A 72,089-nucleotide genomic window follows, 5' to 3' on the forward strand; every position below is an offset into this window, starting at 1 on the left:
AATATATACTTCAATTGTAAGCAGATCCAAAATAGTTCTAGCTATACAAAAAAGAAGCTAAAGAAGGCTGAATATATGACTGGTGGAACTTCTTTGGTATTCTGCAGCTAACAATATATTTTGATCAGTCATTTTTTGCTGCTTCTAGCTATCTGATTCCCATCTTCCCTTTGGGGGAAAGAAATTACTAAGCAAACTGTCTCCCTAATATAATAACAAAAACAAGATGTGCTTGGTTCAAGATTTGAGTAATTTAGAGGATGAACTGTGAAAGGAAGAATTAATTTTCTAAGTTATCAATAATTTTTACATCAAGAGAATCTTAAAATGAATCTACATTTTTTAAAAATTTGTCTTAAATTCTGGGGTAGGTCCAAATGGTTTCTTTGATTGCTATCCTAAATATACAGATCCATCAACTCTCTCCTAAAAATCTATTTGTTCAGCAAGGATTATATTTATTCTGTATTTTCTCCCCTTTTTATAGTTATTCCACTAATATTATAAAGGAAGTTTAAAAATATTTGATGTCAATCTTTTAAACACATTAGAATAATAAGCTTATGAATTTGGGATCTTAAAAGTTTTCTGAACCTTTCTTTAAAGATCTTTCCATTGTTTTTCTTAATTATTATTCTTATTTCTACTTTATTTTTTAATTAATAAGTTTTCTGTTCCTCACAATTTTCTCTGCCACATTAAAAAAAGAAAAAAAATCATTGTCCCAAATATGCATTAAGAAGCTAATTTAATCCCTACATTGTTCATATCAAAAATATATACTTTGTAAAATATTGAATCCATTACTACTGTACTAGGAGATGAGTAGCATGCTTCCCCTTCAATTTTTTCAAATCATAGCTTATCGTTGAATTTATCAAATTTCTTGTCTTGCAATATTGCTTTTATCTACAATATAACTGTTGGTATAAAATGATTCTCCACTTTCCAATCACTTCACTCTACAATTTATCTTAAATTAATATTGTTTCTACATATATGTTAGCATGTTTTCTTCTATTAGATTATATGTTCCTCAAGAATAAAACTTTTCTTTATTTCCCTAGCATATAACAAAGTATATTAAAGATAGTGGACTCTCGGGAGGCAGAGGCAAGATGCTGGAGAAGATACACGCGACTGTGTAAGCTCCTTTATTCCCTCACAACCAACTAGATATAATCATCCTCAGAAATAGTGCTGGACTGATAGAATCCAGAAGGACTGGAAGCACGACTTACCAGCTGAAGAGAATCGGGAGTTTCAACAGGAAAGGTCAGCTCCCAGGGGAGGAAGAAGAAAGGACAGCACAGACGGTGGGGTAGTGGCACACTGTGCTGATCGCACTGGGGAGGGCTCTGGGATCAGAGAAGCCACTGAGATAGAGCAATCTGGCACAGGCTGTTAGCTCTTCTCTGCTTATAATACAGCAGTTCAGAAGAGAAATCTAAGCCACTTTAAAATTTAAACCAGATTGGATCTTCCCAGATCCCTGGGTGACTCAGCAGATCTTGGCATTGTGGGTGTGGCCGACATAGGCAATCCAGGCTTTCACCTGGGGGTAGTTAAGAGATTGAAAAGTGGGCAAGGCGGGAACTCATAGTGCCTGGCTCCACTGGAGGCTGTGGAACGGAAGTCCCAGAGAAGTGGAACCTTTGAACTAGGGACTGCGGTTTCTGGCAGACACTTCCAGTTTGAGCGCAGGGGCCTTTCACATCACCTGCTGCTGATATCCACTCCCCACTGGGATGCATAGACGGGGCTTTGAGTCGCCTTTGCTGTTCAGTCTCAAACCTCAGGGAAGCCGCTAGAACACAGCACCCTCAAAGCACAGCAGTGCTGATCACCTCTGAGGCACTTCCAGTGAGGGGTGGGGAACTCTCTCCCAGAGCTCTCTCTTAGCTCAGGTGCAGGGGCTGCTGCATCCATCCGGTCTGGGAGGAAGCTGGTAAAGAAATAAATAAATAATTTCCTACCCCAGGGAAAGACCCCAAAAGAGTTTTAAAGTATGAGTAAAAAGCCAAAAAAAAAAAAAAAAAAAACCTATAGATTCCTTCTACACAGAGAAAGAGCGGGTATCCAACCCCAAGAAAGTTAACAGCAGAGAGTCAGCAGATAACAACCTAAAGGGGAACGATTCCTGCACCCCATCACATAACTCTCTCCTTGAAAAGTTAAGAGAGTTTGAAGAAAAATAGGGGAAGGAAAGAGAAGCTATGAAATTGGAGTTGGAAAAAATAAAGAGATGCAGGGATGCAGGAGATGCAGGGAAACAAAATTAGTGAATTAGAAAAGGTAAAAAAAATCACAGGAAAGTAGGATTTCTGAATTGGAGAAGATAAAAAAGTCTCAAGAAAATAGGATTTCTGAATTGGAGAAGATAAAAAAAAAGTCTCAAGAAAATAGGATTTTTGAATTGGAAAAAGAAAATAATTCTCAAAAAAAATTAAGGAAATGAAAAAAATTCAATAGAGTAAAATAACTCATTTAAAAATGAAATTAGGCATTTATAAAAAGAACTAAAAACTGAATGAAGAAAATAACTCCTTAAAATTCAGGATGGAACAAATAGAAATGAATGATTCATTGAGAACCCAAGAATCAGTCAAAAAAAAAAAAAAACCAAAAAAATGAAAAGCTGGAGAATAATGTCAAATATTTACTGGGAAAATCTATAGACCTGGAAAATAGATCTAGGAGAGATAATCTGAGGATCATTGGACTTCCCAAAAACTATGACCAAAAAAAGAGCCTAGATTCTATTTTGCAGGAAATTATCAAAGAGAACTGTCCAGAGATAATAGAAACAGAGGGGAAAGTAGATGTGGAAAGAATTCATCAAACTCCTTCTGAAATAGACCCTAAAAAAAGAACACCACAGAATATTGTGGCAAAGCTGCAGGATTACCACACAAAAGAGAAAATCCTGCAACCAGCTAGAAAAAAACTATTTAAATACCAAGGTGCCACAATAAGGGTCACTCAAGATCTGGCTGCCTCCACATTAAAAGATAGAAGGGCCTGGAACCTGATATTCCAAAAGGCAAAAGATCAAGGATTGCAACCAAGAATAAACTACCCAGCTAAGTTTAGCATCTTTTTCCATGGAAGAAGATGGTCATTCAATGAAATAGAGGAATTCTATATGTTTCTGAAAAAAAAAATGACTTAAACAAAAAATTTGATCTACATCCACAAAACTGAAGAGAAACATAAAAAGGTACACAGAACCCTTGAGAACTATATCTCTGTTGTGGGTATATGGAAAGTACGCATGGATAATTTGATTTTACTGATAGAAAAGAAAAAAAAAGGAAGGGGTGTAGTAAAGGGAAGGGGGTAGTATTAGAAAAAGGGGAGGGAGTGATAAAAAGAGGGAAACTACATCCCAGGAAGAGGCATAGAAAATACACCATATCTGAGGGAATTTAGAGAGGGGGAGAATCATTGTGTAAATCTTACTCTCATCAGAAGAGGCTCAAAGAGTAAATAATTGTCATATTTGTTTTTCAGAGAATTCTCTATTACCTCATTAAAAGGGGGGAGAGGAAAAAGGAAAAGGAGAATAAGGGAAGGGACATGGAGGAAGGGGCGAGGGATCTAAAAAAAAAAAAAAGGGAGGGTTGCACGTCAGAAGGGGGGTCTATAAATTAAATATTGGGGAAGGGGTTCAGGGGGGTCAAGGGAAAAAGCACAATCTGTGGATAATATGATGGCAGGAAATACAGAATTAGTCATTTTAACTGTAAATGTGAATGGGAAATGAACGCTCCCATCAAACGGAGACGGATAGCAGACTGGATCAAAAGTCAGAACCCTACAATATGTTGTTTTACAGGAAACACACTTAAAGCAGGGAGATATATATATATATATATATATATATATATATATATATATATATATATATATATATATATATACAGAGAGAGAGAGAGAGAGAGAGAGAGAGAGAGAGAGAGAGAGAGAGAGAGAGTAAAGGTAAAAGGTTGGAGCAGAATCTATTATGCTTCAGGTAAAGCCAAAAAAGCAGGGGTAGTTATCCTTATCGCAGATCAAGCAAAAGCAAAAGTAAAAGTTGATCTAGTTAAAAGAGATAAGGAAGGAAACTATATCCTGCTGAAAGGTAGCATAAATAATGAAGCCATATCGATACTAAACATATATGCACCAAGTGGTATAGCATCTAACTTTCTAAAGGAAAAGTTAAGAGAACTGCAAGAAGAAATAGACAGTAAAACTATAATAGTGGGAGATCTCAACCTTGCACTCTCAGATTTAGACAAATCAAACCACAAACCAAATAAGAAAGAAATTTAAAAAGTAAATAGAACATTAGAAAAACTAGGTATGATAGACCTTTGGAGAAAACTGAATGGCAATAGAAAGGAATATACTTTCTTCTCACAAATTCATGGATCCTATACAAAAATTGACCATATATTAGGACATAAAGATCTCAAAATTAAATGTAGGAAGGCAGAAATAATAAATGCCTTCTTCTCAGACCACAATGCAATAAAAGCTACATTCAGTAAAAAGTTAGGGGTAAATAGAACAAAAGTAATTGGAAACTGAATAATCTCATCTTAAAGAATGAGTGGGTGAAAGAGCAAATTATAGAAACAATTAATAATTTCACCCAAGATAATGACAATGATGAGACATCATACCAAAATCTGTGGGATGCAGCTAAAGCAGTAATAAGTGGAAATTTTATATCTTTAGAGGCTTATTTGAAGAAAATAGAGAAAGAGAAGATTAACGAATTGGTCTTGCAACTTAAAAGGCTAGAAAAAGACCAAATTAAAAACCCCCAACCAAAAACTAAACTTGAAATACAAAAATTAAAAGGAGAAATAAATAATACTGAAAGTAAAAAAACTATTGAATTAATAAATAAAACTAAGAGTTGGTTTTATGAAAAAGCCTATAAAATAGATAAACCTTTGGTTAATCTGATCAGAAAAAAGAAAGAGGAAAATCAAATTGTTAGTCTTACAAATGAAAAAGGGGATCTTTCCACCAATGAAGAGGAAATTAGAGGAATAATAAGGAGTTAGTTTGCCCAACTTTATGGCAATAAATTTGATAACTTAAGTGAAATGGATGACTTCCTCCAAAAATATAGGCTTCCTAGATTAACAGAGGAGGAAATAAATTGCTTAAATAGTCTCATTTCAGAAAAAGAAATAGAACAAGCTATTAATCAACTCCCCAGGAAAAAATCCCCAGCACCAGATGGATTCACATGTGAATTCTACCAAACATTTAACGAACAATTAGCCCCAATGCTATAAAAAATATTTGAAAAAATAGGGGATGAAGGAGTCCTACCAAACTCCTTTTATGACAGAGACATGGTACTGATACCAAAACCAGGTCGATCAAAAACTGAGAAAGAAAATTGTAGACCAATTTCCTTAATGAATATTGATGCTAAAATCTTAAATAAGATATTAGCAAAAAGACTTCAGAAAATCATCTTCAGGATAATACACTATGATCAAGTAGGATTCATACCAGCAATGCAGGGCTGGTTTAATATTAGGAAACCTATTAGTATAATTGACCATATTAATAATCAAATTAATAAAAACATATGATCATCTCGATAGATGCAGAAAAAGCATTTGACAAAATCCAACATCCATTCCTACTAAAAACTCTTGAGAGTAGAGGAATAAATGGACTATTCCTTAGAATAATCAGGAGCATATATTTAAGACCGACAGTCAGCATAATATGCAATAGAAATAAACTGCAACCTTTCCCAATAAGATCAGGAGTGAAACAAGGTTGCCCACTGCCACCATTACTATTCAATATACTACTAGAAACGCTAGCCTTGGCAATAAGAACCGAGAAAGGGATTCAAGGAATTAGAGTGGGAAATGAGGATATCAAACTATCACTTTTTGCAGATGACATGATGGTATACTTAGAGAACCACAAAGACTCTCCTAAAAAGCTATTAGAAATAATTCAGAATTTTAGCAAAGTTGCAGGGTACAAAATAAATCCATATAAATCCTCAGCATTCTTATATATCACCAACAAAATGCAATAGCAAGAGATACAAAGAGAAATTCCATTCCAAACAAATGTTGAGAGTATAAAGTATTTGGGAATCCATCTACCAAAGAATAGTCAGGAATTATATGAGAAAAGTTACAAAACACTTGCCACAAAAATAAAGTCAGATTTAAATAATTGGAAAGACATTCAGTGCTCTTGGATAGGCCGAGCGAATATAATAAAGATGACAATACTCCCCAAACTAATCTATCTATTTAGTGCTATACCAATCAGACTCCCAAGAAACTATTTCAATGACCTAGAAAAAAGAACAACAAAATTCATATGGAAGCATAAAAGGTCGAGAATTGCAAGGGAACTAATGAAAAAAAAAGTCAGAGGAAGGTGGACTAAGTGTACCTGATCTAAAGCTATATTATATAACAGCAATCACCAAAACTATTTGGTACTGGCTAAGAAATAGACCGGTCGATCAGTGGGACAAATTAGATACAAAGTAAAAAAAAAAATGTACATCTATAGCAATCTAATATCTGAGAAACCCAAAGATACCAACATTAGGGACAAAAATTCATTATTCGGAAAAAACTGTTGGGAAAACTGGAAATTAGTATGGCAGAAATTAGTTATGGACCCACATTTAACACCATATACCAAGATAAGATCAAAATGGGTCCATGATTTAGGCATAAAGAATGAGATAATAAATACATTAGAGGAACAGAGAATAGTCTACCTCTCAAACCTGTGGAGGAGGAAGGAATTTATGACCAGAGCAGAACTAGATATCATTATTGATCACAAAATAGAAGATTTTGATTACATCAAACTAAAAAGTTTCTGTACAAACAATACTAATGCAAACAAGATTAGAAGGGAAGTAACAAATTGGGAAAATATTTTTAAAAGTAAAGGTTCTGACAAAGGTCTCATTTCCAAAATATATAGAGAACTGACCCTGATTTATAGGAAACCAAACCATTCTCCAATTGATAAATGGTCAAGGGATATGAACAGACAATTCTCAGATGATGAAATTGAAACTATTTCCTCTCATATGAAAGAGTGGTCCAAATCACTACTGATCAGAGAAATGCCAATTAAGACAACTCTGAGATACCACTACACACCTGTCAGATTGGCTAAGATGACAGGAACAAATAATGATGAATGTTGGAGGGGATGTGGGAAAACTGGGACACTGATACATTGTTGGTGGAGTTGTGAAAGAATCCAGCCATTCTGGAGAGCAATTTGGAACTATGCCCAAAAAGTTATCAAACTGTGCAAACCCTTTGATGCAGCAGTGCTACTACTGGGCTTATATCCCAAAGAAATACTAAAGAGTGGAAAGGGACCTTTATGTGCCAAAATGTTTGTGGCAGCTCTTTTTGTTGTAGCTAGAAACTGGAAGTTGAATGGATGTCCATCAATTGGAGAATGGTTGTGTAAATTGTGGTATATGAAGGTTATGGAATATTATTGCTCTCTAAGAAATGACCAGCAGGAGGAATACAGAGAGGCTTGGAGAGACTTAAATCAACTTTTGCTGAGTGAAATGAGCAGAACCAGAAGATCACTATACACTTCAACAACAATACTGTATGAGGATGTATTCTGATGGAAGTGGAAATCTTCAACATAAAGAAGATCCAACTCACTTCCAGTTGATCAATGATGGACAGAAATAACTACACCCAGAGAAGGAACACTGGGAAGTGAATGTAAATTGTTAGCACTACTGTCTATCTACCCAGGTTTCTTATACCTTCAGAAGCTAATAATTAATGTGCAACAAGAAAATGGTATTTACACACATATATTTTATCTAGGTTATATTGTAACACATGTAAAATGTATGGGATTACCTGTCATCGGGGGGAGGGAGTGGAGGGAGGGAGGGGATAATTTGGAAAAATGAAAAAAAAAAGATGGTGGACTCTCAATAAATATTTATGGAATGATTATAAAATGATTACTCATTTTTAAACCAAAGCTTTCATGTCTTATGGGACATTCCTTTTATACATATAGTATATGCTGAACAAATATTCACTTAGTTCACCTTATATAACATGGAGACCATTAGGTCAAAACCCCTTCGTGTACAGATCAAAAAATTGAGGTTCTAGTGGTGTCTTTCCTGAGGTAAAAATGTGGTGAGTCTGCATTTAAATCTGATTCAATGTACAAAATTTTCTATCACACAAAAATCATGTTGCTGCAATACCAGGATTATTACATTAAAAATCCCTTTGAAATGCCTATGTTTCTTTGTATAAAGCAAAGTTTTTCATAAAAGAGCTTCATACCAACCAAAACATAGGCTTTTATAAGTAAGAAAAAACAAAAGACTAGGGAAGCATGAAAATAGACAATTGAAATTTCACACCAATGCTTTATACATGTCACATTTTATGTCCATAATCATTCTGGCGACTACTACATTGGGTGAAATGACTAAGCAGTAAAGTGTGCCCATTTTGGAGAACCTCACTACTGAGTTGAATGGTGTTGTACCTCAGACTGAGAGTACCTATCAAATGTATTTTCTGGGCTAGGTAAATTACCCTAAACAATCTTAACATTGAAAGTTCTAAGGTTTTAAGAAATGAACTACAACCAAACAGACATGACCCAAAATCTACCAAAATGTTATGATCAACCTTGTGTGAGGAAAGGGGCACAAGTATATATTCTTGTCACTTATAATTGTAGCTTGTAATTCTGCATATTTCTGTTTCCTATTTATATACAATCTATCTCCAAGATATCATTAGCACAAATATAAAGCATTTACTAAGTAATAAGGCAAAAGCAAGAAAATATATTAAACACATATATTGATTTAAAAGTTTATATTGCTAAAGAATATGCCACAATAAATTATGCATTACTCTCTACACCTAAACATAAATCATAGTATCTTATTCTTCATGTATTGACATTATGGAAGAATGAATCCACACTATGAGGAAATCATGTGACTGAGGAAAACTCTTGTATTCAATGTAACTCATAACCGTACTGAAAGCTTAAGGTTTCATTCAGGCAAAATATATTCCTTTAGCAATCTGTCTCACTACTTGGATGAATTTGACCAATTCATTAAGCATTACTATGACATTCAATTAGATAGTAAGCTTTGAAAAAGGAATAATATGTCTTCCTTATCATTCTATTTCATCTCACATATTCTCTGCATTATATTTTACAAATAGGCATTTGAAAATTATTGCTAATGAATGAATAATTCAATGTACAAATATTCATATTGTTAAGATTTTGGGGTGACAGCTCTTTATGATTCTGATTTTATCCCTGTCACCAAAAGAACATATTCATATATTTATAGCAGATAATGGAAAAGAACGAAGTTATCCACAATTAACTTTCTCAGCTTTCTTCTAATTTTCAAATATCCTCAAGCATCATTACTTTCTTTTTTCTTTTTTCTCATTATAGAAGTACAAATTTTCTCTCTAAATTCATGATTCCATTCCTTGCTGCTATCTACATGACTGTGGTCCAATTCAACTCCTTTTAATTTGTCACACAGTATGAACAATGAACTACCAATAATTGAAGGATTAGATAATACCTAATGTAGGAAGTGATATTTTTGTTAAGTCTTAAAAATAGCCAAAGATTCCAAGAAATGAAGTATGAAGAAAAGGAAGAACATCCTAGGAATAAATAAACTTGTGCAACAGCATAAAGTTTGAAGAAAATTTCTTCAACAAAGTGGTTGTAAAATGTGTGAATGTGGTGTGTGTGTGTGTGTGTGTGTGTGTGTGTGTGTGTGTGTGTAGTGGGAATGAGGTAAACATAATATACATTATGTTATTATAAAATAAGTATGTGGGGGTAAGCTTATGAAGAGATCTAAATGTTAAATGTATAAATTATTAAATATTCTTGAGAACCCAGTGCAGTTAAAAAAAATACCTAAAAAGCAATATTATAGAAATAGTGTAAAAGTAGCTCAGATTTGATACTTTAGAAATTTCTTCAGGAGAAACATTTAGATGTCAAAAGTAACATGTAAGAATAAAATAATGCAAATCTGAATAGACTAGGTAGAGAGAAGAATAAGAAGGAAGATAAAGTTAATGAAAACTTCTAAAAAAATATTTTCTAAAATAATGGTAATTAAATTAGGGTATTGAAAGAGAGTAAGAAAAACATTAAATTATATAGTTATAAATAAACATAAACTAAAAAAAATAGTTATTGTGGGAAGTAGAAAGTTGATATAATTGCATGAAGAAATTAAAAAAAAATAGTTGAACAACTTAAGAGAATTGTCTTAAGGAACTTGGAATAAGGAAGGGAAATAGTGGGCATAAAAGTTCAAATGGAGTTGCATCAAAGTAACTTAAATAAAGCTAGATCCAGGAACAAACTGATTCATGAAAGGAAATCAAATTAACACAAAAATGATAAATTAAGGAAAATGAAAAGTTAGAAATCATAATTTACATGTTAATGAATTTACATCTGGAAGAATAAAAGATCAAGAATAATGGAAATTAATGAACAAATACAAAAGATGGTGGCTTAGTAGTATCAAACCTAAAACTATATTAAAAAGCAGCAATAATCAAAACCATTTGATACTGGCTAAGAAATAAAGTGATGGGCCAGTGAAATAGATTAGATACATACAACACCATGATCGAGGACTATAGCAATTTCCTCAAAATCCAACTTCTAAAATAAGAACTCACTATATGACAAAAAATTGGGAAAATTGGAAAATAATATATCAAAACATTGGCTTAGAACTGTATCTCACACTAATTGTGATGATGGGTCAAAATATGGTCAAAATTAATACATGACTTGGCCACAAAAGATTATAACATAAGCAAATTAGGCGAACAAGAGATCATTAACCTATTAGATCTTTGGGGGAGGGAGCAATTTATGAACAAAGAAGAACTAGAGAATATTATGATAGGTAAAATGGACAACTTTGATTACATTAAATTTAAAAAGTTTTTACACAAACAAAACTCAGAGAAACAAGATTACAAGTGAAGCACAAAGCTGGGGAAATCTTTATAAACAGTATTTCTGATAGAGGTCTCATTTCTAAAATATATAAAGATCTGTATCAAATTCATAATAATGCATATCATTCTGCAATTGACAAATGGTCGAAAAGTATGAAGTATTTTTTAATGATGAAATTAAAGCCATTTATAGATATGTGAAAAATGCTTTAAATTACTATTGATTAGAGAAATGAAAATTAAAATAACTCTGAGGTACCCGGTCACAATTTTCATATTGGCTAAGATGACAGTAAAAGGTAATGATAAATGTTGGTGGGTATTTGGGAAAACTGGTACACTAATGCATAGTTGGTAGAGTTGGGAAAAGATCCTACCATTCTGGAGAGCATTCTGGAACTATGTCAAAAGACCTATCAAATCTTAAAGGAAGGAAAAGGACCCACATGTGCAAAAATATTTGTAGCAGCTCTTTTTGTGGAAGCAAATAATTGGCAAAAGAGTGAATGCCCATCAATTGATGAATGTCTGAACAAGATGAACAATTGATGAGTGGTATATGAAGGTAATGAAATATTATTGTTCTATAAAAATTGATGAACATTTTGATTATAGAAAAGCCTGGAAATATTTATATGAGCTGATGCTGAGCAAAAGAAGCAAAACCAGGAATACATTGTTCATAATAACAACAAGAATGTGTGATGATCAATTGTGAAAGGATTGGTTCTTCTCAACGATTCAGTAACCTGAAGCAATCCCAATAGACTTTGAACAGAAAATGCCATCTGCAACCAGAGAAAGAATTAAAGAGACTGAATATAAATCAACACATGCTATGTTCCCTTTTTTTTTCCTAATTTTTTATAGCTCTTCCATTGTTTTTATCTATTGCTCTGATTTTTCTCTCACAACATGATTTGTATTCAAAATAAATAAATAGGAATAACATTTTTCTTTCTTTTTAAATTTTAATTTAATTTAATTTTATGGTTATAATTTTTTTTTAATTACAGCTTTTTATTTTCAAAATATAAACATGGATAATTATCAACATTCACCCTTGATATGGTTATAATTTTTGACAGTACATATGCATGGGTAATTTTTTACAACATTATCCCTAGCACTCACTTCTGTTCTGATTTTTCCCTTCCCTCCCTCCACTCCCTCCCCTAGATGGCAGGCAGTTTTATACATGTTTAATATATTATAGTATATACTAGATACAATACATGTATGCAGAGCCAAATTTCTTGTTGCACAGGAAGAATTGAATTCAGAAGGAAAAAAAAAACCTGGGAAGAAAAACAAAATGCAAAAAGTTTACACGCATTCTCAGTGTTCCTTGTTTGGGTGTAGCTGTTTCTGTCCATCATTTATCAATGGGAACTGAATTAGATCTTCTCTTTGTCGAACATATACACTTCTATCAGAATACATCCTCATACAGTATTGTTGTTGATCTCCTAGTTCTGTTCATTTCACTCAGCATCAGTTCATGTAAGTCTTTCCAAACCTCTCTGTATTCATCTTGCTGGTCATTTCTTACAGTACAATACTATTCCATAACATTTATATACCACGATTTACCCAACCATTCTCCAATTGATAGGTATTCATTCATTTTCCAGTTTCTAGCCACTACAAAGAGGGTTGCCACAAACATCATGGCACGTAGAGGTCCCTTTCCCTTCTTTAGTATTTATTTGGGATATAAGCACAGCAGTAGCATTGCTGGATCAAAGGGTATGCACATTTTGATAACTTTTTGGGCATAGTTCCAAATTGCTCTCCAGAATGGCTGGATTATTTCACAACTCCACCAACAATGCATCAGTGTCCCAGTTTTCCCACATCCCCTCCAACATTCATCATTATTTTTTCCTGTCATCTTAGCCAATTTGACAAGTATGTAGTGGTATCTCAGAATTGTCCTAATTTGCATTTCTCTGATCAATAATAATTTTGGAACACTCTTTCATATGAGTGGAAGTACTTTCAATTTCATCATCTGAGAATTGTCTGTTCATATCCTTTGACCATTTATCAATTGGAAAATGGATTGATTTCTTACAAATTAGAGTCAATTCTCTATATATTTTGGAAATGAGCCCTTTATCAGAACCTTTAACTGTAAAAAAGGGGAATAACTTTTTAAAAAATGTTGATGAATTTTAAAATATATTAAAATGAAAAAGTAAAAATATATAGCATCAAGTTTCACTATATGTTATGATAAAAAGTATAAAATAATCTCAGCATATGTGTGAAAAGTCAGGATGAAAGAAAATTTATTATATTAACAAATTATATAAAAGTAATCGTAGAAGCTGTGATCATAATATCAAAGATGGAAAACTCATAATGCTACAGAGAAGCAAGAAGGGAAACTAACATGTTTAAAATATCATATATAATGAACCAATATCAATATTAATCATATTATTATGCATATATAATTGCATGATATAAAATTTATAATTGCATTTACATAAGCTTTATACTTGTGTATATCTCGGCATATGGACCGAAAATATTTCATGGAGTTGCTAATTACTTTAAAGGGAAGTTCCTATACATATTTTCTTGTTTTTTATAATTGTAGATTTTTGCTGGCAATCTGCACAAATTTGTTTTCTAATTTAATAGTTTATAGAAATAATTGTCTAAAATAAAGTATTAACTCTCCAAGGATTTTTAATTAAAATCATTGTGTCATCTCTAAACAAAGTTAGCTTTATTTTCTCTTTGCCCACTTTTTTTTTTCACTTTAATTCCCCCCCCCCTATTTTCATGGCTCATATTGGTAGAGTAGTGTCTGTGTGAGAGAAAATTTGCATATTGTCCATAGTAAATTATATTAGATTATAGTTTATAAAATAATCATTTGATCACATAAAAGAAATGGCCCTTTTATCCATCCTTTATTGTATTTTGTATAATTTAGTATAAAATTAATTTTATTATATATTTTTCTTCTACATGTATTGATAAATCATGTGCTTACAGTGATTTTTTTGTTTGTATTCCTAAAATTGAGCTAATTCTCAATTCTGAAAATACATATAGCTTGAACCCAGTAAAACAATTAAAATGCATGATAATAACTGAATTATTGTAGGGCATAGTGATTATCCTCTTTCATTGCTCATTTATGAGCTACACAACTAAAAAAATCTAATGATATATTTACATATATTTATATGCCATATTAATCATACTACCAGAGGATTACTTTTTAAAGCTAATTAAAATAGCACAATTTATTGGAGAGGACAAGACATCAAGCATATCAAGATGAATGAAAGACAAAAACAGAGTAGAATGAAAGAGAAATAGCACTTCTAGATGCTATATTATCAATAGTGTGCCAAAAGTCATAGCCTAATTAGGCTGATATAGTTTGTGGAGATAGTTCTATAAAATCAGATTGAAAAAGCAAAATGTCAGATTGTGAAGTATTTTGAATGTCAAACACTGAATTTAATTTCTTTAAAAAAAAAAACGTACTTTATGAAAAGAGAATATATCAGTCGAACCAACTAGATAAGCAGAAATCAGGAACAATCAAAATCAGTAATCTAACATTTCTTATATTCAAGAACACAAACTATTCAGGGAAAGATGCCATGTTTTTCAAGAACTTCTCAAAAAAAGAGGGAAAGTCCAATGAAAAAATATGGTTTATACCAACATTATGCATACAATGAGTATAGAGCAATTTCCTACTTTTGCTTTCTTAGATAAAACCCATAGACTCTCAGGTGTCATCTTCTTCATCTGTAAAATGGTGATAGTGTTCCTTATAAATTCAAATCATGGTAAGTGCTTCCTATAACTTAAAGTGCTTCATAAATGCTAGTTGTTTTGACTGCTTTCCAGACTAGATGGTGAAAATGATTACAAAAGAAATCTTCTACAAAGATGAATACTAGAAAAAGCATCTTTTGAAAGTGCTTACAGACTTGCTGAAGGAGTTTTTAGAAGCTTAAAGTTCCTTAGTGGATTGGATCTGAACAATCCAACAAAACAGCATGAAAGGTAATAGTCATTTAAAATGAGTTCTGGGTTTTGAGTTAGGATTTGAACAATTCACTGGCTATGTAAGGTTTTCAAAACATCTACTTTCTCTGGATCTGTTTTCTAATCTGTAAGAAATTTTCCATTAATTATTTTGAAGTATTATCATGAAGTATTTTGTAATGCTTAAAGTGATACAGAGTTTAAATAGGTCAGCTAGGTGGTTCAATGGACAGTAATGAATCATTAGGATGATGTGATTTCAAATACTCCCTAAAATATGTGAGGGGAAATCAGATCCAAAATGGTGAATTGCAGATAGCAAACTAGCCAAACAGCTTCAATAGTTCCTGCCAAATAACTTTGAAAAGGGAAGTCAAATTGAATGCTGAAGTGCCAGAGCCAACAAAAAATCAGGATGAGACATTTTTTTTTTTTTCTGACTGATGAAAATTTAGGAGGTTAGTAGGAAAAAAATATAACACTAATATGGAGTCCTAGGAGGAGCCCACATACAGGGCAGTAGTGATAGTGATTGAAGCAGCTCTAACAGCAGCACTAAGAACTCTCAGTTTTTATAAAGTAATTGGGTCAGATAACTGGTAAGAAAGAGATTACACAAACTATTTATGAACACTGAGTGTAGCTACTGCTGATTGGCAACTCTTTTCTCATACAGTTCCAGGGCAGAGAGAAACCCATGAAATCTATCATAAGGGAGCAAGGTTACTGGTCATAGCTTAATGAGAAGCATTGGGAATAGTGTTTGTGGCTACAGAGGAGCAAGGACCATTCCTGGCAGAACAGCAGAGTATTGATCATACCTCTCTCAGGATCTCACCATCTTGGAAGGACTGAATACTAACTGACTTCCAGAATTAGCTCAGAAAAACAATATAAACAAAACCTCAAGCTTGGGACAGTGCCTCTTCCCATACTCCCAGGTAAGCAGAGCCCAATTTTAAAGTTAAAAGTCAAGAAACAATCTAGAAAAGTGAGCAAATAAACAAAAATGAACATAAAAAGTCACTATGGTGCCAAGGAAGACTACGGCACAAAATAAGAAGAATATAATAAAACAAACAAAAGAACTACAACCAAAGTCTGAAAGAAAGGTACAACTTTGATACAAACCCAACAATAATTACTAAAAGTGTTAAAAAGAATCGTGAGGAAAACCAGGAGGTTATATTAAGTTTTGTTTTTTTTTTCCTGATAAAGGCATCATTTCTTCAATATATAAGAACTTAGTCAAATTTATTTATTTTCAAAAACCTATTTCCCTATTGTTAGATGGTGAAAGGATATAAAAAGTTTTCATAAGGAGAAATCAAATTTATCTATATTCACATGAAACAAATTTTCTCTAACCCACCATTTATTAGATAAAGGAAAATCTACATGTGGCAAAAGGATATTATTATGGAAAACTATTATCACAAGGTGATAAGAAAAAGAAATGCAAAGACATTGTTAAGATCTCTTTTAAGAACTTTGGATTGAATATATGACATGTCAATCACTGGTGCAGGACTGCCCAGTGTAGTGTACTCTCATCTGAGAAGTAGAATTGAATTAGCTCAGAATTAATGCAAGATATACAAAGTTAGAGAAACCATCCCAAATTTCCATATGAACTATTTGTGTCCAACCTGTGGCAGAGCATTCTGAGCTCATACTGGTCTGATCAGCCACAATTGGACATACTATAACTCAACTCTAAGATAGTTATGTCATTTTGGTCATCTTCATGAGTGATAATACCATATCACACTAGTTTGTTTACTGATAAAATTCAATTTCCCCCCTTTTATCTGCTACCTATGTCATAATACAAATATGTTAGAGGACAAGAAGAAATTAACTGAAAAATAACCAGGCTTATGGTAAAATTAGATTAATTAGCTTTTAAATTAAAGCCTCCCATTTTCCCTGCCTTTCTTTTTTAAAATTAAAAAAAAAACTTTTTATTTTCCAAACATATGCACAGATAATTTGTCAACATTGACTCTTGCATAGTATTGTGTTTCAAATTTTCTCCTCCTTCACCCAACCCCTCCCCTAGATTCCAAGCAATACAATATATGTTAAATATATTAAAATATATGTTTAATCCAACATATTTGTGAATATATTTATATAATTCTTTTGCTGCACAAGAAAAATAATTTTAAAAAAGCATGAGTAAGAAAACAAAATGCAAGCGAACAACAACAAAAAGAGTGAGAATGTTATATTGTAATCCACATTTAGTTTCCACCATCCTCTCTCTGGATGGACATGGCTCTCTTCATCACAATTTCATTGAATTTGGCATCAGTCATCTAAGGGTTGGAAGGAGTCATATTCATCATAATTGATCATCATATAATATTGTTGTTGCTGAGTACCATGAACTCCTGGTTCTGCTTATTTCACTTAGCATCAGTTCATGTAAGTCTCTCCAGGCTTCTCTAAAATCATCTTCCTGGTCATTTTTCATAGAACAATAATATTCCTAACAAACACATACCATAACTTATTCAGCAATTCTCCAACTGATGGGCATCCACTCAGTTTCCATTTTCTTGCCATTATGAAAGGGCTGCCACAAGCATTTTTACACATGTGAGTCCCTTTCCTTCCTTTAAGATTTCTTTGGGACATAGGCCCAATAAAAACACTACTGGATTAAAGGGTATTCATAGCTTGATAACTTTTTGAACTTAGTTTCAAATTCCTCTTCAAAATGGCAAGATCCACTCACAGTTCCACCAACAATGTATTAGTGTCCCACTTTTCCAATATCCCTTCCAAAACTCATCATTATATTTTCTTGTCATCTTTGCCAATCTAAGAGGTGTATAGTTACCTTGCTTTTCAAAAACTATTTTCCCCCTTCTTTGAGGGTAGCATTTGCAACAATAAGAGAGAAAACTGGAAGAATATCAGGAAAGAGATCTTTAAATAAGAAATGGAAAGAAAAAGTCAGATTAAAAGACTGAAGGGACATAAGCAGACATTTTTGCCTTTAAAGAATCTCTTTGGAATTATAAAATTTTATGAAGAAATCTGAAACCTGGGAATAGATGTTGTTTTCATAATTTCTATTGATTGGTGATGAAAATTAAGGATATTCAAGAAAAAAAAATCCAAGGAATTAAATTCACTCTTCTGTCAGTCAGTAAAATATTTGTCCACCATGATGATATTATTTCTCTTCTCATATATTCTAGTACTAGTTGTATCTTAACATATTCATATTTACTCCTGCTAACAGAATATTCATTATTCACCATTGCCATTTCTCAAATCTCCCATTACTATTATCATTCAGCAATTATTCCTCTTAGGGTTTTCTATCACAATGTATCATCTAATTCAAAATCTTGTGGCCATTATATATTCAAAATCTTCCTCTTCAATTCATTTTTTTGTTCAATTAATTCAAGTCATTGCCCATTTTCAATGCTAATTCTCATTAAAGAGGATTTTGATATAATTATAGATGCTCTTTCACATACTCTAATTTCTCAGTTCCCAATACTACACAATTTCACTTATCTATTCCTCTATTTACCTTCACGTATGTACAAAAATGAGCATTCCTTCAAACTCTAAATCACCTGCAAGTGTTTCCAAAATTCAAAATTGTATAATCTAATTTATTATAGTATCATACTGTATTTTCCAATGACTTATTACCTTGACCAATTTTTTTTTCATTAATTTGACATCCATTCACACAATGACTCATTTCTTTCCTAAGGCATTTCACTCACTTTCCCAATCTCTATGCACCTGGTGAAACACTTTTTAAAGCTTTTTATTTTCAAAACATATTCACAGATAATTTCGAACATTCCCTTTTGTAAAACTTTGTGTTTCAAATTTTTTTTCTCCCTCTTCTTCCTTTAACATCTTCCCTGGAAAGCAAATAATTTAATATATGTTAAACATGTGCAATTATTCTATGCATATTTCCGCAATTAACATGATGCCTAAGAAAAATGAAATTGAAAAGGGAAAAATGAGAAAAATAATAAAATGCAAGTAAACAACAAAAAGTTAAAATCCAGTATTGTGATCTATACTCAGTCCTCATAGTCCTCTCCATGTGTGCAGATGACTCTCTCCATCCCAAGACTATTAGAAATGGTATAAATTACCTTGCCGTTGAAAAGAGCCACAAACATTAGAATAGACTATTGTAATAATATTGTTGCTACTGTGTACATTGCTTCTTGATTCTACTCACTTCACTTAGCATTAATTCATGTAAGTCTCTCCAGGTCTCTCTGAAATCATCCTTGTGATCATTTCTTGCAAAACTATATTCTATATAACTACATAATAGAAGTATATTCTATATCATTCATATGCCATAACTTGTGCATCTATTCCACAATTGATTGGCATCCATATAATCCTTTGGCCATCATTTCATATTGCTTCCGAGAATGTTTGGATCAGTTTACAACTCCACCAGTAATGCATTAGTGTCCAAGTTTTCCCATATCCCCTCCAATAGTCATCATTATTTTTCCTATCATCTTAGCCAATCTGAAAGATTTGTAATGGTACCTCAGAGTTGTCTTAATTCCCATTTTTTTCTGATCAATAGTCATTTAGAGAATTTTTACATATGATTAGAAATGGATTTAATTTTTTCATCTGAAAAGGCCCCTCCTTTATCCCCTCAAAAAAAAAATAAGTCTTTTTTGGCCTCATCATAAGATGTAATTTACCCCATTTTACCTTCCATTTCCTCTTCTTTCACTACAATACTTTTTCCTGCCTTACATTTTTTTAAACTCATTAGTCAAATTGTAGCCCTCTAAGTATAATCCTAACAGAGACATAGTTCTCAAGAGTTAAAGATAAGATCTTTTCATATAGGATCTAAAGAAAGTTATTGTTTTCTTTCTTTTTTTGTCTTTTTATGGTTCTCTTGAGTTCTGTATTTGAAGATCAAATTTTCTTTTCAATTCTGTTCTTTTCATCTGAAATTATTGAAATTAACCTACATCACTGAATATCAATCATTTTACCTGAATGATAATATTTCACTTTGCCAAATAGTTTATTTTTTACTGCAATTCAAACCTTTTTGCGCTCTAGATTATCATATTCCAAGCCTTTTGACCCTTTAAAGTGGAAGGTTCTAGGTCCTGGATAATCTTGATTGTAGCTGCTCAATATTTGAATTTTTCTGGTTGCTTGCAGTATTTTCTTTCTTGATCTAACAAATCTGAAATTTAGTTACAATATTTTTTAGATATTTCTTTTTTTTAATTAATAATTTTTATTAGATATATATATATTTTATAGTATTATCCCTTGTATTCATTTTTCCAAATTATCCGCCCCTCCCTCTATTCCCTCCCCCCGATGACAGGCAATCCCATATATTTTACATGTGTTACAATATAGTCTAGATACAATACATGTGTGTGAATATCATTTTCTTGTTACACAATAAACTTTAGATTCCGAAGGTACATGTAACCTGGGCAGACAGATATTGGTGCTAACAATTTACATTCACTTCTCAGTGTTTCTTCTCTGGGTGTAGCTACCTTTGTCCATCATTGATCAACTGGGAGTGAGTTGGTTTTTCTTTATGTTGAAGATTTCCACTTCCATCAAAATACATCCTCATACAGTATTGTTGTTGAAGTGTACAGTGATCTTCTGGTTCTGCTCATTTCACTCAGCATCAGTTGATTTAAGTGTCTCCAGGCCTCTCTGTATTCCTCCTGCTGGTCATTTCTTACAGAGCAATAATATTCCATAACTTTCATATACCATAATTTACCCAACCATTCTCCAACTGATGGACATCCATTCATCTTCCAATTTCTAGCTACTACAAAAAGAGCTGCCACAAACATTTTGGCACATATATGTCTCTTTCCGCTATTTAGTATTTCTTTGGGATATAAGCCCAATAGTAGCGCTGCTGGGTCAAAGGGTATGCACAGTTTGAAAACTTTTTGGGCATAGTACCAAATTGCTCTCCAGAATGGCTGGATTCTTTCACAACTCCACCAGCAATGTATTAGTGTCCCAGTTTCCCCACATCCCCTCCAACATCCATCATTATTTGTTCCTGTCATCTTAGCCAATCTGACAGGTGTGTAGTGGTATCACAGAGTTGTCTTAATTTGCATTTCTCTGATCAGTAGTGATTTGGAACACTCTTTCATGTGAGTTGATATAGTTTCAATTTCTTCCTCTGAGAATTGTCTGTTCATATCCTTTGACCATTTATCAATTGGAGAATTGTTCGGTTTCTTATAAATCAGGGTCAGTTCTCTATATATTTTGGAAATGAGACCTTTGTCAGAACCTTTACTTTTAAAAATATTTTCCCAATTTGTTACTTCCCTTCTAATCTTGTTTGCATTAGTATTATTTGTACAGAAACTTTTTAGTTTGATGTAATCAAAATCTTCTATTTTGTGATCAATAATGTTCTCTAGTTCTCCTCTGGTCATAAATTCCCTCCTCCTCCACAAGTCTGAGAGGTAGATTATCCTCTGTTCCTCTAATCTATTTATTATCTCCCTCTTTATGCCTAAATCATGGACCCATTTTGATCTTATCTTGGTATATGGTGTTAAGTGTGGATCCATATCTAATTTCTGCCATACTAATTTCCAGTTTTCCCAACAGTTTTTTTTCCAAATAATGAATTATTATCCCTAATGTTGGTATCTTTGGGTTGGTCAAAGATTAGATTGGTATAGATGTACCCTTTTTTGTCCTTTGTATCTAATATGTTCCACTGATCTACCAGTCTATTTCTTAGCCAATACCAAATGGTTTTGGTGACTGCTGCTATATAATATAGCTTTAGATCAGGTACACTTAGACCACCTTCCTCTGAGTTTTTTTTTCATTAGTTCCCTTGCAATTCTCGACCTTTTATTCTTCCATATGAATTTTGTTGTTCTTTTTTCTAGGTCATTGAAATAGTTTCTTGGGAGTCTAATTGGTATAGCACTAAATAAATACATTAGTTTGGGGAGTATTGTCATCTTTATTATATTCGCTCGGCCTATCCAAGAGCACTGAATGTCTTTCCAATTATTTAAATCTGATTTTATTTTTGTGGCAAGTGTTTTGTAATTTTTCTCATATAATTCCTGATTTTTCTTTGGTAGATGGATTCCCAAATACTTTATACTCTCACCATTTGTTTGGAATTGAATTTCTCTTTCTATCTCTTGCTGTTGCATTTTGTTAGTGATATATAAAAATGCCGAGGATTTATGTGGATTTATTTTGTATCCTGCCACTTTGCTGAAATTTTGAATTATTTCTAGTAGCTTTTTAGCAGAGTCTTTGGGGTTCTCTAAGTATACCATCATGTCATCTGCAAAAAGTGATAGTTTGATTTCCTCATTTCCTACTCTAATTCCTTGAATCTCTTTCTCGGCTCTTATTGCCGAGGCTAGCGTTTTTAGTACTATATTGAATAGTAATGGTGATAGTGGGCAACCTTGTTTCACTCCTGATCTTACTGGGAAAGGTTGCAGTTTATTTCTATTGCATATTATGCTTACTGAAGGTCTTAAGTATATGCTCCTGATTATTCTAAGGAATAGTCCATTTATTCCTATACTCTCAAGAGTTTTTAGTAGGAATGGATGTTGGATTTTGTCAAATGCTTTTTCTGCATCTATTGAGATGATCATATGGTTCTTATTAATTTGATTATTAATATGGTCAATTATATTAATAGTTTTCCTAATGTTAAACCAGCCCTGCATTCCTGGAATAAATCCTACTTGATCATAGTGTATTATCCTGGAGATGATTTTCTGAAGTCTTTTTGCTAATATCTTATTTAAGATTTTAGCATCAATATTCATTAAGGAGATTGGTCTATAATTTTCTTTCTCAGTTTTCGATCGACCTGGTTTAGGTATCAGTACCATGTCTGTGTCATAAAAGGCGTTTGGTAGGACTCCTTCATCCCCTATTTTTTCAAATAGTTTATATAGCATTGGGGCTAATTGTTCTTTAACTGTTTGGTAGAATTCACATGTGAATCCATCTGGCCCTGGGGATTTTTTCCTGGGGAGTTGATTAATAGCTTGTTCTATTTCTTTTTCTGAAATGGAATTATTTAAGCAATTTATCTCCTCCTCTGTTAATCTAGGGAGCCTATATTTTTGGAGGAAGTCATCCATTGCACTTAAGTTATCAAATTTATTGGCATAAAGTTGGGCAAAATAACTCCTTATTATTTCTCTAATTTCCTCTTCATTGGTGGAAAGATCCCCCTTTTCATTTGTAAGACTATCAATTTGATTTTCCTCTTTCTTTTTTTTTGATCAAATTTACCAAAGGTTTATCTATTTTATTGGCTTTTTCATAAAACCAACTCTTGGTTTTATTTATTGATTCAATATTTTTTTTTAATTTCAATACCATTGATTTCTCCTTTTAATTTTTGTATTTCAAGTTTAATTTTTGGTTAGGGGTTTTTAATTTGCTCTTTTTCTAGATTTTTTAGTTGTAAGCCTAATTCGTTAATCTTCTCTTTCTCTATTTTCTTCAAATAAGCCTCTAAAGATATAAAATTTCCCCTTATTACTGCTTTAGCTGTATCCCAAAGATTTTGGTATGATGTCTCATCATTGTCATTATCTTGGGTGAAATTGTTAATTGTTTCTATAATTTGCTGTTTCACCCAGTCATTCTTTAAGATGAGATTATTCAGTTTCCAATTACTTTTTGGTCTATTTACCCCTAACTTTTACTGAATGTAGCTTTTATTGCATTGTGATCTGAGAAGAAGGCATTTATTATTTCTGCCTTCCTACATTTAATTTTAAGATCTTTATGTCCTAATATATGGTCTATTTTTGTATAGGATCCATGAACTGCTGTGAAGAAAGTATATTCCTTTCTATTGCCATTCACTTTTCTCCATAGGTCTATCATACCTAGTTTTTCTAATGTTCTATTTACTTTTTTAATTTCTTTCTTGTTTGTTTTGTGGTTTGATTTGTCTAATTCTGAGAGTGCAAGGTTGAGATCTCCCACTATTATAGTTTTACTGTCTATTTCTTCTTGCAACTCTCTTAACTTTTCCTTTAGAAAGTTAGATGCTATACCACTTGGTGCATATATGTTTAGTATTGATATGGCTTCATTATTTATGCTACCTTTCAGCAGGATACAGTTTCCTTCCTTAACTTTTTAAGGAGATCTACTTCTGCTTTTGCTTGATCTGAGATAAGGATAGCTACCCCTGCTTTTTTGGCTTTACATGAGGCATAATAGGCTCTGTTCCAACCTTTTACCTTTACTCTGTATGTATCTCCCTGCTTTAAGTGTGTTTCCTGTAAACAACATATTGTAGGGTTCTGACTTTTGATCCAATCTGCTATCCGTCTCCATTTGATGGGAGCGTTCATCACATTTACATTTACAGTTAAAATTACTAATTCTGTTTTTCCTGCCATCATATTATCCCCAGATTATGCTTTTTCCCTTGACCCCTCTGATCCCCCTCCCCGATATTTAATTTACAGACCCCCCTTGTGACGCGCAACCCTCCCTCTTTTTTTTTTTTTTTTTAGGATCCCTCCCCCCTACCTCCAAGTCCCTTCACTTATTCTCCTTTTCCTTTTCCCTTTTCCTCTCCCCCCTTTTAATGAGGTGAGAGAAAATTCTCTGAAAAACAAATATGTTAATTATTTACTCTTTGAGCCTCTCCTGATGAAAGATTCACACAATGATTCTCCCCCTCACTAAGTTCCCTCAGATATGGTGTATTTTCTATGCCTCTTCCTGGGATGTAGTTTCCCTCTTTTTATCATTCCTTCCCCTTTTTATGAACCGACCTCCTTCCCTTTACTACACCCCCCTTTTTTTCTTTTATATCAGTAAAATCAAATTATCCTTGAGTACTTTTTATATACCCACAACAGAGTTACAGTTCTCCAGGGTTCTGTGTACCTTTTTCTATTTCTCTTCATTCTTGTGGATGTAGATCAAAATTTTTTTTAAGTCGGGTTTTTTTCTTAGAAACATATAGAATTCCTCTGGTTCATTGAATGACCATCTTCTTCCATGGAAAAAGATGCTAAACTTAGCTGGGTAGTTCATTCTTGGTTGCAGTCCTTGATCTTTTGCCTTACGGAATATCAGGTTCCAGGCCCTTCTATCTTTTAATGTGGAGGCAGCCAGATCTTGGGTGACCCTTATTGTGGCACCTTTTTATTTAAATAGTTTTTTTCTAGCTGCTTGCAGGATTTTCTCCTTTGTGTGGTAATTCTGCAGCTTAGCCACAATATTCCGTGGTGTTCTTTTTTTAGGGTCTATTTCAGAAGGAGTTCAATGAATTCTTTCAACATCTACTTTCCCCTCTGTTTCTATTATCTCTGGACAGTTCTCTTTGATAATTTCCTGTAAAATAGAATCTAGGCTCTTTTTTTGGTCATAGTTTTCTGGAAGTCCAATGATCCGCAGATTATCTCTCCTAGATCTATTTTCCAGGTCTATAGATTTTCCCAGTAAGTATTTGACGTTGTTCTCCAGCTTCTCATTTTTTTTTTTTGTTTTGTTTGACTGATTCTTGGGTTCTCCTTGAGTCATTCATTTCTATTTGTTCCATCCTGACTTTTAAGGAGTTATTTTCTTCTTTCACAGTTTTTAGTTCTTTTTGTAAATGCCCAATTTCATTTTTAAATGAATTATTTTGCTCTATTGAATTTTTTTCCATTTCCCTATTTTTTTTTGAGAATTATTTTCTTTTTCCAATTCAGAAATTCTATTTTCTTGAGACTTTTTTATCTTTTCCAATTCAGAAATCCTACTTTCCTGTGTTTTTTTAACCTTTTCTAATTCATAAATTTTGTTTCCCTGCATCTCCTGTGAATTCTTTATTTTTTCCAACTCCAATTTCAGGACGTTGTTATTCTCTATCATAGCTTCCCTTTCCTTTCCCCATTTTTCTTCAAACTCCCTTAATTTTTTAAGAGTCTCTTCTAGTAGAGAGTTATGTGATGGGGGGCAGGAATCGCTCCCCTTTGGGTTGTTATCTGCTGATTCTCTGTTGTTAACTTCCTCGGGGTTAGATACCCGCTCTTTCTCTGTGTAGAAGGAATCTATAGTTTTTCTGGTTTTTTTGTTCATATTTAAAAAAATCTTTTGGGGTCTGTCCCTGGGGTAGGAAATTATTTATTTACTTCTTTACCACATTCCTCCCAGATCGGATGGATGCAGTGGCTCCTGTGCCTGAGCTAACATAGAGCTCTGGGAGAGAGTTCCCCACCCTCTCCCTGGAAGTGCCTCAGAGGTGATTAGCACTGCTGTGCCCTGAGGGCACTGAACAGTAAAGGCAGCACAAAGCCCAGCCTATGCTTCCTGGTTGGGCGTGGATGTCTGCAGCAGGTGACGTGAAAAGCCCCTGTGCTCAAACTGGAAGTGTCTGCCAGAAACCGCGGTCCCTAGTTCAAAAATTCTGCTTCTCTGGGACTTCCTGGAGCTGAGTTCCACTCCTTCCAGCTAAACTAGGCAGTGTGTGTTGCCTTGGGCCGTATCCACCCACTTGTCAATCTCTTAACTATTCTCAGGTGGTAGCTGAGGCCACACCCCCTGGTGCCGAGATCTGCTGAGTCACCTCCAGGATCCGGGGAAAATCTGAGTTTTTAAAGTATTTTAGCTTTCTCCTCTGAACTGTTAAATAATTAGCAGAGAAGAGCTAATAGTCTGTGCCAGATTCCTTTATCTCAGTGGCTTCTCTGATCCCAGAGCCCTTCCCAGCGCGATCGGCAGAGTATGCTAGCACCCAGCCGTCTATGCTGGCCTCTCTTCTTCCTCCCCTGGGGACTGACCTTTTCTGTTGAAACTCCAGATTCTCTTCAGCTGGTAAGTCCTACTTCCAGTCCTTGTGGTATCTATCAGTCCTGGGCTTATTCTGAGGCTGATTTATCTAATTGGTTGTGAGGGAGTGAGGACCTTTACAGAGTCGTGTGTTTCTTCTCCGCCATCTTGGGATCACTTTTAATAGGTGATTGGTGGATTTGTTTGATGGATATTTCATTTTCTGTTCTGCAACATCAGGATAATTTTGCTTAATGATTTCTTCAAAATCTAAGCTCTTTTTTTTGCATCACGATTTCCAGGTATTCCAATAATTTTTAGATTGTTTGACTATATTTGCCAGATCAGTTGCTATACCAATATGATATTTTACATTCTCTTCTATTTTTTTTTTCATTTTGTTCTGTTTTCATTGACTGATTTTTGATGTCTCATTGAGTCATTCACTTCCATTTGTTCAACTGTATTTTTTGTCAATTATTGTCTTCAGTTAGCTTTTGGATTTCCTTTTCCATTTGGACAATAGAACTTTGAAATGAGCTACTGTTTATATTCCATTTTTTTCCATTTCACAAATTCAGTTTTTCAAGGAGTAGTTTTAATTTTACATTGCACCAGAACTATTTTCTTCAGACAATTTCTATGTATTCTTTTCCAAAGCTCTGATTTCCTTTTTCTGTTTTTCTTCTCTCATTGAATATTTTTTTTAATTTTATAATTACACATTTTGACAGTATATATGCATGAGTAATTTTTCATAACATTATCCTTTGTATTCATTTTCCCAGATTTTCCCCTCCCTCCCTCAACTCTGATAACAGGCAATCTCATACATTTTACATGTGTTACAGTATAACCTAGATATAATATATTTGTGTAAATCCAATTTTTGTTGCACTTTAAGTATTGGATTCCAAAGGTATAAGTAACCTGGGAAGATAAACAGTAGGGCTAATATTTTACATTCCATTCCCAGTGTTCCTTCTCTGGGTGTAGTTGTTTCTGTCCATCATTGATAAATAGGAAGCGAGGTGGATTTTCTTTATGTTGAAGATATCCACTTCCATCATAATACATTTTCATACCATATTGTTGTTGAAGTGTATAGTGATCGTCTGGTTCTGCTCATTTCACTCAGCATCAGTTCATGCAAGTCTCTCCGTGCCTTTCTGAATTCATCCTGCTGGTCATTTCTTACAGAGCAATGATATTCCATAGCCTTCATATATCATAATTTACCCAACCATTCTTCAATTGATGGACATCCATTCATCTTCCAGTTTCTAGCCACTATGAAAAGAGCTGCTACAAACATTTTGGCACACATGGGTCCCTTTCCTTTCTTTAGTATTTCTTTGGGATATAAGCCCAGTAGTAGCACTGCTGCATCAAAGGGTACGCACAGTTTGATAAATTTTGGGTATAGTTACAGATTGCTCTCCAAAATGGCCGGATTCTTTCACAACTCCAAACAATTTATTAGTGTCCCAGTTTTCCCACATCCCCTCCAACATTCATCATTATTTGTTCCTGTGATATTAGCCAATCTGACAGGTGTGTAGTGATATCTCAGAGTTTTCTTATTTTGTCTTAATTTGAATTTCTCTGATCAGTAGTGATTTGGATCACTCTTTCAATGACTGGATATAGTTTCAATTTCATTATCTGAGAATAGTCTGTTCATATCCTTTGACCATTTATCAATTGGAGAATGGTTTTATTTCTTACAAATTAGGATCAATTCTCTATATATTTTAGAAATGAGACCTTTATCAGAACATTTAACTATAAAAATATTTTCACAATTTGTTACTTCCCTTCTAATCTTGTTGAATTCGTATTTTTTGTACAGAAACTTTTTAGTTTGATGTAATCAAAATATATTTTGTGATCAATAATGATCTCTAGTTCTCCTCTGGTCATAAATTCCTTCCTCCTCCATAGGTCTGAGAGGTAGACTATTCTCTGTTCCTCCAATCTATTTATTATCTCATTCATTATGCCTAAATCATGCACCCATTTTGATCTTATCTTGTTATATGGTGTTAAATGTGCGTCCATATCTAATTTCTGCCATACTAATTTTCAGTTTTCCCAAAAGATTTTTTTTTCAAATAATGCATTGTTATCCCTAATGTTGGTATCTTTGGGTTTATCAAACACTAGATTGCTATAGTTGTACCCTTTTTTGTCCTTTGTACCTTATCTGTTCCACTGATCTACTGGTCAATTTCTTAGCCAATACCAAATTGTTTTGCTGACTGCTATTATATAATACAGTTTTATTACAGGTATACGTAGACCACCTTCCTCTGACTTTTTTTCATTAATTCCCTTGAAATTCTTGACCTTTTCTTCTTCCATATGAACTTTGTTTTTATTTTTTCTAGATCACTAGAATAGTCTCTTGGGAGTCTTATTGGTATAGCAGTAAATAAATAGATTAGTTTGGGGAATATTGTCATCTTTATTATATTTGCTTGGCCTATCCACAAGCACTAGATGTCTTTCCAATTATTTAAATCTGACTTTATTTTTGTGGCAAGTGTTTCATAATTTTGCTCATATAATTCCTGACTTTTCTTTGGTAGATGGATTCCCAAATATTTTATACTCTCCACATTTGTTTGGAATGGAATTTCTATTTGTAACTCTTGCTGTTGCATTTTGTTGGTGATGTATAAAAATGCTGAGGATTCATTTGGATTTATTTTGTATCCAGCAACTTTGCTAAATTTGTGAATTATTTCTAACAGCTTTTTATTACAGTCTTTGGGGTTTTCTAAGTATACCATCATGTCATCTCCAAAGAGTGACAATTTGATTTCCTCATTACCTACTCTAATTCCTTGAATCTCTTTCTCGACTCTTATTGCTGAGGGTAACATTTCTAATACAATATTGAATAGTAATGGTGATAGTCGGCAAACTTGTCTCAATCCTGATCTTACAGGGAAAGGTTGCAGTTTATTTCTACTGCATATTATGCTGACTGACGGTCTTAAATATATGCTCCTGATTATTCTAAGGAATAGTCCATTTATTCTTATACTCTCAAATATTTTTATTAGGAATGGATGTTGGATTTTATCAAATGCTTTTTCTGCATCTACTGAGATGATCATATGGTTTTTATTAATTTGATTATTAATATGGTAATTTATACTAATAGTTTTCTTAATATAAAACAAGCCCTACATTCCTGGTACAAATCCTACTTAATCATACTGTATTATCCTGGGGATGATTATCTGAAGTCTTTTTGCTAATATCTTATTTAAGATTTTAGCATCAATATTCATTAAGGAAATTGGTCTATAATTTTCTTTCTCAGTTTTCAATCTACTTGGTTTAGTTATCAGTACCATGTCTGTGTCATAAAAGGAATTTGGTAGGACTCCTTCAATCCTTATTTTTTCAAATAGTTTATATAGCATTGGAGTTAGATGTTCTTAAAATGTTTGGTAGAATTTACATGTAAATCCATCTGGTCCTGGGGATTTTTTCCCTGGGAAGTTGATTAATAACTTCTTCTATTTCTTTTTCTGAAATGGGACTATTTAAGCAATTTATCTCTTCCTCTGTTAATCTAGGAAGCCTATGTTTTTGGAGGAAGTCATCCATTTCACTTAAGTTATCAAATGTATTGGCATAAAGTTGGGCAAAGTAATTCCTTATTTTTTCTCTAATTTCCTCTTCCATTCCATTTGTAAGACCAACAATTTGATTTTCCTCTTTCCTTTTTCTGATTAGATTTACCAAAGATTTATCTATTTTGTTGGCCTTTTCATAAAACCAACTCTTGGTTTTATTTATTAATTCAATATTTTTTACTTTCAATATTATTGATTTCTCCTTTTAATTTTAGTATTTCAAGTTTGATTTTTGGTTGGGGGTTTTTAATTTGGTCTTTTTCTAGATTTTTAATTTGCAGGCCCAATTCATTAATCTTCTCTTTCTCCATTTTGTTGAAATAAGCCTCTAAAGACATAAAATTTTCCCTTATTATTACTTTAGCCGCATCCCACAGATTTTGGTATGATTTCTCATCATTGTTATTATCTTGGGTGAAATTATTAATTGTTTCTATAATTTGCTCTTTTACTCAGCCATTCTTTAAGATGAGATTATTGAATTTCCAATTATGTTTTGGTCTACTTACCCCTAACTTCTTATTGAATGTAGCTTTTATTGCATTGTGATCTGAGAAGGCATTTATTATGTCTGCCTTCCTGCATTTAATTTTGAGTTCTTTATGTCCTAATATATGGTGTATTTTTGTATAGGTTCAATGAACTGCTAAGAAGAAAGTATATTCCTTTCTATCACCATTCAGTTTTCTCCAAAGGTCTATCATACATAGTTTTTCTAATGTTCTATTTAAATTTTTAGTTTCTTTCTTATTTGTTTTGTGGTTTGATTTGTCTAAATCTGAGAGTGAAAGGTTGAGATCTCCCACTATTATAGTTTTACTGCTTATTTCTTCCTTCAACTCTCTTAACTTTTCCTTTAGAAAGTTTGATGCTATACCACTTGGTGCATATATGTTTAGTATTGATATGGCTTCAATGTTTATGCTACCTTTTAGCAGGATATAGTTTCCTTCCTTATCTCTTTAATTACATAAATTTCTGCATTTGCTTGATCTGAGATAAGGATGGTTACCCCTGCTTTTCTGGCTTTACCTGAAGCATAATAGATTCTGCTCCAACCTTTTACCTTTACTCTGTCTGTATCTCCCTGCTTTAAATGTGTTTCCTCTAAACAACATATTGTAGGGTTCTGACTTTTGATCTAGTCTGCTATCTGTCTCCTTTTGATGGGAGAGTTCATCCCATTCACATTTACAGTTAAAATTACTAATTCTCTATTTCCTGCCATCATATTATCCCTAGATTATGATTTTTTCTCTTGACCCCTGTGAACCTCTTCCCCAATATTTAATTTATAGACCTGCAGCCCTCCCTTTTTAGTATCCCTCCCCTCTCCTTCCAAGTTCCTTCCCTTATTCCCCTTTTCCTTTTCCCTTTTCCTCTCCCCCCTTTTAATGAGGTGAGAGAGAATTTTCTGAAAAACAAATATGACAGTTATTTGCTCTTTGAGCCTCTTCTGATGAGAGTAAGATTTAAACAATGATTCTCCCCCTCTCTAAATTCCCTCAGATATGGTGTATTTTCTATGCCTCTTCCTGGGATGTAGTTCCCCTCTTTTTATCACTCCCTCCCCTTTTTTCTAATACTACCCCCTTTCCTTTACTACACCCCCTCCCTTTTTTTCTTTTATATCAGTAAAATCAAATTATCCATGTGTACTTCCTATATATCCACAACAGTGATACGGCTCTCAAGATTTCTTTTTACCTTTTTCTGTTTGTCTTCAGTCTTGTGGATGTAGATCAATTTTTTTTGTTTAAATCTGGCTTTTTCCTTAGAAACAAGTGGAATTCCTCTGTTTCATTAAATAACCATCTTCTTCCAAGAAAGAAAATGCTAAACTTAGCTGGGTAGTTTATTCTTGGTTGCAATCCTTGATCTTTTGCCTTTCAAAATATCATGTTCCAGGCCCTTTTATCTTTTAATGTGGAGGCAGCCAGATCTTGAGTGACCCTTATTGTGGCCCCTTGATATTTGAATTGCTTTTTTCTATCTGCTTGCAATATATTTTCCTTTGTTTGGTAGTTCTGCAGCTTAGCCACAATGTTCTGTCGAGTTCTTTATTTAGGGTCTTTTTCAGAAGGTGGTCAATGAATTCTTTCAACGCCTATTTTCCCTTCTGTTTCTGTTTTCTCTGGACAGATCTGTTTACAGATCCTGCAAAATAGAATCTAGGCTCTTTTTTTGAACATTTTTCGGGAAGACCAATGATCCTCAGATTATCTCTCCTTGATCTATTTTCTAGGTCTATAGATTTTCCCAGTAAGTATTTGATGTTATTCTCCAGATTTTAATTTTTTTTTTGTTTTGTTTGACTGATTCTTGGGTTCTCAATGAATCATTCATTTCCATTTTTTCTGTCCTGATTTTTAATTAGTTATTTTTTTCATTCATATTTTTAGTTATTTTTGTATATGCCCAATTGAGTTTTTAAGTGAATTATTTTGCTCCATTGAATTTTTTTCCATTTCCCTAATTTATTTTAAAGAGTTATTTTCTTTTTCCAATTTATAAATCCTACTTTCTTGAGATTTTTTTTTATCTTTTCCAATTCAGAAATCCTACTTTCCTGTGATTTATTAACCTTTTCTAATTCACAAAATTTTTTTCCCAGCATCTCCTGTGAATTCTTTATTTTTTCCAACTCAAATTTCAGGACATTGTTCTTCTTTCTCATAGCTTCTCTTTCCTTTTCACATTTTTCTTCAAACTCTCTTAACTTTTTAATAGTCTCTTTTAGGAGAGAGTTATGTGATGGTAGGCAGATATCGTTCCCCTTTAGAGTCTTATCTGCTGACTCTCTGCTGTTAACTTCCTTGGGCTTGGATACCTGTTCTTTCTCTGTGAAGGCATCATTTATTCTCTTCAGCTTTAGTCATTGTTAATAATTTGTTGGGATCTGCCATTGGGGTAAGAACTTTATTTATTTACTTATTTACCAGCTTCCTCCCAGACTGGATGTAGGCAGCAGCTCCTGTGCCTGAGCTAAAAGACAGCTCTGGGAGAGAGTTCCCTTCCCCCCTCCCCAGAAATGCCTCAGAGGTGATATGGCTGTGCTGTGAGGGTTGCCCAGTGAAAGACCCCACTGTGTGTCCTAGTGACTTTCCTGAGGTTTAAGACTGAACAGTAAAGGTGACAGAAAGCCCAGCCAATCCATCCTGTGGGGCATGGATATCAGCAGCTGACTTGAAAAGCCTCTGCACTCAAACTGGAAGTGTCCTCCAGGAAACTGTGGTCCCTACTTCAAAGGTTCTGTTTCTCTGGGAGTTCAGCTTTTCTGGGAATTCCGCAGCTGCTAGAATTCTTCAGCCTCAGGCCAAGCCTGGCCCTATGTGGATTAGATGGTTCCTTGGGCTGTGTCCCCACTGTTCAAGCTCTTTACTACCGCAAGGTGATGCCCTGGTCAGCAGAAGTCGGCTTCACAGCCATGCTGAGATCTGTTAGGTCACTTCATGTTTGGGGTGGTTCTAGGATCAGGCTTTATGTTTTAAAGTGGCTTGATTTCTCTTCTGAGCTGCTGTTTTATAAGGAGAGAAGAGCTAACAGCCTGTGCCAGATTCCTCTATCTCAGTGGCTTCTCTGATCCCAGAGTTCTCCCCAGCCCAATTGGCACAGTATGCTAGAACCTAACCAGCTGTTCTGGCCTTTTTTCTTCCTCCCCTTGGAACAGACCTTTTCTGTAGAAACTCCAGATTCTCTTCAGCTTGTGTGTTGTGCTTCTAATCCTTGTGGTTTCTATCAGTCCAGTGTTATTTCTGAGGCTGATTTAACTAATTATTAATGAGGGAAGAAGGGAGCTTACAAATTCACATGTTTTTTCTCTGCCATCTTGGCTCCGTCCCCTGAATATACTTTTTGAATATTTCCAAGAGATTATTTTGAGATGGAGAACAATTCATATCACCCTTTGGGGCTTCATTTGGATATGTTTTGCTTTAATGTCCTCAGGGTTTAAGATGTGTTCTTCCCTGTCTCCATAAATCTTACTTATTTTAAAGGTTGAAGCCTGCTCTTAGGCCAAAGGGGAAATTGTCCCAAGCTTCCTCTAGAGATGACAGAGGCATCACACTGCCCTGGGGCTCATACTACTGACTTCCTTCACATTATGGGTGGTTATGGGCAAGTCTTTCATTATTCTGAGGTTCAGGGGCTCACTGTTTGATTTTTTGTAGTTGCATTGGATGTTTCACAGCTAGTCTGTTGACACTCTGGCTTCTGAGAAAGGACGGAGTATGAAATGTTATATTTTGGCTAAGAGCCTCCAAGGAGATTTTCCCACCATATAGAAGTCACTCTGCCCTGGGTCTCTGAGATGTGGCTCACTCAATTTGTTTCTGACCCCATGCCTGATTCAAACAGATCTTTTCTGAAATTCTTTCAAAATATCTTCTGCTGGAAATATGTTATACTTTAAATATTTGTGGCTTCTATCACTACAAAAGCAGTTCAGAGTTTGTATTTGGTGTTGATCTAAGGGAACCTATAAAGAGCTCAGACAAAGACATATCTAATCTCAATCATCTTGACCTCATCTTTCCCTGATCAGCCATTTTACTATCACCTCATGCTGTAGAAACTAACATTTTGTTCCCTACCCCTCATTACAACTTTTCAAAATTATACTCTGAATTAATTTGACTATGCATTTTCCACTTTTCTTCATGTATTATCATACTGAGTAGCAGGAAATGGCAAAAATGCTAATTGTGCCCTCTACAGATTTCTTCATCTACTCACAATAGGACTCTCACTGTACCTGAGCAATCTTTCTACTGCTCTCTAATTATTCTACCTTTCTAAGAAGCTATTCCAAGTACTCTCATTTCTTCTCAAGTTTTCTAGAATACCCCTTGGCCTAGCTCCTCAATTTTTCCCCATATTTCTCCTCATATTTCACAGAAAAAAATGAAGTTGTTTTCCCTGAGTTCCTTCTTCTTTCTTAACAACTTCACATTATTCAGATGTTTTCCAAAACTTTATCATTCCTTCCTATATCAGATATTAATTTCTCTATAGTGTTGTCAATGCAAGCCCTTCTACATGCACGGTGTATCAGATCCCTTCCAGTGTGTTTTAGCTCCCACTATCATTCCTATATGTATCTTAAAATTATTTTCATATATGGGGCCTTTGCTTATTGTCCAGAAACATATTATATATCCATCCTTTAAAAATTCTCATTTGATCTTATGAGTTTTATATCTTCATATACCTCTGTGTTATACAAAGGAAATTGAGAAGGACATCTAAACATGATAACATTCACTTCCTTTTCTTTCACCTTTCCTTTTGCAATGTGGATTTGATTTCACCTTTTAATTGGAATTGTCCAATCCAAAGTTATTAGTAATATTTTGATTGAGAAACCTTGTTTTCTTTTCTTATGTTTTATCATTTTTATCTCTGCACCATCTGAAAGTATTGACCAACTTCCCTTCTATATTATTTCTTGAAATACATTTTTGTCATCTGTATTTTCAAGACTCTATTCTCTCTTTGTATTCTTCCTACCATTTTGACCACTGATCAATATAATTTCTTTTTCATTATATGCCCATTAACATTGAGTGTCCACAAAGACTTTTAACTGGGTATGTTTTTTTTTCCACTTCTGCTAAGAGCCCTTAACTTAGGCTACATAAATATTTAAAGAATATCATGATAACTGCTTTTAAAGTAATTAATTGCCTTTATAATCCAATATACTTTCTTTGGTGCAATGACAAGAGGCACAGAGACTACATTATACTTTCCAAAGGTATCCATTATTTGGTTAATGACTAAGAAAATCTGCTCTGTAAATGCCCTTTTATTTTGTGATCTAATAAGGTATCATCTCCATGGAGTAATATACACATTCATATATCCAGCCATAATCTCTCTTTGGAGCTTCATGCAGTGTTTTGTGATCATTTTTAAAGCAACATTGACTAAATTTTTTATATTGAAAATATTTAAAGATTGTATCTATTCAAGAAAAAAAATGAAAAATAAACAAAAATATTAACAGAAATCTATTTTTCTTCTAATTTTCTTAACCAATTGAATAAAGAGAAAAGAAAAATAAATTTATTATATTACATATGCATAATTAAGCAAAAAAGTCACTCATTGTACATAAATATGGGTTTTATTCTTTTCATAAAATCTACTGCCTCTATTTCAGAAGGGGAATAATATGATTTTTCATTAATACTTTGGAATAATTGATTACCATTTTATTGATCATGAGTTTTTATGGCTTTAAAACGTCTTTTTTTAGTTTTTTGCTGGTATTGTATAAACTCTTCCAGTTCTACTAATTTAAGTACCACTTTATAAAAGAATTTCCAGTTTCCATTTTGTTTATAGGGTTTTATTATTTTCATGCTGAATCAGCTCATATCTTGCTATTATCTTTGAAATCACCTATTGCCTTATAGCTTACGGAATAATAATACTGCAAGCTATTCATATACCACAACTCGTCTTAAAATGGATGTATTAAAGTAACCTCAAACCAATTTCATATTTTTCCTCTCATTTTCATAATTTTTCTCAAACCACCACCTTTTCTAAATTTAATTTTTACTGGCAAAGTAGCAATATCTTTTTTTTTCTTTTTATTCTTATTTCCTGTACATATTATTAATTCATCTTTTCTAATTTCTATTACTATCAAAAATAAGCATCCTCTCACCTACATTTAGAAATTAAATATTTTGCATAATTTCTTACTCTCCCTCACATATTTAATCTGTAGCCATGCTATCTCTTAAATATATTCTGTTCTCTATACATATACAGCCCCAACTTCCTTCAGGCCGTCAACATTTCTTGTCTGACCTAAGGTAATAATCTCCAAATTTGTGTCCATTTCTCAGGTCTCCTTCACTCAGCTGCCAACATGATTTTTCCATATCTCAGTTCCCATCAAGACATCCTCCTTCTAAATGAACTCTGTCTCCTTAAAGATTCACAATCAAATATAAGATTTTTCTGTTTGACATTTATGTCTCTTCATACCTAGTCCCTTCTTATATTTATAATCATTCTTTACTCCATTTCAAACACAATGAGATTCAAAACAACCTGCTCTAATTTCTCTTTACACATGCCATTCCCTTGTTTCCATATCTTCCCTTAATTATCCCCTATTCCTAGAATGTTCTTCCCCTTCATCTCAGCCTTTTTATTTCCCAACTTGAACATTCTTCAAATCTTTCCCTCTTCAGGAGATTGTCCTTGATTTCTCAAATAATATGATTCTTCTGTAATTACCTTCTATCAACTTCATAGATTTCATGCACACATAGTTCTTTTTACATGTTGTCTCTACAACTCTTAAAATTACAATTTGAGCTTTCTGATGGGTGAAGTTTATTTTATCTTTGTTCCTACCCAATTTACTGTAGCTGAAGACTTTAGGAAAAAAGATAAGAAATTAAATTTTCAACATTTTATGTTTGAAAAGCATTTGGGATTGAAAATGACTTGGAATCTTGCTACCTTATAAATGCTTGTTGAATTGAATTAAAGACTAGTAAACAAATAACAATTTCATTTGCAATCTATATTCAGGGCTATTTCAGTACATAGAATGGTAACTTTTTCTTTTTAGAATTTATGTTCTGTATGAATTGTGGTTGAGATAAACCTCTGGAGAATGACCACAACTAGCAAAGACAAAAGATTGATCTAAAGACATTTTATTGTTGGCCATTAACTCTTTTATATCCAGTTGCATAATGACAAAATGATAGTGAATAAAAGGGAAACAAGTAAATGATATTGAATAATAAGTGGAGGTAATCTGAGGAGTAAAACACTGAGAGTAGAAGAGAAGAATTAGATTGGAAGAACAAACTAAAAGTGAATGTAACAAGAAAAAATGACTCATTGGGCAGAATGAATAAGTGATAAAAAAGGAGATGAGGAGAGATTTCAGAGTTTATGATGAGATTGCAGAGAATGCTAACTTTTGAGCCATAACTATTAAAAAAATGGGTCAAGTAGAGTGCACATGGAAGTATGAACAACTGAGGTGTTGAAAGATCCTGAAAGTCATAGTTTGTTTATTTTTCCTTCATTTGTTTTAAGATTAACCAATACATACATATGTACATACATACATAAAATCCTCATGAAAAAGCCAGGTTACAGTTAATACAAGGAAACAGAAGGAATATTATAGGAAAAAGATAAAGATGGAGTGAATATCTTAATCTTAAACTGGATCTGCTGAAGTATTTAGTGGTAGCGAAAAGCAGGGATAATAGGATCTGGAGAAAAATTTTCAGGGTAAATGGAGACAAGCATGCTTAACTGAGGAAACTTAAAAAAAATGAGAAGGATTTTATGGATGATATGTCTGGACCACATGAAATAAATAGTTAAAAAGATAAAAGGATGTATTCATTTTAAAGGAAAAGAACTACCAGTTAGGAAAAAAAATAGAAAAATGCCAAGATATAAAAAGAGTAAAGGCAGAATCAAGGCACATGAAACAAAGAAATAAAAAAAAAAAAAAAGTTCACAAGACTGACTAAAGAATTTTTAAAACAATACTGATATAATTACTTATATCTCTTGATGTTACTTAGGATCCAAATTGGACCACGATGCAATGAAAATTACATTCAACAAAAAGCCAGGGGAAAATAGACCAAAAACAATTAGAAACTAAATAATATCACACTAAAGAATGATTGGATGAAACAGCAAATCATAGAAATAATTAATAACTTCACCCAAGAAATGACAATAATGAGACATAATAACAAAATATGTATGATATAGCCAAAGCAGTAATAAGGGGAAATTTTATATCTCTAGAGGGATACTTGAATAAAATAGAGAAAGAGAAGGTCAATGAATTGGGATTATAACTAAAGATGCTAGAAAAGGAAAAAAATTAAAAACCTCCAGACAAACATGAAACTTGAAATTCTAAAAATAAAAGGAGAGATTAACAAAATCGAAAGTAAAAAGCAAGCAAAAAACAAACTATTGAATTAATTAATAAAATTAAGAATTGGTTTTATGAAAAAACCAACAAAATAGACAAAGCTTACTAAATCTGATTTTAAAAAGGAAAAAAAGAAAATCAAATATTTAGTCTTAAAAATGAAAAGGGAGAACTCACCACTAATGAAGAGGAAATTAGAACAATAATTAGGAGTTACTTTGCCGAACTTTATACCAATAAATTCGATAACTTAAATGAAATGGAAGAATACCTTCAAAAATAGAGCTTGCCCAGATTAACAGAGGAAGAAGTAAATAGTCTAAATAGTCCAGTTTTTGAAATAGAACAAGCTATTAACCAATTCCCTAAGAAAAAATCCCCAGGACCAAATGGATTTACAGGTGAATTCTACCAAACATTTAAAGAACAATTAATCCAAATGCTATATAAACTATTTGAAAACATAGGGAGTGAAGGAGTCCTACCAAATTCCTTTTATGACACAGACATGGCACTGATACCTAAACCAGGTAGGTTAAAAACAGAGAAAAAATATTATAGACCAATCTCCCTAATGAATATTGATACTAAAATCTTAAATAAAATGTTAGCAAAAAGACTACAGAAAATCATCCCCAGAATAATACACTATGACCAAGTCAGATTTATACCAGGAATGCAGGGTTCGTTGGTTCAATATTAGTTAAACTATTAGCATAATCAACTATATCAATAACCAAATTAACAAAAACAATATGATCATCTCAATAGTTGCAGAAAAAGCATTTGACAAAATCCAACATCAATTCCTACTAAAAACACTTGAGAGAATAGGAATAAATGGACTATTCCTTAAACTAATGAGGAGCATATATTTAAACCTGTCAGTAAATATCATATGTAATGGAGATCAACTGAAATCTTTTCCAGTAAGATCAGGAGTGAAACAAGGTTGCCCACTAACACCATTACTATTCAGTATTGTTTTAGAAATGCTAGCCTTGACAATAAGAGTCAAGAAAGAGATTAAAGGAATTAGAGTAGGTAATGAGGAAACCAAACTATCACTTTGTGCCGATGATATGATAGTATACTTATAGAACCCCAAAGATTCTTCTAAAAAGCTATTAGAAATAATTTATAACTTTAGTAAAGTTGCAGGTTACAAAATAAATCCACATAAATCCTCAGCATTTTTATACATTACCAACAAAATCCAACATCAAGAGATACAAAGAGAAATTCCATTCAAAGTAACTGTCGATAGTATAAAATATTTGGGAATCTGTCTACTAAAAAAAACTCAGGAAATATATGAGCAAAATTACAAAATACTTGCCAGAAAAATAAAGTCAGATTTAAATTATTGGAAAAATATTAAGTGCCCTTGAATAGGCTGAGCAAATATAATAAAGATGACAATACTCCCCAAACTAATCTATTTATTTAGTGCTATACCAATCAGACTCCTAAGAAACTATTTTAATGGCCTAGAAAAAATAACAACAAAATTCATATGGAAGAACAAAAGGTCGAAATTTCAAGGGAACTAATGAAAAAAAAAACAAACAAAAAAAAAAAAAAAAAACAACAAATGAAGGTGTCCTAGCTATACCTGATTTAAACTATATTATAAAGCAGCAGTCACTAAAACCATTTGGTATTGGCTAAGAAATAGAAAAGTTAATCAGTGCAATAGGTTAGTTTCACAGGACAGAATAGTGAATAAAAACAGCCATTTACTATTTGACAAACCCAAAGAATTCATTATTTGACAAAAACCGCTGGGAAAACTGGAAATTAGCATGGCAGAAACAAGGCATAGACCCACACCTAATACCACATATTAAGATAAGATCAAAATGGTTCATGATTTAGGCATAAAGAACAAGATCATAAATAAATTAGAGGAACATAGGATAGTTTACCTCTCAGACTTGTGGAGGAAGAAGGAATTTGTGACTACAGGAGAACTAGAGATCATTATTGATCACAAAATAGAAAATTTTAATTACATCAAATTAAAAAGCCTTTGTACAAACAAAACTAATGTAAACAAGATTAGAAAGGAAGTAACAAATTGGGAAAACATTTTTACAGTTAAAGTTTCTGATAAAGGCATCATCTCCAAAATATACAGAGAATTTACTCTAATTTATAAGAAAGCAAGCCATTCTCCCATTGATAAATGATCAAAGGATATGAACAGAGAATTTACAGATGATGAAATTGAAACTATTTTCAATCATATGAAAGTGTGTTCTAAATCACTATTGATCAGAGAAATGCAAAATAAGACAACTCTGAGATACCACTACATACCTTTCAGATTGGCTAAGATGACAGGAACAAATAATGATTGTCAGAGGAGATGTGCGAAAACTGGGACACTGATGCATTGTTGGTGGAGTTGTGAAAGTATCCAACCATTCTGGAGAGCAATTTGGAATTATGCCACAAAAATTATCAAACTGTGCATACCCTTTGATCCAGCATTGCTGCTATTGGGTTTATATCCCAAAGAAATACTGAGGAGGGGAAAGGGACCTGTAGGTGCCAAAATGTTTGTGGCAGACCTTTCTGTAGTGGTTAGAAACTGGAAAATGAATGGATCATCAATTGGAGAATGGTTGGGTAAATTATGGTATATGAGTGTTATGGAATATTATTGCTCTGTAGGAATTGACTAGCAGGAGGAATACAGAGAGGCTTGGGGAGACTTACATCAACTGTTTCTGAGTGAAGTGAGCAAAACCAGGAGATCATTATACACTTCAACAACAATACTGTGTGAGGATGTATTCTGATGGAAGTGGATATCTTCAAGAAAGAGAATATCTAACTCAGATCCAATTGATCAATGATGGACAAAATCAATTAAACCCAGAGAAGGAACACTAGGAAAGGAGTGTAAACTGCAATTTTGTTTTTCTTCCCATGTTATTTTTACCTTCTGAATCCAATTCTTCCTTTGCCATAACAACAAAAAAATCAGTTCTGCATACATATATTTTATCTAGGATATGTTATATCACATTTAATATTTATGGGAATGCCTGCCATCTAGGGGAGGAGGTGGAGGGAAGGAGGGGAAAATTTGGAACAGAAGGGAATGCAAGGGATAATGTTGTAAAAAATGACTCAAGCATATGTACTGTCAAAACAAGTTATAATTATAAAATTAATAAAAATATTTAAAAATACCCTTTATACCAAGGCTATGATGCAAACTTCCCCAGATCTGAATATGGGAAAACAGGGACTTGCAAAGAGACTGGTCAATCCTTCCACTGTTGTAAAGTAGAGCCTTTGAAAGCTCAATGTTGGCATAGAGATATAGTGAGAAGACAGGGTGGGAGAACAAGACCTAAAACCCCATGTCCAAAATGCAACAACCTTTCTGTAGTGGTTAGAAACTGGAAAATGAATGGATCATCAATTGGAGAATGGTTGGGTAAATTATGGTATATGAGTGTTATGGAATAACACTTGGAGCATGATGGCAGCTGATGTTATACCTAGAGGGTCTTTAGAAGTTCACCACTCCAATATAATCAATCAGTGGAGAAGCAAAAACACTTGGAGCATGATGGCAGCTGATGTTATACCTAGAGGGTCTTTAGAAGTTCACCACTCCAATATAATCAATCAGTGGAGAAGCAACCTGATGGGGGGAAGGAATTGCAATTGGGAAGAATAGAATTGTATTCAACTGGGATTACTGAGATTTCCCCTGTAGAGGTGCAATCGGTCCTTGTCAGGCCTACAGATCCTTTGCCTCCACACACAGTATGTTGGACCATCTCACCTCCTGGGAGTGCTTACAAAATAGTGTCCATCAATGTACTGACTTGGGAAACTGGGGCATATGTAACTAATATCCCAGGCACTAATACAAATATAAAATGCATGATCTGTTACCCAGGAGAAGTAGTAACATCAGGCTTACTGATACATACCCATAATACCATAATACACAATCTGGTGATATTTATCTAGATCTACTAATATTCTGGACTTCAGTTGTTACAGCTGACTATCCTATGCTCACTATCTATGTAAATGGCATAACAGTGAAAGGGTTGGTAGACACATGTGCAGATCATACAGTTTTTAGAGGAGCCAATTGGCACAGACATTGGGCAAAGATTACAACACACACCCAAATGTCTGGCATAGGAGGATCAGTAGCAGCTGAAGTTAGTGCTACCCCTTTCTGATGGAAATTTGAAGTTGAAATAGGATTTTTTACTTTTTTGTAGTAGAAAAATCCTCATCAATCTATGGGGAAGAGATATTTTACAACAATTAGGATTACAAATGAATACTTCACCATTATAAGTAGGGCTGCTATTGAACCCTTGCCTGCACTCTCATATGTTCCCATTCAATGGAAAACTAATACACCAGTGTGAGTATAACAATGACACTTAACAAGTGAAAAAATTCAGGACTTATTAGATATAGTACAGGTGCAAGAAGAGCAAAGACACTTACTACCTTCTCTAAGTCCTTGGAATTACCCTGTATATGTTGTAAAAAAGAAATCTGGAAAATGGAGGATGTTGACTGACTTAAGAAAAGTATATGAACAGATGGAAACTATGGGAACTCTTCAGCCTGGACTTTCATCTCCTAGTCAGTTGCCTAAAGAATGGCCTCTTTGGGTTATAAACATTCAGGTTTGTTGCTATTCTCTCCCTCTGGATAAGGAGGATATGAAAAGATTTGCCTTTTCAGTGCCCAGTGTTAATTTAGCTGAGGCTAATAAAAGATTTCAATGGACATTTTTGCCCCAGGGAAGGAAAAAAATAGTCCTATTATATGTCACATATATGTTGCTGCTGCTCTTACTTTAGTAAGAAAAGCATTTCCAAAAGTTATGTTGTTTTATTACTTGGATGATATCTTGGAGTGTATACCTGAGGAGCAAATGTGAAAAGCTGTCTACAAAAGACAGCTTAGAAAAACTAAGGAACTACAGATTGCAATTGCATATAGCTCCAGAAAAATTCAAAAGCATGCTCCTTTTCAATATTTAGGATATGAAGTATATGCAAAAGTGCTTACAATACAAAAACTGTAATTTTAACCATAAATATGAATGGGATGAACTCTCCCATTAAGTGGAGGTGGATAGCAGACTTGATCAAAAGTCAGAACCTTACAATATGTTGTTTACAGGAAACACATTTAAAGCAGGGAGATACATACAGAGTAAAGCCAAAAGGCTGGAGCAGTATCTGCTATCCTTCAGGTAAAGTCAAAAAAGCAGGGGAAGCCATCCTTATCTCAGACCAAGTGCAAGCAAAAATACATCTTATTAATAGAGATAAGGAAGGAAACTATATCTTGCTAAAGGGTAGCATAGATAATGAAGCAATATCAATACTAAACATGTATGCACTAAGTGGTATAACATCTGAATTCCTAAAGGAGAAGTTATGAAAGTTGCAAGAAGAAATAGACAGCAAAACTAAAATAGAGGTAAATAGAATATTAGAAAAATTAGGTATGATAGACCTATGGAGAAAACTGAATGGTGAAAGAAAGGACTATATTTTCTTCTCAGCAATTCTTGGAACCTATACAAAAATTGACCATATATTAGGACATAAAGATCTCAAAATTAAATGCAGGAAGGCAGACCACAATGCAGTAAAAACTACATTCAACAAAAAGTTAGGGGTAAATAGGCCAAAAATTATTTGGAAACTAAATAACCTCATCTTAAAAATGATTGGATGAAACAGCAAATTATAGAAACACTTAATATTTTCACTCAAGATAATGATAATGATGAGACATCATACTAAAATTTGTAGGATGCAGCCAAAGCAGTAATAAGGGGAAATTTTATATCTTTAGAGGCTTACTTGAATAAAATAGATGCTGGAAATCTGTCTTCCCAGAAATCAGCCAGATTCATGATCACTTAACATCTTTCTTGATCTTTTATGGTCAAGGTCAGGGGATTAGATCTAGCAATCTCCACACAGACCTTCCTCCCTCCAACGTCGAGAGAGAGACAGAGAGAGAGAGAGAGAGAGAGAGAGAGAGAGAGAGAGAGAGAGAGAGAGAGAGAAAGAGAGAGAGAGAGAGAAAGAGAGAGAGAGAGAGAGCATCTCAATTTCCTCTTCCTCCTCCTACTCCCCCCACACACATCATTACATCATTTCCCCCTCTTTGTCCCACTAATCAAATCAGCACTGAAAAGCTGGGGAGGGTCAACCTTCAAATAGGGAACCGTCCAATTGGCAATTAGTCTCATGTGTTCCATTATCCAAGTGCATTTGCTGAGTTCTAACCCTTTACATCTCCCCCTTTCTTTTGTTTTAGACCACAGGTGGTCACGCCAACCCTGACTTTTGAATTTTTCTGGAGCTATATGCAATTGCAATCTGTAGTTCCTTAGTTTTTCTAAGCTGTCTTTTGTAGACAGCTTTTCACATTTGTTCCTCAGGTATACATTCCAATATATCATCCAAGTAATGAAACAACATAACTTTCAGGGATTTGAGAACCCCAGAAAAGAGGTGATCACGCCCCCCCCCCAACTTCTCAGGAGGGGAGATGAAAGCACTAAAAAGGAGATAATCATGCCCTCCCAGACATCTCAGGAAGGGAGATGAAAAGCACCAAAGGGAAGTGGGGATTGCTTGCAGGTTTCTGGGTTGAAGGGCCTTATTCGAGACAAGTATGCACAAACCCATCAGCATGGGAATTATTATACAAGCACATAGTAATAACACAGAGGCTATTAGTAATGACTATCCCCACAGTCAGTGCAGGATCTATGTGGTGTAACAAACATGAATTGTAGATGCAAGTAGTGATATAACAAACAATATAAATCAACACGGTTTTGTAAAAGATTTCCAGAAATACTAGAAGGAGGGTATGTAAACATCAGTCACGCATATGCCTTCTTCAGCAACCAAGAGATAGTCCAAAACCAATCTATTGTCCATTGCTTCACGTGTTAGGGAATCCAATGATCCCCACAAGTATTGAAGTCCTGCAATAGTCTTATGATGCCTCAGAGAATCCAATGATTCCTGAGGACTTTGAATCCCTACAATAGTCTTATTATGTCTCAGAGAATCCAATGATTCCTGAGGGCTTTCAAGTCCAACAATTTTTGATGTCCATAAGTCAAACGCCATAACTGCCAGGTTCTTTCAGTGGTGGGCACAGTCAGCAACGGAACCACCCAATGTTTCGTGGGTCTTCTCCTTCGTTTCAAGGGTCTGCTCCATCTCTCTCCAATGGACAAGGTGAATATGGCTCATTGGCACCCATCTGATTCCTTCTCCATCTGTAGAGATACAAGCAAAACCTCTCCCCCAACAGTTAACCTATCTGGTCCCTTCCATTCACCAATTTCTGCATCTCTCCACATCACCTGGTGATTGTCTAAAGACAGTGGACTGTTTGCACTGCACACTGCCCTTCCAGTGGGTTATAAAACCTGTCTGCTGGAGCCAGTGCATCTTTGTCAAATATTTTATTTATTTATTTATTTATTTATTATTTATTTTTTTATTTTTTATTCATTTTTCCAAATTATCCCCTCCCTCCCTCCACTCCCTCCCCCCTATGGCAGGTAATCCAATACATTTTACATGTGTTACAATATAACCTAGATACAATATATGTGTGTAAATACCATTTTCTTGTTGCACATTAATTATTAGCTTCAGAAGGTATAAGTAACCTGGGTACATAGACAGTAGTGCAAACAATTTACATTTGCTTCCCAGTGTTCCTTCTCTGGGTTTAGTTGTTACTGTCCATCATTGATCAACTGGAAGTGAGTTGGATTTTCTTTATGTTCATTGGTTGAAGGACTTCCCACAAGCTTATTCTCTGGGTTAGGGTTTTGTATTATCACTAGGAGTAGCTGATTGGTTTGTTAGTTGGTTGTTGTCCATTCTTGAAGAGGACCAAAATTATATTACTACGTTAATCAAGTTAAAGCGTGTCTAATTGTGGCTGCTCAGACCAATATGATCTAGTAATACTTTGCCACAAGTCAGGTACAAGTAACCCATATGAATATTTTGAGTTGCTTCTCTTATTTTATCATCAGATTATAGTGCATTCTTACATCTTCTTTGAGCACAATATGCTGGACAATCCTATGTCAGTGACCCGATGTCATACAATTTTTTTCCTGAAATTATTTAGAGGAATATTGAGAGTATCTTTCTATCCACCTGACCACCTTGTGAGCACTTACCTTGAGTGAGTTCTCCATAATTTTTTTTTTGGTAAGTTCATTTAACATTTGAACAATGTGGCCAGCCCAATGGAGTTATACTCTACAGTAGAGTTGGAATGCTTGGCAGTTCAGTTTGATAAAAGATCTCAATTGTCTGTTACTCATCCTGTCAGAGGATTTTCAGAATTTTCTTAAGACAGTTCTAATAGAAGCAATTCAGTTTCCTCAAGTGGTACTGGTTTATCATCCCTGTTTACAGCACAATGTCTCTGTACATGTTTTATTTTGGTAGTCAATATAGTAGCTCTCCTCTCTCACATTTTATTTTAGAGCCTTCCACACACTGACCTAGATCTGGTAAGGCATGTGTCATTCTCATTATGGACATCCCTAGAAAGTATACTGCCAAGGTAAGTGAACTTATCCACAGCATTCAAAACATCATCATTTACTGTAATTGATAGTTCTACATATAGCTGATGTGGTGCTGGATTATGAAGGATCTATGTTTTCTTGGTGTTAATTGTTAGCAAAAATTAGCAATAGCAGCAGAAAATTGATCCATACTTTCTTGCATCTCTCCTTTGGATGCTGCATTGAGTGCACAATAATCTGCAAACAAAAATATCATGCACCAAACCTCCCTCTAGTTTAGTTTTGGTTTGTAGCCTTTTGAAATTAAAGAATTTACCATCAGTGCAGTAGCCATGTTTGTTCTCATTTAAGACATTTGACAACATGGCTGAAAACACCATGCTAAAAAGCATGGGAGCAAGCTAAAATTGATCCTAAAATATAGACCTTTCTTTTAGGGGATAATATTCTAATTGGCAAGAAATTGACAAATTAAGAAAAATTTTCTAAAAAGCATAAACCTATAGGCAAATGTTTATCTCATATGTGATAGACATTGAATCCATATATATTGATTTGATTTTTTTTTTTTTTTGTAAAAGACAACTATCAACATTTCCTACTCCACATATCAATACAGATAAAGGAATATACCAAATGTATTTCTTACCCTGTAGGGTCATGGACTCTTTTATTGACAGGATAGTTAAAATGAAAAGGACTCAACAGTCCATTTGTGCCAGATGCCTCATTTTTCAAATAAGGAAATGAACCTACAGAAGTAATAATGATAATATTAATAACTGTTGTTATATTTACTATGTGCCAATCACAGTGCTGAATTCTTTTCAACTTTTATCTCATTGGATCTTCTTTATTATGTTGAGAAGAAGAGAAATACTTTATGAAATCTGAAGTGCTATGTAAAGTAAGCTATTATCATTTCTATCATTCTACCTATATATTTAATCTGGGAAAATAAAAACTTCATAGAGGGAATATCAATGGAAGAAGGCTCAGCAAATTTTTGGAGAATTAATTTTCAATAGTAACAGTACAGTGTACATTTTTAGAAAAATTATAAGATACAAATATAGATGCATGCTCTAAAAAGAAGTTTAGTTGATTCCCAAAAGCCAGCAAGTAGTTCCTGCTATTACCCCATGTTTACAAATCTGTTAGGTTATTTTTCCAGATCTTTATTCCTATTAAGTTCAAACCTCAGATCAAGTTTGAATTTAGATCTTCCTGATTCCAAGCTTAGCTGCTCTATTCATTTTGCCACCCCACTGCTTATGGTACTTACTTACATAATGTAGCAAGGGTAGATGGTAAGTAGTAGTGTGTAGATGTTAAGCCATATTTTCTGATTCTAAATCTACTGTTACTCTCATTGTACTTTCTTGCCCTTTCTTTTCTTTTTGATCAATCTTAGTTGGATCTAGAGCTAAGTGGTGGAAGAGATTCTCAGTGTTGGAATTATATGAAATCTGACTTTAAATACTTAAGTAGCTGTGGGATCCTGAAAAAGTCATTTAATCTATATTTTTTTCAATTTCATCAACAATCAAATGAAGGTAATGATTGCTAATAATAACTGGGGTTATAATAACAATATGATATTAACATAATATACTATAATATAATAATATATTGTAAAAATGTAACACAATAATAAACAAAAGTTGTTTTGAGGATCAGGTAAGGTAATATTAATAATGCATGTAGTAATAGTGTCTGGCACATAATAGACAATTAATAAATACTTGTTTCATTCTCCCTACTCACCTGACCCTATATGACCCACAAAACATGACAGTTATTTTGTAATCTCATCAAAGTGGATATTCCTTCCAATGATTCAGATTACAATCTATGCATGCATGACAACAGTTTGAGACTCTTGTCTATATTTTATTAAAAATTCACTTCATTGGATTCACCTGCTATGCTTACATCCTTAGAGCTTTCTTGACATTGTAAATATCAATATAGAATGATGTGATAAAAATGTGGCAACATCTCTTGCTTCATCAAGCTTAAAAAAAGGTGTTTTTTTTTTAAATTATGAAGTTAACAATCATCAAGGAATATGAAAAAATTAATATCTTAAAATAAAGTGAAGCTTACACATGAACACAATATTTATTATATATTTTTTTTGTAAATGTTTAATTTATATTTAATACAATAGTAACAATATTATTTTAATTATTTCCTCTTTCAAACTTCTTTTTGGAGCATGCAACTATATTTGATGGTATTTTATAATTTTACTTATAATTTGACCTTAATCAGTACTGAAAATTAATTGTCCATAAAATTTGTTGAGCCTTCTTCCATCAATATTTCCAATGATACTGTGCTTTTACCTTTTATGTGGTTTTAATTTTCCCAAATTTAATATCTACATAGAGTGATAGTGATAATAATAGCTCATATTTGTATAGTACTTTAGATTTCATAAAATTCTTTCTTTACCACATTCTCAAGAGGTAGATAGTGCCAACAATATAGTGTTTCAGTATTTAAAAAGAAAAATACTAAAGGGTCCAAAAGAACCAAAGTAATAAGGGGCAAATGCTGTACCACCAGCTTTTTGTTCATTTCCAAATACCTCTTTCACACATTGACATTTTTTCTTTGCCCCCCTGAAATGTGATGAAAACTATTTTCTGGATATGCAGTTTTATGCACAATCATTGTCTCATAAATAGTTACTTTTTTATTAGAACATTAAAGTAGTGCTGTTTTGCATAGCAGGCTTTTGGGTGATTTGACGCTCTTCAGAATCTCCCAGCAATGGCTGCTCCTATTTCCTGCTGAATTCTGCAATCCTTTGAAAATCTTACATTCTACAGTGATTACCAGGCTCATCAGATTTAGTATCTAGCACCTAAATCTCTTATATGTGAGTTCTGGAGCAGATTGTTATCTTCTCTTGATTTTTTAGGAAAAGGAAAATAAACCTCCCACCTGTCATCCCCATCCCCACATTTAAATAGCATTGTCCATATTCAGCAGCTTTCCAAATGAGTCAGGATTATAAGATGTACAATTAGCTTTGGTGACATGGGGATTTTAATTCATGTGCTCTTCAAAAATGGAAGACATCATTAGGAATAACAGCAACAACTTAGATGGAAGCTGAAACAGAGATCATCTCCTGCCAAATCAATTTTCTCAGTGCATATTCAAATCAGCAGATGCTGAAACAAACAGAAAAAACATTTAAGACACAATCTCTGAAAAAAAATAATGACGCTATATGATATCTATTCATCAACAAGGTGAACTTTATCATTTTATTTTAAAAGGTCAAATTAGCTGTGAAATAATACACATCCCGGCTAGAAACTGGAAGATGAATTAATCCATCAATTGGAAAATGGTTGGGTAAATTATGGTATATGAAGGTTATGGGATATTGTTGCTCTGTAAGAAATAACCAGCAGGAGGAATATAGAGAGACTTGGAGAGACTTACATCAACTGATGCTGAGTGAAATGAATAGAACCAGAAGATCGCTGTACACTTCAATGTTGTATGAAGATGTATTCTGATGGAAGTGGATATCTTCAACATAAAGAAGATCCAACTCACTTCCAGTTGATCAATGATGGACAGAAACAACTACACCCAGAGAAGGAACACTGGGAAGTGAATGTAAATTGTTAGCACTACTGTCTATCTACCCAGGTTACTTATACTTTCGGAATCTAATACTTAATGTGCAACAAGAAAATTGGAAATTGGATTTACACACATATATTGTATCTAGGTTATACTGTAACACATGTATGGAATTGCCTGTCATCTAGGGGAGGGAGTACAGGGAGGGAGGGGATAATTTGGAAAAATGAATACAAGGGATTATGTTATTTAAAAAATACTCATGCATATATACTGTCAAAAATTTATAATTATAAAATAAAAAGGAAAAACAAAAGAAAATAACTTACCTAAAAAATAAATAAATAAAATAAAAAAAGAAATAATACACATCCCTACAAATACCACAGATCATACTTTGAAATGAAAAGTGAATAGGTGTGAGTACCTCAGACATTTGTTTGTGATACTTCAGATATAACTGGATGATTTTTAAACTGACTTGTTAAGGTAAAGTAGGAAATATGTGGGAAGGAAAAACTGCCCTATGCTGCTATGCCAATTCAGATGTTCTCATGAATACAAAATATATAAAATAAAATAACATTTCAGTTAATTTTCACAAGCCAATCATAAAAATGTGGTGATTTTCAAAATATGGTTAAGGATAAATGCAAAATGTTTTATTTACAATAAATGACAACAATAATTTCAAATATTTCATAATGGGTCTGTCATGTCAAAAGGGATTTGATTTGTTCAATTTGAATCCAGAAGACAGTACTAGTAATGATGGCTGGAAATCAGAGGAAGATAGCTTTTTGCTTCATATAAAGAAATATAAAATTCCTAGAAATCAAAGCTATCAAAAAGTAAAATGGAGGACTTCAAATGATAGTTACTGGAATGCATCAATAATAGCCTGGGCAATATTGGAGTTATTTGGAATAAAAAATTATTAATAGCCAATGACTTAGGGATATCTGAATCTCTCCTTTCTTTCTAAAATCCTGATTTTAAAATTCAGTCTGTGAAGGACATTTCTGATTATAAGATTGAACTAATTTTCTTGTTCAGACCCCAACCAACTATTGTGTTCTACTCAGGTCTTGGTGGAAATAAGTTATTTGAATAAATTGCCTAAGGATGGAGCTAACTTAGAAGTAAGTGACATAATCAAAGTTCAGGTCCAGCCTTTCAAGATACTATTTATTTTCTCATTAATTTTTAGCTAATCAAAATTTGTAGCTACTTTGACACTGTAAAGATTAGGATCACTGAAAGCACACTCCAGTTTCACAAAGGCAATATGATCTAATCTGCTATCAGTTCTGGGCCCAGCTCACTGTCCATCTTCAACATCTATCCAAGATATACATAATGACAGAGTAATTGGACAGTCTTCCTGTCTATTGTCTTTTATGCTGTGAGTAATATTTCAATAATTCAATTGACCTATGAATCTATCAAAGTATGTATTTTCTTTAATGTTGTCTATTGCAACAGATCTGCACTTTCTCATTCTGGGAAAAAAAAAAAATTCTGTCCCTGTTGTCCTACAGATTTTCCATTGAATTTCCTTCCAGGCAGCAGTGGCCTCTGCAGGTCAGGTGGCCCTGGAGGCTCAGCAGCGGAGCTCCCTGGACCCGCCCGGCGGGCCGGGCCAGGCAGGGCGGGAGTGGAGCTGATAAAGCCAGTGGGCTCGTTGGCAGAGGTGCCCAGAGCTGGTCCTGATCTTTCGCTTCATTCTGCCTGGTTCTCCTTCACCTGTGCTAGCTCCTCTGACATTGTCCGTCTGTCCGCCCATACTCCATCCCAGTGCCTCGATGGTGACAGCTTCCCAGCTTCTTCTGTCCAAGTGACTGCCACCACCCTGTACCTCCACCTCAGAGAGGGGATGTAGCCCTTCAGCCTCGAAGTGGCCAAGGAAGCAGCCCAGAGGGATGTGCTGGCCGCAGATCTCCAGTGCAGCTTCTTTGCCTCTGCCCTGCAGAGCTACAAGCGGGACTCTGTGCTGAGGCCATTCCCAGCCTCCTATGTTAGCCAAGCCAACAAGGACTTTGAGACCCTGGTGAGTTCTTTGCAACCACTTGTCTCATTTTCTCTTTTTAAATGTTTAATTATTTTTAAATATCACTGTTACTTCCCAATGATTTATCCCCCCTTCTAAAACCCTCTTTTTAAACAAGTAAGTAGCTAAGCAAAACAAACTTACTTCCCATGTCTGAAAACATGTCTTATTCTACGCCTATTTCACTTAGTACACTTGTAACTGTAAGTCCATCACTAACTTCTCTGTTTTCCATAACCATAAAATGAAAGTGTTGAACTAAATGGCTTCTGGGATTCCTTTAAATCAGTTATCCAGTGAAGCTCTTTGTCAAAAGTTTGGACACACAGTTAGCCCATTAATCATAGTTCTGAAATTTTTCAGTATTTTTTTTTACCTCCATTGTTGTGATCACCACGTAAAATTATTCTGTCTGCTTTCTTTGATCCACAGCAGTTCATATGCATCTTACCAATTCTCTTAATTCTTTGTATCATTTCTTAAAGCACAATAATCCATTATATTCGTACACTACAATTTATTTAACTATTTTCCAACTGTTGAGTTTCTACTTGTCTTCCACCCAAATGCTAGTGCCTACCTCTGTGAAATATCTTGTATTATATATATTATATATATGATAGTTATTTATATATGTATATATTCTCTATCTGAATAAAATGTGAGCTGCTTGAAAGCAGGGACCTGTTTCATTTTTGGTTTTGTATCCTAAGCACAAAGCAGTCTCATAATAAATGCTTGTGATTGGTTATTTCCTGATACAAAATATGCTACCCTAACTTGTTGTATACAGAATTTTCCCCTTATTCTGACTTGAAAAAAAAAAAAAGAATTCCTTCCAATATGATATATGTCATCTAAATCTTTTAACATTCTAGAAATATTAATGTAGCTCTCAAATTACAAACATCTTGGAATCATTGAATGTGCAGTATAATTTCCCAAATATAATCCAATCTGCTCTCTTTCTCCCATTCAGTTCTGAGCTTAGCCCGTTGCTAGTCTTTAATGCATGGCAAAATTATATATATATATATATATATATATATATATATATATATATATATATACCCAGAGGTTGACTTAAGGGACTTCACAACAACTTTGGATCATAGAACAAATATTCTTCATTGGCTTGTTTGTTTGTTGTTGTTGTTCTCTATGAACTGTTGGACCAAGTTCTTTTAAGTTGCACTGGCTCTTCGTGAGTAGACTCTGGCAGCTAATTTGGTAGATAGAACATTGACCTTGGGAATAGGAACATCTGAGTTAAAATCCTACTTCAGATACTAGCCATTGGGCAAGTCACTTAATTTCTCTGTGCTTCAGTTTCCCAATCTATTAAAAGAAAGGTTAGAAATGATTGTCCTTGGTCTAAGAGGGAGATAGTCAAATGACCATCCTTTTACTAAAATGCTATCAGTATTAATAAAATTAAAATTATTAAATTACTCCAAAGTTGTGTCTCTCAAACTTTTATAAATGCCACAGAAGACTAAGGAATGATTGGGTCATTATATTTAAGTGTTTGAAAGTCTGTCATGTAAAAGATGAATTAGACTTGTTCTTTTTAGCCTCAGGGACAATAACTGGTAACCAGAAAAAAGTTGCTGAGAAACAGATTTAGACTGAAAGAAAACAGTCCTAACAATTGCTGTTTTGTTGTTCAGTCCATTTAGTCATGCCAATAAAGTCTGTCCCATTTGGGAAGTTGCTATATATGAACAGTGATATACATATATGTAAATATAGTATTCATACACATGATGTAATAAAGCTTGTATGGGAGACCACAATGAATTGTGGTCACTTGATTTTAGAGGGGCTTCTGTTCTAATAATAAGTCAGTAATCCTAAATCTTCTGCCCTTAGAGTCTTACTTAGGGACTTCCCATGATCCCAACAACAAGCTGTCTTATTCTGAATAGTCCACTACTCAATTCATTGCTGATTGATAATCTGGTCAATGAGAACCAAATTTGAGACTATTCCTTTGTCCTACCTATGGGCCATATAATTAGCATGTCAATGATAGAAAGCTAGAGAAATGTATCTCCTTGCTTCTGTTTTCTTGCTAATTTCTTTTCAAACTTAGCCCACTTGTAATGGAATTACAATTATAACAAAACTTTGCCCCTTGACTAGGAAATGGTTTCAAAGCCTGCAAAGTCTTTTGAGACAACTTGCAATACTAGTCTGTAATCCCAAACTTTTGGGGTCCCTTTCCCAACCTCAACAGTTGATGGCTGATATGGGGAGAGATGGACTCCCCTGGCTTGATTCCATCCTTGTCAAGGTAACCCCCTTTTTTCTTCCACAATCCTATAGTAGGACACCCCAAACCACTGGGAGACTGCTTGTTTGAATCATAATGACCTCATCGCTCAACAAGTTTTCCTTGACTGGAAACACCCAGACAAGGAAAATTCTTGCAATGTTCTGCAAAGTTAACCTTGCTATCTTTTCACTTTCTCTGGGAGAAGACAAAGTGCTATAGGATAGCTTTTGGTAAAATTTTATGGCTTTTGGCAAAGATTGGATAGTTCTCTTTCATGGTATTTTGTATGTGTCTGTGTCTCTGTGCAGAATGTCTGTGTTACATTTGTTAGCTAGATTAGTTACCTAGAAATATTTAAAACACAACTTGCAAGGAAATAAAAAAGATCTCTGCTGTAGTTAGAATGCTGGGAAAATTTCTTTAAATGCCTAACTTTTTTCTGTGGACTTCATTCAGCTCTGGCCAAGTTGAGGGTTACACAAAAACCATTAGCTAATTAAAATTAAAACAACATCTGGGGTTCTCAAAAAATTTGAAAGCAATATTAAGAATTCTGACAATTAGTCATTTTAAGATTGCAAGAAAAATTCCTGAAACACTGGGGATGATTCTGGGAATTTTCCTCATTCTGAAAGAAAAGAAAAGGAAATACAAACAAACAAACAAACAAATCAGGTAAATAGTAACTTTTTGCTAACCCCTTCTTGACTCTTATCTTGCTGGAAGTCCCCCCTTCTGCTCTTTTGGGAAAGCACCCCAGGAGATATTAAGGAACCCTCCTCACTCCACTCCTTGGAGTGGTCCTGAATGTATCGCAGTTGTAGGGATTGCTAACAAAATCAATACAGCCCAAGTACCTCTTATTTAAAATCAGATTAAAACTCAAATTCTATCTCTCCTGTGGAAATAGGGAAATCAAAACCATGGGGATTCCACACAACCTTGTCCACACGATTCCCCAACACAGCTTGGGGAAATGGGAATGAAGTGGGGGTCACATTCCATGGTCAGCAATCCCTGATCCCTGGCACCTGAAACTACCATCAAAGGGATATACTGGCACCACTCTCCCTAGCTCTTAGCAAGTTCTGTCCAGAACAGCCTGGGAAGAATTCTGGTACCTCTGACACCACTCAGCATGGTAGTGTGAGGTGAGACAGTCAGTCAGCTTCTGCATTTGGTAATCCCAGCATTGTTTGTTTCAGTGGTAGATAGGTATTAGCTATGTAATTTATGGAAAATTATTTTATCTCTGACCAGTTTTGCAAAGAGAAATATGAGCTGTTGTGAAGACCACATGATCCCAAAAGTGCTTAGAATAAAATGTGCTATATGAATATGAATTGCTTTATTGAATATAATTGCTTCATATTTGATAACTTTATGTTTTTTAATGTGATCAACAGATAAATGATTTCTATGTGTGTGTAAAGTAATATGATATGATAGTGATAGGATTGTAAAAGCAATTATAAAGGAGTTCTAATTAAAGTCCACTAAAGGGATATTGTAATCTATTTGCACTGATAATGTTAACAGAAGAGTTTAAAACTTTAGAAAAACAAAAAAGCTGTTTCTCATTCTTTAAAAATTCTAGTTATCTAGAATCAAGCTTTTGAGGGTCTTGTAAGCAAAAACTGGAACCTTAACTCTCTTCCTGGCTCAGAAAAGAGAAATGATTTGCATGAATTGGGGAAAATAACCAAATTGCAATTCAGTTTGTTTAGGACATTTAATCAGAATATAAGGAATCTCATTAAATAAATTGTCAATTTTAAAATCTATTCTATTTAGATTTAAGAATTGTTTTGTTTTTGCCCTAAAACAAAAGGAAATTTTATTTAAGGGAATAGAAAATAAATCTAAGATTATTTGGAAAATAATCTTACTTAGGAAAATTATAAAATTGTTAAGTGACTTGGAATTATTTTCATCATGTTAAAAATTATTAGCTTGCCTCCAAATATGAGCTGTACAATATCTTTTCCCCTTCACAGAGTTGGGGGAGGTATCAAACAGCACAGCCCATGAAAACACTAAGAATAACTGGGTGAGCAATCTCAAGATCAGCCCCTTCCCTGGGGTCTCTGTCAACTCCCCTTAATTTGTAAGCTTATTAGTCAGGATAAGCAAGGTTATTAGCCCTAAGAAATAAACTTGTTTAGGATTTATTTTTTGTAATCAAGGAATGTGTTTACTAACAATCTATAACCTTGTTTAATGATTGATCCTTTGCACCAGGATAAGTTTAAACATGTGAAACATGTTAAACAAAATCTCTTATGGGTTTAAGTTCCGGTAAATTTTTAAAATAATATATCTAGGTCCTACACTGCAATTGATGGAATTTGCTATTAGAAACAAAATCTCTTGGGACTGTAACTGATATTCTTTTAAGTTCTGGATTTAATTGCCTGATCATTAAATCAGTAGCTCACCATTTGAGAGAGAAATGCTATACATTTCTAGGTGGATTTCTTATCTGGTCAAAAGTTGAGGATAAACTTAGCCTCTGCTTAAGATAGAACCCTTCTGACTCAGTTTACCAGTTCTATTTATTTTTTTCTCACTTGATTATTTCTGTCAGGCTAATTATTACTGCGTGTTCAGCTGTCAAATAGATCTAAGAATTTTTTATGCTGTTATACATGTGCTTGTAGGCTGAGGCCTGAAGGATCTATTTTGATGCTATTATAATCATGTTCCTGTTTTCTATAATCAAAGCAAGTGGTCAGTAGAAGCCATGAGTCAAATAGAAGTATCCAGGGGGAGACAATAATGATTTTCTTTTTTTTTTTTTTTATTATATATATATATATATATTTTATAATATTATCCCTTGTATTCATTTTTCCAATTTACCCCCCCTCCCTCTATTCCCTCCCCCCGATGACAGGCAATATCATACATTTTACATGTGTTACAATATAGTCTAGGTACAATACATGTGTGCGAATATCATTTTCTTGTTGCACAATAAACATTAGAATCCGAAGGTACATGCAACCTGGGCAGACAGATATTAGTGTTAACAATTTTCATTCCCCTCCCAGTGTTTCTTCTCTGGGTGCAGCTACCTCTGTCCATCATTGATCAACTGGAAGTGAGTTGGATCTTCTTTATGTTGAAGATTTCCACTTCCATCAGAATACATCCTCATACAGTATTGTTGTTGAAGTGTACAGTGATCTTCTGGTTCTGCTCATTTCACTCAGCATCAGTTGATTTAAGTCTCTCCAGGCCTCTCTATATTCCTCCTGCTGGTCATTTCTTACCGAGCAATAATATTCCATAACCTTCATATACCACAATTTACCCAACCATTCTCCAACTGATGGACATCCATTCATCCTCCAGTTTCTAGCTACAACAAAAAGAGCTGCCACAAACATTTTGGCACATATATGTCTCTTTCCGCTCTTTAGTATTTCTTTGGGATATAATCCCAGTAGTAGCGCTGCTGGGTCAAAGGGTATGCACAGTTTGATAACTTTTTGGGCATAATTCCAGATTGCTCTCCAGAATGGCTGGATTCTTTCACAACTCCACCAGCAATGTATTAGTGTCCCAGTTTCCCCACATCCCCTCCAACATTTGTCATTATTTGTTCCTGTCATCTTAGCCAATCTGACAGGTGTGTAGTGGTATCTCAGAGTGGTCTTAATTTGCATTTCTCTGATCAGTAGTGATTTGGAACACTCTTTCATGTGAGTGGATATAGTTTCAATTTCTTCCTCTGAGAATTGTCTGTTCATATCCTTTGACCATTTATCAATTGGAGAATGGTTCGGTTTCTTATAAGTTAGGGTCAGTTCTCTATATATTTTGGAAATGAGACCTTTGTCAGAACCTTTGTTTTTAAAAATATTTTCCCAATTTGTTACTTCCCTTCTAATCTTGTTTGCATTAGTATTATTTGTACAGAAACTTTTTAGTTTGATGTAATCAAAATCTTCTATTTTGTGATCAATAATGATCTCTAGTTCTCCTCTGGTCATAAATTCCTTCCTCCTCCACAAGAATAATGATTTTCTATCTTAGATCTTAAAGATGTTTTCCTTTGCATAACATTGCATAAAGATTAATAATTTATTTTTGCTCTTGAAGGGACAAATTCAGAATGTAATCCCTCCAACAATGAACATGGATGATATCTTGATCTCCAGTCCCACCTAAGAGGCTTCTTTGGCTGCAGCCAAACAAACTCTTAACTTCCAGCCTTCCTCCCCAACACAGAGCTATGAAGTTCTCCTTCTGAGTGGTTTCAAACACCCTCAGGGTAGGTTCTAATTTCAGAGACAAGCCATTGGGAACTTCTTTTTAGCCTGCCCAGCTCTTTGTAGAATGACAATGGCCCAGCCTTCATTTTTCACTAACTCAAAAGGTGGCTGAGACACTGAAGATTAGCTTTCTTTCTTTTTTGTTATCTTCTACTTTTCCCAGGTGTATCTTTAAAGGTGCTCTAAGGATGAGAGCTTTGCTCTTAGTATTTTTTTCTCCAGCTCTCTCTGTGACACTCTGTGGGCCCTTACCAGTGGGGAGATAACTCCTTAGCCTTTAGTCAGGCTAGGGAACTCCATGGACAGTGGGGACATTCAGGATTGCTGGGTGTGCCCTCAACTCACAAATGCAATCTGATACATTATCTGCAAAGGCCCTATGCCCAAATATCATTATTTTTACCCTGGATGCCACCCCATTTGTATTAGCTACCTGCCATGAGAATAACTTTAACCTGACTATCCCCGTTTTCTTGCTGGAAAGGATCTCTTTCCGAGATAATAATTGTAGTATATCCATTCCAAAATTCTGGCAACTCCCTCATTATGCTTCTACAGCACCTTCTTTGAAGCTTCTTCATAAGCTTCTGAGAATTAACATTCCAATTGATATAATGTCATGTAATTATAATAATCCTTGGGAACAATTAACAAGGAAGAGACTATAAAACTTGACTTCACGTACCATCTATGGACCTAAGGGATAGTCTTTTCTTTGTAAAATGGATTTTCCATTCTACTTTGATGTTTCTGAGGCACCTGTTATAGTTCTTGTACCCCAAAACATCTGAGTGCTCCTTTCACTGTGTATAACGCCACTGTTTCAGACACTGCCTCCACCCCTTCAAGGAGAGAAAAGTGGGCATTTAGGGGATTTTTATCCTAGGAAAAGTTGTTTGGATGAGAAGCATTCATGATAGCCTCCACTCACCCCTTTCTCCCCAGTCTTCTTCTGGGTGGGGTTTGTGGTTATTGTCTCTACTAATCCCTATAATAAACCCACTTTAATTAGTCCTTTTGCTCATACTGGGCCCTGCATTATTAACATATTTGTGATATTTGTTTTCTTCAGGCTCCAATCTATGAACTTCCAACTACTGATTCATTCTGAACATCATGGGCTGACTGACTCAGACACTCAACATCCCCTAGATGTCACTGCTGCCATCTTTAAGTCATACCTTTCTCCTCCATATCTGAACCCCAGTAAGTAGGGCCAACTCTATGTCTCTTATCAGCTTGAAACAGCGCCAGAACATGAGATCTCCATACCTTTGTTCCAAATGAATTTGGGGGATGATTGCTTCAGGGGGGGAAATGATGTAATATAGCTTCTAGTAGAGACAACAATGATTTTAGGGGGTTTCTGTTTTTAACAATAAGTTAGTAATCCTAAATTTTCTGACTTTGGAGTCTGCCTCAGGTACTTCTCATACTTCTAGTATAAGAACAATATATGTTTGTATATATAGATTTGGATATATGTATTTAGAAATGCGAATGCATATATACACATCTGAGTATATATAACATGTGTATATATGTGTGGATGTGTATATATATATATATATATATATATATATATATATATATATATATATATATATATATATATTCATACACATATAGAGGAATAGATAGAGATAGATGGGATGGGCTTACTTTCCATTTCTTATGAATCAATAAATATGACAATCTGCTCAAAAATTCATATTTGGAATATTTTCATAGTTCCAGTATATCATTTTGTATTTTAAAGAAGAAGACAACATTTAAAAGATATGAAAATGGAAGTAGACAAGCCAAAGAAGGGAGAATATTATACAAAACCCTGTCGTGATGTCACCAATAAAGTGTGGAGTGAGATGAAGACATCTTTGGTCTGACACATAAATTGGAGCTTGTTAAGAGGAAGTAGCTATTGATAAGATGAGGCCTTAGGGGAAGAACATATTTCCAATGTGACAATTAGTTCAGGGAATAGTGGATACTATGTTATTATAAACAAAGTTTCATGGAGATAAATTAACAATGTATTTTGAATGGAAAGTATATTATTTCTTCATGGAGACATAGAGAGCTTAAAGTAACTCACAATTTTTTCTATAATTAGTAAATGTCAGAGAAAGTATTTGAACAAAATTCTTCATTAATTCAGTTCCATCATTCTACCCACTTACTTGTATTTACTGCACAAGTTCCCATATATTAAGTGAGTTTTCAAATCCTAATCCCATTTGACTTTGCATTAAATATCAAAATAACAGTATATCACCATTGCTATAATGATTAATTTGATCAATGCTCTGTGATTTTTGTAACATTCTTCAAATTTATCTGAATGAATTCAATCTAATAGCCTAAATATATTTCACTTATACAACTGGAATAGGGAATTTGGCTAAAATCACATGCTTTACCATTGACTCCAATCTCACTTACAAAGTATGACAAATATCATAACAAGTATTACTTGATGCTGTTTGGCAAAAATATGCATTAGGAAGATTCTGGAGTACCAAAAGGAAGGAAAAAAAAATCAAATAGTGTGTCCTCTAATCACAGCATCATTTCAATATGTCTTCTAATCTCTATTTTTAAATGACTATTGTCATTGCATATTACAAGAAAAAGTTTTTTTTGATAAGATTTATTTTTATTGTTTTAATTTTTAAAAATTTATTTTATAATATGAAATTTTTGATAGTACATATGTATGGGTAACTTTTTTCAACATTATCCCTTGTACTCACTTCTATTCTGACTTTCCCTGGGCTTCCCTCCACCCCTCCCGTAGATGGCAGGCAGTCCCATACATGTTAAATGTGTTATAATATATCCTAGATACAATATATATGTGCAGAACCAAATTTCTTGTTGCACAGGAAAAAATGGATTCAGAAGGTAAAAATAACCTGGGAAGAAAGACAAAAATGCAAACAGTTTATGCTCATTTCCCAGTGTTCCTTCTCTGATCCATCATTGATCAATTGGAACTGAATTGGAACTCTTTGTTGAAGATATCCACTTCCATCAGAATACATCCTCAAACAGTATTGTTGTGGAAATGTATAATGATCTCCTGGTTCTGTTCATTTCACTCAGCATCAGTTCATGTGAGTCTCTCCAAGCCTCTCTGTATTCATCCTGCTAGTCATTTCTAACAGAACAATTATATTCCCTAACATTCATATACCATAATTTAACCAACCTTTCTCCAATTAATAGGCAGCCATTCATTTTCCAGTTTCTAGCCACTACAAAAAGGGCTGCCACAAATATTTTGGCACATACAGGTCCCTTTCCCTTCTTTAGTATTTAGATACAATATATATGTGCAGAACCAAATTTCTTGTTGCACAGGAAAAAATGGATTCAGAAGGTAAAAATAACCTGGGAAGAAAGACAAAAATGCAAACAGTTTATGCTCATTTCCCAGTGTTCCTTCTCTGATCCATCATTGATCAATTGGAACTGAATTGGAACTCTTTGTTGAAGATATCCACTTCCATCAGAATACATCCTCAAACAGTATTGTTGTGGAAATGTATAATGATCTCCTGGTTCTGTTCATTTCACTCAGCATCAGTTCATGTGAGTCTCTCCAAGCCTCTCTGTATTCATCCTGCTAGTCATTTCTAACAGAACAATTATATTCCCTAACATTCATATACCATAATTTAACCAACCTTTCTCCAATTAATAGGCAGCCATTCATTTTCCAGTTTCTAGCCACTACAAAAAGGGCTGCCACAAATATTTTGGCACATACAGGTCCCTTTCCCTTCTTTAGTATTTCTTTGGGACATAAGCCCAGTAGCACTGCTGGATCAAAGGGTATGCACAGTTTGATAACATTTTGGGCATAATTCCAGATTGCTCTCCAAAATGGTTGGATTCTTTTACAACTCCACCAACAATGTATCAGTGTCCCAATTTTCCCACAGCCCCTCCAACATTCATCATTATTTTTTCCTGTCATCTTAACCAATCTGACAGGTATGTAGTAATATCTCAGAGTTGTCTTAATTTTTATTCCTCTCATCAATAGTGATTTGGAAGAATCTTTCTTATGAGTGGAAATAGTTTCAATTTCATCATCTGAAAATTGTCTGTTCATATCCTTTGATCATTTATCAATTGGAGAATGGTTGATTTCTTATAAATTAGAGTCAGTTCTCTATTTATTTTTGATATGAGGCCTTTATCAGAACCTTTAACTGTAAAAATATTTTCCCAATTTGTTACTTCCCTTCTAATATTGTTTGCATTAATTTTGTTTGTACAAAAGCTTTTTAATTTCATGTAATCAAAATTTTCTATTTTGTGATTAATAATGATCTCTATCTAGTTCTCCTTTGGTCACAAATTCCTTCCTTCCTCTTCTACAATCTCAATTTTTTTTTTTTTTTTTTGTGAGGCTGGGGTTAAGTTATTTGCCCAGTGTTACACAGCTAGGAAGTGTTAAGTGTCTGAGACCAGATTTGAATTCAGGTCCTCCTAAATTCAAGGCTGGTGCTCTATCTACTGTGCCATTTTTTTTTTTTTGCCTAAATCATGGACCCATTTTGATCTTATCTTGGTATATGGTGTTGTGTGGGTCCATATCTAATTTCTGCCATACTAATTTCCAGTTTTCCAAGCAGTTTTTGTCAAATAATGAATTCTTATCAGAAAAGTTGGGATCTTTGGGTGTGTCAAACACTAGATTGCTATAGTTGTTCACTATTTTGTCCTGTGAACTTCGCTTATTCCACTGATCAACTAGTCTATTTCTTAGGCAATACCAAATGTATTTGATGACTGCTGATTTATAATATATTTTTAAATCAGGTACAGCTAGTAAACCTTCATTTGATTTTTTTTTTCATTAATTCCCTTGAAATTCTCGATCTTTTTTTCTTCCATATGAATTTTGTTGTTATTTTTTCTAGGTCATTAAAATAGTTTTTTGGGAGTCTGATTGATATAGCACTAAATAAATAGATTAGTTTAGAGAGTATTGTCATCTTTACTATATTCGTTTGGACTATCCAAGAGCACTTAATGTCTTTCCAATTATTTGAATCTGACTATTTTTGTCTCAAGATAAGAAGATTTTTTAAAGTGGACACAGTGTCACAAAATACTCAGTAAAATCAAAACTTTAAACCTCATGAAGACTTCTGAAGCACTTTTTATGTTGAAAATATTAGAGAAAAATCCCATCATTTTTGACTAATATGTAGACCCTAAGAAAGTGGTTGTTTATAAAAGTGGATGAATAGACTAACTACAAGAGTTTTCAAGGCATGTTTGTCTATCATTTCAAGTCACTATCCTATGAGAAACCCTGCAGAGCACCAAATTCAAGGGCTATGTGTATGTATATTTAATTATATGGGGAAGAATTTTGAATTTGAAGTGGTGAATGTTTATGCCAAAAACCATTGGGAATGGAGTGAGTGGAACTTACATGACTCAGGACAGAAAAATGACAAGACAAACAAATTTAACACATTTTCTCTCAACAATGTTTAAAAAAATAAAGCTAGGAGACTTTTCTCAGATGATATTTGAAAAATAAAAAAGAAGTCGTGCTGGCACCTATAAAATCAGCAAACTATAGCCTGATTTTGCCCTTTCTACCCTTGTACCCTTGTTCCTTTAAAAAAAAATCTCACCCATTAAATTCTCTTGGATAGGGCGAACAAATATAATAAAGATTATTACCCAAGCATTCTCCAATTGATGGGCATCCATTCATTTTCCAGTTTTTAGCCATTGACCCACACTTAACACTACACACTAAGATCAGGTCAAAATAGGTTCATAACCTAGGCGTAAATGAGATTATAAATAAATTAGAAGAACATAGGATAGTTTACCTCTCAGACCTGTGGAAGAGGAATGAATTTATGTCCAAAGAAGAACTAGAAATCATTATTGACCACAAAGTAGAAAACTGATTATATCAAATTGAAAAATTTTTGTACAACAAAACTAATGCAGATAAGATTAGAAGGGAAACAATGAATTGGGAAAACATTTTTACAGTCAAAGGTTCTGATAAAGGCCTCATTTCCAAAATATATAGAGAATTAACTCTAATATATAAGAAATCAAGCCATTCTCTAATTGATAAATGGTCAAAGGATATGAACAGTCAATTTTCAGATGATGAAATTGAAAGTACTTCCACTCATATGAAAGTGTTCCAAATCACTATTGATCAGAGAAATGCAAATTAGGACAACTCTGAGATACCACTACACCTGTCAGATTGGCTATAATGAGAGGGAAAGATAATGAAGAATGTTAGAGGAACTGTGGGAAAACAGGGACATTGATACATTGTTGGTGGAATTGTGAATACATGCAGCCATTCAGGAGAGCAATTTGGAACTATGCTCAAAAAGTTATCAAACTGTGCATCCCCATTGACCCAGCAGTGTTACTACTAGGCTTATATCCTAAAGAGATCTTAAAGAAGGGAAAGGGACCTGCCTGCATGTGCAAGAATGTTTGTGGCAGCCCTCTTTGTAGTGGCCAGAAATTGGAAATTATGTGGATGCCAATCAATTGGAGAATAGATGAATAAATTGTGGTATATGAATATTATGGAATATTATTGTTCTATAAGTAATGACCAACAAGATGATTTCAGAAAAACCTGGAGGGACTTAAATGAACTGATGCTGAGTGAAATAAGTAGGACCAGGAAATCATTGTATACTTCAGCAACAATACTATATGATGATCAATTCTGATGGATGTGTCTATTTTCAGCCATGAGATGAACCAAATCAGTTCCATTAGAGCAGTAATTAACTGAACCAGTTACACCCAGCAAAAGAACTCTGGGACTATGAACACTACATAGAATTAGCAATCCCTCTAATTTTGTCCACCTGCATTTTGGATTTCCTTCACAGGCTAATTGTACACTACTTAAAAATATAATTCTTTTTGGACAGCAAAACAACTGTTTGGTTATGTATACATATATTGTATTTAATTTATACTTTAACATATTGAACATGTATTGGTCAACCTGCTATCTGCAGGGGGGAGGAGGGGGAAATTAGAACAAAAGTTTTGGCAATTGTCAATGTTGTAAAATTACCCAAGCATATATCTGGCAAATAAAAACTGTTAAAAAAAATCTCATCCTTTTCTACCCTCCCTCAGGCTTTCCCCTTCCCTGTTCTTTTTGAATCAAACCCACATCTGTCCAGCCATTTCAACAGTGACACTTTCTTCCTTCAGTTATGAAAGAACCTGGTGCCTTTCCTTCCTTTCTTTATGTTTGAAAAAGAGTACCCTTTAAACTTTTCTCCTAGAATAAAAGGAGCATGATACCTCATTTTCTAAGGACTGTACTAAATTACTCCAAAAAGTCTATTCCATCTTTAAGATTCTATCCCCTAACCACTATTGTAACTAATTATTTCTCCTGCTTTACTGAATTTGTCTTAATAGTTTCTGGAATTGTTTTCATTTCATGAATTACAAAATTATTGCAAAGATATAGTTCATGGTAATGGTGCTTGCCCCACTTGGCTGTGCTTGTCCCAAGAGTGCTTCCTTCAGGCACTGAAATGAATAATTTCAATTCTGGTCAAGTCATTTTGACAGTTTTCCTATGACTGACTCATTTATTTTGAATGAAAATAGTTGAGACATTGTAATAAACAAGAAATTTCTAGTTGTGCTATTTTTTCACTTCCAAAAAAGTTTTGTAGCCTTTTCAATGTCACTGACTAAAATCTAGGAAATTTCTTTCACTGTTTAACAAGGTTGATTCTGTGTCTTTTTTCTGAAGGACAAGTCTACTCTATTTTATATTTCTTATGGGTCACAGGAATCCAAAGGATGTTGGTAGTCTTTCTTCCTGCTCATCAACTCAAGTCACAATTGATTTACCTCCTATTTTAGGAGTCCAGTGACTAGCCTAGGAAAGTGTTGTAGCCAGCCACAAATGGTTCCAATAAACCAACTTAAATTTGGGACAAGAGTATTTAGAACAGAAATAAATAAATGCTACAGATCATAGCTTGATTTCTCATTTAATTAATTGCACTTACTTAGTAAAAATGATGGGAAAATTTAATAATACAGATTAAATTTTAAAATTGTTGAGAGCAAATTTTTTCAACTGTTGTTAAACATTTACCTGTATAGTATTGCTAGTATTCTAGTTCCATTAAGGCCTAATACCAGATAATTTTTAACAAGTAATATTTGTTGAAAAGACAAAGTTGTCTCTAGGACAGATTCAGTGAGAGGGAAGAAAATAAAATAAATTTACATAATCATATTGTTGTATATTTGAAAGAAATAGCAAGTTGTGCATAATAGATTTGTGGCTTCATGAATAATCATCTTTTTATTCTGTTGCTATGAAAAATGCTTGTTTTAAGCCATAAGTTTACAACAAAATAAAATTTAAAAATAGGCATAATCCTCACTACCCCACATCAGTTTCTGGGGAAAGGATTAGGTCCAACATTTAATTCAGTTGTTACATAGCATTTATCTTACCAAGTTCACATGAAAAGCTGGCATTAGAGACCTGGACCTTTGTTTCTCTGGACCTTAATCTACTGGATTGGTGCAACAGCAGGATTAGATTCCTGGATTCCTGGATACACAAAGCTTTATATCTTTGGATGGCTCAAAGATTCTATTATTTTCATTAAGAACAAAAAAGATTTAATAAAGAGCTCAATACTTGGTTTAATTTCTGGGGACAATGTGTTCTAATGGAAAGGGAAAGATAATAGCATTAAGGTCATCCCTACATATTCTATGTTTTGAGTAGTGTCTCCTTGTGTCTTAGATGAAAATGCCTCAAAAAGCCAGGGAAAGGCAGGTTTTAAGCCCTAATACTTCTTGTATTGCAGCCAAATGAAAAAAAAAAAAAAAAAGCTTTTCTCTAGTACTTAGGAGACCAACACAAAATGTACACTTAGGTTGTATTCTTCACACTCCAGGATGCAGTTTAATACAATCTATCTTACATAATAAATACTGACTGAATATTAATTGTGGATGATATCATCTGATATGATCTGGGCACATGCTAAATCTCCCTTAAAGTTTTCTTATCAAAGAATATCAGGGATATTAAAAAAAAAAAAAAAACAGCCACTGAAATGAAGATCAAATAGTTATGGCTGTTCTGTTGTCTATATATGACATGAGTTTCTATACTCATTTTCTGCAATATCAGGGAATTCTAATCTTTTTCTTTTACATCATTGACTTCATTTGCTAATTCTTCTTTAGGACTTGTTATATTTTACAAGGAGATAGTGTAAAAGTAGGGCGGAAGATGTTGAGAGAAAAGATGTAATTCATTAAATCAAAAGAATGCCATTTCTACATTCCTCTTAGTAACACTATTAACAAGCAAGATTACTGAAAAGCATAAAATGCAGCTTATTTTGCAATTTAAAACAATCAGAAAGTGACTTAATTAATACAATAGAATTTTCTATAAATCTATAAAATTTGTTTTATAAATCTAACTAATGGAATCTTTCTTCAACAATGACTACAGGTCTTCAAAGAAACATGAAGAGATCACACCAAAATTCAGCAAAAATTTCAACAAAATGTTTAGAAAAAAATAAATTCTTCAGAGCTAGATTTGAGAGGGGTAAGGAGGCTGAGGTGGAGTAACATTATTTTTAGGGAGGTAAATGACATAGCAGATAAGACATGGATCTGAGAATCAGGGTAGTCTGAATTCCAGTCCTGAGACAAATCACTTAACCTCTTTTTACTTAAATTCCTCCATTTGCAAAATGAATGTAATAATATCATCTACAAGGGTGTTTGTGAGATTAATTTCTCTGATTATTATTATTATACATATTGTAACAGTTTTTTTCTCCATTCTCATAAATAGGGGGAGTGGGACAGTAGAGGTACAGATCTGAAAATAAAATTTAATTTAATAGTAGCTTCATTTTACATTCTATTAAATAAAAACTAATTGTTTTTTTGTTTGTTAAGCAAGCAGTGGTAGTTCTTAGAGAACTTAGAAGATTCATGGGTAAACTGCAAAAGATCACATCCTAGCTAAATTTCTTTAGGAATCTAGCCATAGTCAAGGGTGTAATCCCATTTCATGGCTCTTCCTTTCTTCCTATCTTTCTTTCTTTGAACCCCAGATCCTCTTGACTTCGGAACTGGTACTCTATCCACTTACTTTCATAGCCATTTTCTCCTGGTTATGGAAAATTCATTTTTGATGCTAGTCTGCTTGGCTAAGCATCATGATACCTAATTGTTTTTAGGGTGCTAAATCTCTTTGGGAATTAGTCCACTAGTGAACAGCATACTCCACCTTCTTGTTATGTCATCCCTCTTAAAGGCATCTTGCCCCCGGTTAATTGTGAGTATAACTACGGAATGTGTCTTTTGCTTTGTTAATTGCAAAAAACCCTTTTCCTAGCTAAAATATCTTATGGAATTAACCTAATGTGAGTAGCATAATAATAAAGTCTCTTGATATTGAAAGAAGAAAAAAAAAGAACATATTCTATTTTCTTGCAGTTTCTTTAAATGGGGATAATGGCAAAGCAATGTTTAGAAGTTTTCCCCAAAGACAAATCACTGATGATGTTTAAAAGCAAACATATTTTATGGCATGCTTTAGATGATACAACAAAAGATATAAAGTCTAACTTGAATTTGAAACATCTAGGCTCATGAAGTATGGGAGCAAAGATATATCTTTATCACAGTCATAAGAGAGCCATGATTGATTACTGTCCATTCTAAAAGAGTATCAAAATGACATCAGTATGTTAGAATCAAGTTACTGTTTTTGACTGTGGCTGATCAGACCAATATTAGGTCAGTATTCTCTGCCACAGGTTGGACACAAATAGTTCTCATGAACATTTAGGGTGGCTTCTATAATTTTGAGAATCTTGTATTTCTGCTGAGCTAATTCAATTCTACTTTGCTCATATAGCACAATACCTGCTTTGATAAGAGCATATCATACTGAATGGTTCTGTGCCAGTATCTCCCATGTCATACAATCAATTCCAAAGTTATTAAGATAGTCCTTGGGATGACCTTGTATTGTTTTTTCTGATCAGATAGTGAGCTCATACCCTGGGTGAATTTTTCACCAAAAAAAAAAAAATCTCCATAAAATAGTCTATCAGGAAAGCCTATATTTGGCATTTTAGCAATGTGGCCAGCTCAACAGAATTGAACTCTCTGATGTAGAGTGTGAATTCTTGGCAGTTTACTTTAGGAAAGGACCTTAGTGTCTGGCATTTTATCCTGTCAGGTGATCTTCAGGATCTTCTTAAGACAATTCAAATGGTGAAAAAATAGGTTCCTAGCATGAAGCTGGCATATCATTCAGGTTTCACAGGCATACAGCCACGAGGCCATCACAATGGCTCTGTCAGCCTTCAGTTTGGTATTCAGTCTTATACCTCTCCTCTCCCACACTTTCCTTTGGAGCCTCCCAAATACTGAGCTATCTCTAACAAAACATGTCAGCCTCATTATCAATGTGCACATTCCTGGAAAGTACATTGCCAGAGTAAATGAATATAATCACAGCATTAAAAACTTTTGTATTTGCTGAAACTGATGGTTCCACATATGGATAGTGTGGTCCAAGTTGATGGAATAATTGTGTTTTCTTAGTGTTAATTGAAAGTCCAAATTTAGTATAAATAGAAGGGAATAGACCCATACTTTGTTGAATCTCAGTTTTGGAAGTTGCAGTGAGTGCAAAATCATTTGC

Source organism: Sminthopsis crassicaudata, chromosome 1 (assembly GCF_048593235.1).
Source record: "Sminthopsis crassicaudata isolate SCR6 chromosome 1, ASM4859323v1, whole genome shotgun sequence".
Taxonomy (NCBI): domain Eukaryota; kingdom Metazoa; phylum Chordata; class Mammalia; order Dasyuromorphia; family Dasyuridae; genus Sminthopsis; species Sminthopsis crassicaudata.